General features: G+C 38.5%; 1 protein-coding gene across 1 annotated transcript; it reads left to right on the top strand.

Annotated features, from left to right (window-relative positions):
• The first annotated feature begins 30977 nt into the window (after nt 1-30977).
• On the top strand, nt 30978-31604 carry LOC121139499 (60S ribosomal protein L12-like). Its single transcript, XM_040743384.1, has one exon. It carries the CDS (start codon nt 31068-31070, stop codon nt 31563-31565), a length of 498 nt encoding a protein of 165 aa, XP_040599318.1. The 5' UTR covers nt 30978-31067; the 3' UTR covers nt 31566-31604.
• The last annotated feature ends 40485 nt before the right edge of the window (nt 31605-72089 follow it).

The raw sequence follows: 72089 nt of genomic DNA, 5'->3' as shown, positions 1-72089 counted from the left end.
TCTCCCAAACAGCATAATCATCTGGGGACCAAGTGTTCAAATGCCTGAGACTATTTTGGCTATTTCTCATCAAACCATCACATTCCATCACAAAAAATATGGAGTTCAGCAGGTGAATATTTGTCAAACATGCATGAAGGCCTGGATTAATTCCCAGAACTATGTGCCACTGTTTGACATAAATGCATATCTTTCCTACACGGTGTGCATAAAAAATCCTAACAGTTCAAAAAGAGACAAAACAACACAAAGTATAACCTACAGTTGGCTACAAGTGTTAATGCACTCTTGGACAAGAAGTCATATTTATGGACAATACCAATAATTAGGTAAAGGCAATTTAAATCAAAATATAGTACCTAAGTATCCATTAAGTCATGTGATCTTAGATGCAACTAGTCAACCATGGCCACAGATAATGCATAAGTATACTGAAATAAAATGTATTAGTGATTACTAACACGAATAAAATCATGAAGGTCACTATTTTTTAATGTTCCCTAACTAGTAAAATGTTATGAAAACTGTTTCTAATTCACAAAAGTTGCTGAGGCAGAAGCCAAGCCAAATTTAGCTAGTAGAACATAGGTTGTAAATCCTTCAAGTGCAGTGATAATTCAAATTAGCAATTTAAAGTAATTCAACTACTTGAAAAGTATTCAAATATTTCTTAAAACATTGACTATGTATGTATGATCTGATTCAACTTATGTTTATCCAAGAAGAAAGGATGGCCATGACCACATAAAGATCTGTAGAGCTATTCCTAGCAAACTGAAAAAAAAAAAACCTCAAACAATAATCGGCATATGGATAGTTATGTAAATAGATGTAGTGGATCTTAGAAATGGAATCTCAACCATATGGAGAAATAAGATCTTAATATACAACAGAGAATGTCTCTTATATAACTGTGCTTATCTACACATGGTATATGGTTTTGTTGATAGTAAATTCTACCTATGTTCAAGAAAGCAGAAACAGCCTAGATAGTTGAGAGAGGAATGGATTACAATTACAAAGAGTCATAGGAATAAACATTTTTTTTCAGCGATAGAAATATTGATTACTCAGTTGTGGTAATGGTTTCAAAGTAGACACAGCTCATGCATACAAAGGATAGTATACTTTAAATATGTAAACTGTATTTTGGAACATTTATACATCAATGACATTGTAAGAAGTCTGTCCTCAAAAACAATTTTATGAGATTTACATCTTATTTCAAACTGAAGTCAATGGGAGCCCCTCTGGGACAATTGTATTTTAAAGCCCACCTCCAATTATACAAGAATCTACTTAATTCCTTAAATCCTTCAATAGAAAACTGTGATTTAGTAAACAGCCCAGGGACATATTTAGAGAGTGAAGCAGAGATTAGGTAATAGCAAGCATTTCTACATAGAGGAAAGAATATATTACATATAATATATAGTATATATTCAATATATACCACTTAAAATTTACTTTATTAGGTAAAACCCCAAAATCTAAGGAAGAGTCAAGGATAAAATGATTGATTCCCTCCTTTTTAATATAAAGATCAGTTTTGATTTTTCCATTCTTGAGGTTACAAAAGATATAAAATAAGTTGATTGTGAGTTGTGGCAGTAATTTCTACGTGCTAGGAGAGAACTGATCAGTAACGTGGCTCAACTTCTCCTTCAGTAGGCAAAGAGATAACTACAGGAAAGTAAAGTGTCATTGTAACTCCTTTCAATCAGTTTCTGCCACCTGCCAATGAGATATCAATCAAGGTTATATGATCAAGCTGTGGTCGATAAGCCTATTCAGAGTACCTCAGATATTCGTGATTAATAACACTTTTCTTTCCTGTGCACAGAAGGAAGTTGTTCACACATACACACACACACACACACACACACACACACACACACAGTGCATAGAGTTAGCAATAGTGTAAAAGATTTATGTCAATTTCCTGCAGGGCTCTATTTAAAATAGTTTGATGAGCACATATTAACTAACACATTGACCTCAAAGATCAATAAGTGTAGTTTACAAGTTTAGATATCGTCATACTGAGAGCTGTTCCAAAGAAAAGGGTAGCAGAATGCAGTGATTTCTGTTGTTCAAATAACATGTCTTAAATTCACCACTGATTAAAAGGTTAAAATAAGTTCAGATGTTATTGCTTTCACTTTTACTGGTGAATCCCAGGTGGCAACTCCGAAGCAAAATTGATGTACAAAGACCTATTATTCTCATGTGCTTCTGCCTTGTAAAACTTATAACCCAGTATAGTATTGCTTCACAAACAAAAGCTTTGCAAGCTTATCTTTTTTTGTCTGATTTGCCTTGAAGCTCCTTCCTCTCCTAAGCTTGAATTACAGATTGTGAACACAACTAAGGGTCACACAGATGATACAAAGAATTAGAGAAGGAATTAATTTACCAGTTTCTTCTCCTTTGGCTACAGGTTGATTTACAAGCTGCTATTCAGTTTAGCAAGTTGGAGCTTAAAGGACAAATCCAAACTATTATGGCTTCTTTGTGTGATGAGAGAGAGAAGAGCAGAGGGGAACAGAAGAAGGGAGGAAGGAGAGAAGGGATAGATGGAGGGGCGAAGGGAGGGAGGTAGACATGAGAGGGATTTTCCACACTAAGTATGTGCACTCAGCTTGGAACAGTTTCATGTCATGTTTGGGGCTAAGGAAGTTTTTAAATTGTCCTTTGTCTTTTGCTCCCAAGTTTGCTCAGTTCATGAATGTCATTAAAAAAGAGTGTGCTCTTCTAGGACACATCCATGCAGACTGTGGACTATTCAGAAGGAGAAGTGAGCATTGTGGGGACTCAGAGTGGCCTGCACTCAAAGGGTGGATAGTAGTGACATGAAGGAATCTGAGGAGCAGCATGGAATCACTATCACAGATATTCTGACAACACCCAAGTGTGGTCTTGAAGTGGAGAACCTATGATGTCACCAGAAGATTAAAATGCTGTGAAAGACAAGAAAGCATTAATCTATCTAGAAGTGGATGAGAGCACAAGTGTGAATAACAGAATTAAGTAAGCACGACTCACTTCCTCCTATGTAGCTGATTACTGAATGGGATTTCTCATACTTGGTGCTGAGTTTCTGCCTCTAGATATCAGTCAGGCTTCCAGGGAATCAAATTAAATTAGCCTGGTCACAGTTACCTGACTAAACTTGCCAACTGGTACAAGTATTACTTGGTTGTTATGCCAAATCAAAGGTGCTGCTTTAACGTGTGAAGTTATACCCCTTTAAAACAATAGAGATTAATTGTAAATGTTAATGGGGCTCATCACCACATTCTAATTCATGGGTACTGTGTGGTCTAGTCATGTCCCCCTACCTTTCTTCTGTCCCTCCACCCCATCAACACCCTTCTCCCAGGCTCTGATAGTCATTATACTCCTTTGAAGTAAACTATCTATTTTTTTAAATCTTACATTCATGTGTATGTACCTGGATGTGCACATAGACATGCCATGATGCGCACATAAAGGTTTATTTGAGGGAGTTACTTCTCTCCTTCCATTATATAGTTCCTGGATAATCAAACTCAAATTGATGAACTTGACATAACCCTATTCCCTGTCTGAGCCAGTTGCTGGACTTTTTTCCCTTTTAAAAATAGCATTCTTAAATTGGGCATGGTTGCACAGGCATTTAATCCCAGAACTGGAAAGGAAGAGTCAGGTGGATTTCTGTGACCTCCAGGCCAACCTGGTTTACAGAGTTCCAGGACAGCTAGGACTATGTAGAGAGTCATGTCTCAAAAAAAAAAGGAAAAATAATTAATTAATTGAAATTAAATGATATAATGATGACTGGTATTTCATTGTAGTCTTGATTTAATTTTCCTGATACTAGTTATCAGATGAACATTTTTCATGCCTGCATTCAGACAAAAATGTTTCCCAAGCTTTCCTCTGATAATTTCAGAGTTTCAGATCTTACAATAAGGTCTTTGTACTTTTCTTTTTTAGTAGGAAGGAGTTAAACTCAAAGTCTCACACAGGCTAATCAAGGACTCTACCATTGAATTCATGTCCCTAGTCCTTTAGTTAAACACGGCATGGTAGTTTGAATGTAATTGGTCACCATAAACTCATAAGGAATGGCACTATTGGGAGGTCTGACTTTGTTGGAGTAGGTATGACCTTATTGAAAGACATATGTCATTGTTAAGGTGGGCTTTGAGGTCTCATATATGCTCAAGCTTTGCTCAGTATTTTAGCCCACTTCCTGTTGCCTTCTGATCAAGACATAGCCAGAATATTGTCTGTCTGAATGCCACCACACCCTGCCATGATGATAATGTAAGCCATCCCAATTAAATGTTTATTCTTTATAAGAGTTGCTGTGGGAAATGGGCTCCCTGGGGAGTGTATGGGGAATGGGATGTGGGAGGGTGTGGGAAGATGGGAGTAAGAGGGAAATGATTGATATGTAAAATAAGATTGCTTCTAATTTAAATAAAATCAATTAAAAAACTTGCTGCGGTCATGGTGTCTCTTCACAGCAATAGAAACCCTAAGACACTTGGGACTTGAATGCACCAGACTCCTGAGTAGTTGGGATTAAAGACCTGTACCTCTGCTCTCAGCCTTTTGACCAACTGTAAGTAGATCTTATACAGTGTGAAGGTAGGAGTCAAGTTTCAGATTTATGCATGCAGGCATCCAGTTTTCTTAGCATCCTTTACCAAAGAAGCTGCCCATTCTCCAGAGTATGTGCTTGGCATCTTTGACAAAAATTGCTTGGCTGTAGATGTGTGGACCTATGTCTTGGTTTACACTGAGTACAGCATTTTATGTGTCTGTTTAAATGCCAATACTATATTTTTTATTTGGTATGTATTGGTTCAATATCTTGAATTTAGTATGGTGATCTTTCCTTTGCTCATATTGCTTAAGATTAATCTGGGTGTTTCGGGGCATAAAGTTCCATGTCAATATTTTTGTCTAAAACAGTATTTATTGAAGTTTTGTAGATTCTATCCTACAAGTAGTACTGTACTGGAATTTTTCTTATATTGAATAATCAATTAGCAGGCTCATCTCTAGGTGAGAATAATTTTCCCACTCTTAGCAGTCATTAGCTGCCTTCAGTTCTTTTACTAGGGGAAGGGACCCTTGAGGTTTCTCCTTTCCTAGTTAGTATGGTCTCCAATGTTGTCCTTGCACAGGTTGACTTTAGGCATATTTTTAAAGTATCATGTGTGTAGATTCTCTGTCATTTCTAGGAGACACAATCTCCCAGAAGGTGTTGCTGGTCCTGTGTCTCTTACAAAGGTTTCTGCCTGTGGTGGATCAGAGGTTTCTCAATTTTGTTTTCTTACTGAGGCCATTATAGGTTGAACTAGAATGTGATCTTCTTGATGGAGAATCCTATGGAAAATGACTCAACTCTGTTCTAGGAACCAAAGTTCAGGAGGTCCTAGATAACTTAGCTTCTGTTAAAACTGCTTGCTTCAAACTGCTTACTTTAGCTGGGCGTTGGTGGTGCATGCCTTTAATCCCAGCACTCGGGAGGCAGAGGCAGGCGGATCTCTGTGAGGGGCAGGCGGATCTCTGTGAGTTCGAGGCCAGCCTGGTCTACAAAGTGAGTTCCAGGACGGCCTCCAAAGCTACAGAGAAACCCTGTCTCGAAAAACCAAAAAAAAAAAAAAACTGCTTACTTTGGCTGGAGACCCAGGTATAGCCCCTGAAGCTGCCTAGCAAGATGCCAGTATATAGTTTCTAGCAAAAAAAATAAATAAAAACAAAACCATATTCTGGATACTGAGGACTATATTTGGGTCCCTGAACACTTGGATGTAATCCCCGCATTCTGGAAAAAGACTCTGAATTGGTTATACACTGTGTCTGAGTGGTCTTATCTGGTGAATTCACTATAATACTGCCCCTCTTATACATATACACAAATAATAATAATATTCAATGGGAAAAGAGGCATCAATTTGAGAAAGAGTCGGGAACACTTGGGAAGGCACAGAAGGAGGAGCTATGTGAGATGTTGGATGGAAGAAAGTGAAAGAATAAGAGCTGTAATTAGATTTTATTTGAAATCACAAGGCTGGTGAGATGGTTCAGCAGTTAAGAACACTGGGTACTATTGCTGAAGACAGGGTTCAAACAGTACTCAGACAGTGGTTCATAGTGACTTGTATCTTCAGTCACAGGGGGAACATGATGCCATTTTCTGTACTCTGTAGGCACTAGGTACATACATGGTACACAGACATACATGAAGACAAAATGCTCAAGCATTTAAATAGTAAAAACTTTTAAGAGAGGAAAAACTCAACAACAAAAGTGAAAACAGCTATTATATTACTCTGGATAGATGATAATCGTATAAATTTCATTTTTTAGTTTTAATTACTTTACCCAAAACCTGCCATATGGAATTTTGTGTTATGTGAAAATTAGATCTATGAAGATATTGAAGAAAATCTCAAAAGTATTAGTTCTTTAATTTTTCATAAAGTATATTTTGATCATATTCACCCTCTCTACCCTAACTCTTCCAAAATTCATTACCCTCTTCTTCCTACCTAAATTTGCATCATTTTTCCCCTATTAGAACCAATTTGTGTTGTCCAAATATTCTTAGATGGATAGCTTTTCATAAAAGTGTGGTTGACATATCAGAAAAAAATCACCTAGGATATATAAACAAAGGCTGATATCCATTTTCTGTTAAGTTTGCTTATTTCCTCATATTTCTTTCCAAATGAGATAGTGCAGGAATCCAATCAGCTGTTCTCTCCCACCAAAGCCCACCAGCTTTGTTCTGTCATTACCAGCATTTGCCTGCTTAGAAGAAGGCATAGAACTGACCTTTATTTTTTTCATCAAAAGGTGACAACAGAAAGAACATTTACAAATGCAAAAAATCATGCAGCCTGAGAAGATAAACTGTGAAGGGAACCAAAAAGACCCCTGGTTTATAATCCCAGCACTTGGGATGCTGAGATAGAAAAATCATTAGTTCAAGGCTAGCTTGAGCTTCCTAGCAAGAACTCATCTCCACATAACAAAATAAAACAAAAGAGTCCAGGTAAGTTATTAATTGAGGAAGTATAAAGAAGAGCCAGTTATTGGAGCCAGGCTGACAAAGCCAGCAGTGAGAAACCTTTGGAGGATATCACTGAAAACTGGACAGGCAAACTTACTGACATGTGAAGGCTCTCAAAGCTCAAAGCAATAACCACAAAATATAGTGGATAATCATTCTTGTACATCAGTGGGTTTTAAGTTGATTAATAAACAAAATAATTAAATTATTATGGAAATAAGAAATTGCTATTGTAAAAGATAAGTTTAAGAGGCTTTTCCAGAATGAAAGATCAAATACAATTAGTCACACACACACACACACACACACACACACACATACACATAAATGAAATGAAGATTCATTAATGATAGATCCATGCATTCAAATATCATTTAAATAGGAATCACAGGCAATGATGAATTTTAACTACTCTGCTACCAGGGAGCTGCCAATTACACAAGTATATGTGTAACAAAGGGAAGAAAATTAATTATAGTACACAAACACAAAGTAACTTCCTGAGCTGAAAATGACAGGCTTCTCTTTAAACAGAGCAGTACCACACTTACAGAGATTCTCATATGGTTAGAAAATTCCAAGAGAAGCAAGAAGGGGTGGAAACACCCAGGGGTGAAAGGCCAACTCCTCTAATGCAGTACTCAACACACAGCAGCTTCTGGCTGCCTCTGCAATCTTGGATGCCAGGAAAATGGAGCACAGTTATCTGAGTCTTCTGCTTTTAAGAACTATGAGATGTTGTAAAAGAAAAACACTTAATGCTTGTTTTCAATAAGATCCAAGCAGCAAACTTGATCTACAGGTCTAATGTAGAGTCTGTGGCTTGTTCCTGGATTTTATTGTGATTTATTTTACTTGGCTAGCATACACATATGTCATAATATATTCTTAGTCTCCTTCCTCCTAGCAATAGTCCCCCTTCCACTTTCAAGAAACATATATTCTATTGTATTCCAGTACCCTTTCTTCATCCCTTTCCTTCCTGTTTTCCTTTCCCTCTAGCACTTTGATTTTAGAATTTATAGCCTATACACACACACACACACACACACACACACACACACACACACACACAATGTATATATAAATTGAATCTAAATTTTGCAAGTGAGAACACAATATCTATCTTTCTGAGTATGCCTTATTTTGCTTAGCATAATTTCTGGTCCCATTCATTTTTCTGCATATGAAATTTCATTTTTACCACTGCATGAAATTCTATCATGTCTATATGCCATATTTCTTTATTCATGTATCTGTTGATGGATATATCTACTGGTTCTGTATATTGGCTATTATGAATAATGCAGAAACAAATTAGTTATGTTATTTTGGTGTTCACCCAGCAACAGTGTAACTAAATCATACAGTAGTTGTTAGTTTTAGTTTTACTCTTTAGCAGTTTCCATAGTGATTTTTGTAGGGACTGCACTAGTGTACATTCCAGTTAGCAGTGTGTAAGATTTTGGTCATATCCTCACAAGCATTTGCCATCATTTTTATTTTCTGGATGATAGCCATACTGATTGGAAGGGCATGGAATCACAATATCTTGTTAATATCTACAATCATGATGTTAAGTATGTTGAACACTTTTTCAAATATTTGTTAGCCATTTATATTTCTTCCTTCCAGTACTTTCTAATGAATTCATTAACCTATGTGTTTACTGAATGAGAATTTGGTGGTTGCCCCTGAGTTGTGAATAGTGTTTAACTTTTAGAAAAAAATGTTACAAAATTGTTAACATAATATACAAATATGATGTGAAATATAGATTTCAGTATATAAATAAAGCTGTGCCTCAATGTAGCCTTGATCATATATGTCGATTTATCCTACAGTTGATAGGATAAGATAGGACATATAGAGCAGAGTGGTGGCACGTACCTTACAGCTTGCAAAGTTTAATAGTCACCCTCCGGTTCTTTTCAGTGCTATCCCCTTACTTTTCATTCTATTTTTTTCATTTTGCATATCAGTTGCAGTTTCCCCTCTCTCCTTTCCTCCCAGTCTCCCCCCATCATGCCCAACTCTTGTTCCTACCCCGCTATATACTCTTCTTCTTTTTCTGTTTAGGAAATGGCAGGTCTTCTTGAGTATCAATAAAACATAGCATATCAAGTTGCAGTAAGACTGAGCACTTACCCATGTATTAAGACTGAGAAAGGTGACCTAGTTTGAGGGGTAGGGTGCCAAGAGCCAGTAAGAGAGTTGGAGACAGTCCTGTTCCCACTGAAGGATTCCAGCAATAGGATTGATCAAGCTATGCAACTGTAATACATATGCAGAGTACATAGGTTAGTTTATGAAGGCTTCCTTCTTGTCAGTTCAGTCTCTGTTAACCCCGATGAGCCCAGGTTATTTGATTCTGTGACTTTTCTTGTGGTGTCCTTGACTCCTCTAACCCTTATGATCCTTGCTTCCCCTCTTCAGCAGGATTCCCTGAACTCAGTCTAATGTTTGGCTGTGGGTCTCCATCTATTTCTACCAGTGACTAGATGACGCTTCTTTGATGACATTTGGGCTACGCACCAATCCCAGAACATCCATTGGTCACAGGAGATGGCCAGTTCCAGCAGCATATTCCCTACAGCTAGGATTCTCAGCTGTACACATCCTTACAAATTCCTGGGAGATTCGCTTGCACCACGATTTTACCTAATTCTGATGTTCGCCTCACCACTTTCCAGTAGTCTCCTACAGTTCTACCCCACTTTGTGTCTGTGTCCTCCACCCCCACTCTGCAACCTGATCACTCATGTTCCTATCCCCACCTGCCCTCAGTCCACTCAGAAATATCTTCTATTTCCCCTTCCCAGGGAGATTCAAGTGTTGTCCCATGAACCCTCCTTTTTACCTAGCTTCTCTGGGTCTGCAGATTGTAGCATGGTTATCCTTTATTTTACAGCTGACAACCACTTATGAGTGAGTATGTACCAAGCTTGTCTTTATTGGTCTGGGTTACCTCACTCAGGATGTTTTTTTCTAGTTCCATCCATTTGCTTCAAATCTCCTGGTGTCCTTGTTTCTAACAGCTAAGTATTACTCTATTGTGTAAACGGAACACATTCGCTTTGTCTGTTCCTTAGTGGAGGGACACCTAGGTTGTTTCCAGATTCTGGCTATTGCAAAAAATCTACTATGAACATAGTTTAACAACTGTCCTTGTGGTGTGATTGAGCCTCCTTTGGTTATTTGTCCAAGAGTAGTATACCTGGGTCTTGTGGTAGATTGATTCCCAGTTTCCCGAGACACCATTACAGTGATTTCCAAAGAGGCCAGACCCAATTTTAGACTCTGAGTTTTAAAAATGTTTGGGTTAACCCTTTTGCATCTTACTCTCCAAATATAATGCTGTGTTCTGTTTCACCAGAGCCACCTAAATCTTATTCTTCCTAACATCAGAGACAGTGAATACATTAGCAGCAATCAAGTAATCAATCTAATAGACAAGTTATTTCCAGCTGAAATAAGCTCCACAATCAAATGTTAAGGCAGAATGAAGTCAGCGTTGGACACGCATGGATCACTAAATTAGCACAGCCTCTGAAGACAGCATTCTCAGACGGCTAAGGGGTGAGATGGGAAAGAGGCTTTATGGTATTCACGATACAGAATGACAATGGCAGAGTGTGGCTTGGGTAAAACAGAGCAAAAGGAAATTAGAAGGGAATCCACTGGAGCTTGACACACAAAGCATTTTCATTTGAGCAAGAATTAATAATAGAATCATATTCCCTCCTCTATCAGTTCAGCCAGGCTGCACAGTTAGAGTGAATGATAGCTATATAACAACCAAGTGAGAAATACTGGCTTTTATTCTGCCCAAGTTATCATACTTAGTCAATGGACATAAAGACACTGAGATGATTTGTACTTATAGGTCAGAAAATATATTTGATATAGATGTTAATAAAACTGCAACAATCGAGTTCATAGAGTAGTGTGGTTCTGTGTAAATGTTCATATTTCTAGGTGATCTGGCTACAGCTGGGGAGGAACTTTATGTTCTGGAAACTGTGAAACAAACTTGCTTTTCAGGCAGACTTTAGCCATTCAGTTGTTTGGCCTCATACACTGCACTGGGGCTAAGACGTTCTTACCCTCTTCAGCTGCTCACAGTGTTAGCTGATGCTGGCTGCATCGCAGCTGATGGGATGAGGCTCAGACAGGAGGATAAGGAGTCCCAGGGTCATCACTGCCCATATAGTGCATTCCAGGATTCAAGCAAGGAAGGAAATGAAGGAAAAAAAAGAAGGAAGCATTAATAAGACAGTAGTCATCAGACATCAGCATAGATCAATTCAATAACAAAGTGATAGAACTGTAGTTAAAAAAATTAGCCTTTACATATACCTCCTATACTAGAGCTGAGAATAGGGATTTCAGGACCTATGTTGACCCAATGGAAACGATAGGCTTTCTGCTCTAGAGGCCTTTCCTCACTCTGTCTTTGCTTGTAGGTAAGAATAGGTTGTCTTGACCCACGGTTATTCTGGGGTCAAGGTATATCAAACAAATGATTGACAGAAGAACAGAAAAACTAAGTCAAATGATGGTTATTTATGGATTAAGGTACATTGAATTTTGGCCTGATGTCTCAGGTGGGCCTGTAGGTAAATGGAAGAGCATTGATTGGTGAGGTAAGAGGTCAATCTGGGTCAATTTTAACATGTGATAAAGATTTTGACTGTTAGATTATGCCTCCTATGGTTCAATTTACCCCAATGCTCTATGAACTACCAATGTTATTATTAAATAACCCACCTCCACAATCTAGCCACAGAAGGGACTGGAGTCCCATAGCCAAGATCTTTTCTTGAGAAGAAATAGCAGACAAAAGTCAAACTGGTTCTTCTAGAGCCCAGGTATGTGAGTCACTCAGCATGAAAACGCCCAACCCATCAGGCTTCCTCTCCACAAGTGCTTTTTTTTCTGGCTAAAGTAACATAAAATGGAAAGAGACACAACCAAACAAACAACACAGATGTGGGTCAGATGTCCATTGTAGATAAATTACCCTGAGAGCCGGCTGGATTTCATCACTACTCACCCATCAGAGGTGCCATTTCTTGTCTTCCCACAACTCCAGGGAAGTGGAATCTAGCATGCGGGATTCACATTTTGTTTATTACCTGTGTTTTGAAAAGTTTCATAAGAAATTTGAAATTCTTGGGGGGTATCATTCTTTCTTGCTTGTTTCAATGGCCTTGACTTTGCAGCTTTAAAAGTAATTTTTGTTTCCAATTGGCAATGCTACTATCTATTGAATTCTACTTATTCTTCCTAGTTCCTCTTTCTGTAACAAGTTTTGTGTTTCATAAGCTAGGTTCTGTTGCAAGCACACATACACACACACACACACACACAAACACACAAACACACACACACACACACACACACACACACACACACACACACACACATTCTTGTTAGCTTCCACTTGCTGGTCCCAACTGCTAATCATATCATTTCCGCACATTAGATTAGAGAAGTAATCCTGGGGAAAGAACCTTCCACTCGAACATTTCTGTGCAGTTCAAAAATATTTTAGGCAGCAGGTGAATGCCTAGAGAAAGTCCTCCCCAAGCAGTACACAGCACAATTCACTGAGGCTTAATTGAAGCCCCCGAAAGCAGAAGATAAGGAATCTTTACCTCATCAAGGTGTTATTTCCCCCTTCTGCAGTTGGTGTTTATCAGTGCTTCAAGGTCACCACAGCTATGGCAGCCGCAGATGCCTAAGTCCCTCTGCTAATGAGTGACTCTCCCGACTCCCACTCCATAGCTGTGCAGGGTACCTCTTTAACCTTCCGAGGAGAAAAGCAACTCTGTGGCCTTTCTCCCTTTTTACTTCATCCCTTAGATTTGCTCTGAGTCTCTGCTGAATTATATTTGAATAATTCATCCCACTCAATTTTTACTGAGTGACTAATGTGCTAATTAAGAGAGGAGTCATTTTAAGGTTGGATTTGGTGCTCATTACTAAACATTACTATAAAATATTCATACTGTATTTGGGAATTTGGGAAGAATGCAAAAAAAGGGGGGGGGACAGACATGTGTAAGCATGTTAATACCATTCAAGAAATCAGAATCAAGACTTTTATGATTCTTGGAAATGTTTTTATCATGTTGTAAATCCTTCACTCCTCCATATCTTGGTGGATGAAGTCATTTAATTAATAGGTGATAGAGATTAAAACAGAATATCCCCAACTGTCTGTCTGCTTGAATCGCTTGTGTGAGAGGAGCAACTGAAATCCTGGGACAGGCTGTGCTCACTCCAGGAAGCCCCCCTCATGTCTCCAGCTTTGTTTCTCTTGCTTCCATGCATGTGTTCAGTCTGTGTGTATCAGCTGTGTTTCCTTACGGTTATAGAAAGGATGCCATTTCTGCCTGGCAAAAAAATGGGATTTGGGGGTTAAGAGTTTAAGAATTATGTGTTAAATTCTGCAAGATAATGGTTTCCTTTCTTTTTTTTATTTTTTGACATTTATTTTTATTTTTAAAATTAATTTTATTTAAATTAAAAGCAATCTTATATTACATACAAATCCCAGTAGCCTCTCCCTCCCATCCTCCCATTCCCACACCATCCCACCATCCTACCCACTAGTCACTTTGGAAATCAGTATGGCAGTTTTTCAGGAAAATAGGAATCAGTCTAACTCAAGATCCAGCAATTCCACTCTTTGGCATATACCAAAATGTTCCATATTCATACAACAAGGATATATGTTCAACGATGTCTGTAGCACATTATTTGTAATAACCAGAGCCAGGAAGCAACCTAGATACCCCTCAACTGAAGAATGGATAAAGAAAATGTGGCACATTTACACAATGGAGTACTAATCAGGGGCAAAAAAACAAATGACATATTGAAATTCCCAGGCAAATGGATGTGACTAGAAGAAACCATCCTGAGTGAGCTAACCCAGACACAGAAAGTACATATTAGATGTAGAAAAAAAGATAGCCAGCTAGTGGTTTTCTTGCTGAAGAACATTCACTAAAGTTTGAAAACTGAATGGGAGACCTGAAATCTGTGGTAGTTTAAGTACTTCTCAGATCATCTTGATTAGACTTCTTATCTTAAAAAATCCATGGAAATGCTTGAAGAATGGTGTGTTATGATTATCTTAATTCTGCAATGATAGAGATGGCTCTTTCTGTTTTAATTAGTAAAATTATTCTTCATATGCATGATTCTTCTCTCTTTAGTGTCATGAAAATTAGAAAGCCACTTGTCTTTGATGATATAAAATTACAAAGTCATCATTGTGAATACCAAAGATCAACATACTATTCCTATTGATGTGCAAAATTTAAAAGATTATGTAGATGTGTGTTAATGTATCCATATAAATTTTTTTGGATTTCATATAGTTCTGAATAAATAAAAGTAGTATTTAATTCTCACCCCAGAATGTATTCTACATAAATAACTGTTTGCATTATTCACTTATTAGCTACTTGTTCAAGATTTACTCTGTTTGCTTTCAGTTTAATTCTTGCCTGGTAATCCAGTCTTTGGGAACATCCCAATACCTAAGGTAGCACTGAGGGAGGCTGTGTTGCCTTTTTAGACGTTTGGGACTAAGTATAGGCATATCTCAGTGTTTCCAAATTTGGGGAAGAGAAGTATTAATATGCAGGTAGAACCTTGACTCAGTAGATTTATAAAGTTTTTTTATTTATTTACAAGTGTTTAATAGTTCAACTTTCTATGGCTCAAGTTGCATAAAATGAGAACTGTTTCAGAATTCTAAGCTTTACAAAATGTCAGTCTTGTGTTAAGTAGGCTTCTTTTTAAAGATTACTAATAATCTGAAAACTACATTGTCTACACCAGAAACCCAGAAGACTCTACAACTTCATTTTTCATAGCAGAGATTGGAAAGATACCTATTCACTAAGCTGAACTAAATTAGATAGATGGCAGAAATATCAAACCATACAGACACAAAGGAGGAGCTTCCATTGAAAAGACAAACTTAATTGAAAACAAAAGAAAGCATCTCAAATTGAATGTAAAATTTAAGGAATCTAAACAAGGACAGTGAAGGATTTAATATGACTTTTATTATAAGTCCTGCTCATTAGAAGGAAGCAAACACTTTGGATGATAAAAGTGTGTAAAGTAGCGCCGGGCGGTGGTGGCGCACGCCTTTAATCCCAGCACTCGGGAGGCAGAGGCAGGCGGAGCTCTGTGAGTTCGAGGCCGGGCTGGATCGATAGCCTCCAAAACAATAAAGAGAAACCCTGTCTCGTAAAAACCAAAAAAAAAAAAAAAAGAAAAAAAAGAAAAAAAAAGAAAGTTGGTTGGCAGGAAAGCTCTCTACTACTTAATCGAGATTGTGGGGTGGGAGAATCTTAGCCTGGGGTTGTTCAAGTCCTTGTGGGGATGCTTTGGAAGGTTAAGATGGAATTTGATGACTAAGGCACTGCTCCTAGACCATTTCCAGACCATTCCTTGACTCTCAGTAATATTTATCACTATTTTCCACCAAAGCAATGAATACAATAAAAGTACTCATATGATTATTCCAGGGTTAAATGAAATCATGCAGATTCAATATGGTCACACAAGACATTTGCAAAGTGTATTATAAGGCTCTTATAACCAGAAATATGTACAAAGCTCCAAAGGAAAACGGTGAGAACATGCCTTTCTCTAGCTGGAAGAAGGGGAAAGTGTCTACATAAGCTGTCATCTTTGAATTGAGACTTGAGAGATCAATTGGATCTTTCAGGTAAAAATATCAGACTATCAGACAAATGATTTCAATTATGCGGGGCAGAGGTGAGGTATTTTGCATTAATTTTTTGTTACTGTGACAAATACACAAGACAAACAAGGGCAGGGAGACATTGTGTTCCATAGTTTCAGAGATTTCAGTCCATGGTTTCCTGGCTCCATTGCTTTGAGATAGAGGCACAAAAGAGGAAAGCATAGACCTACTTACCTCCCAACAACTAGGAAGAGCCTTCAACCAAAGCTACATCCCTGTAAAACACTTCCCCTACCTAGTCCCCATTTGGATAGAATGGGTTAATCCATTGATGAGATTTGACTTAATGATATACTCTCCTCTCAAAATCAATACCAAGTTGGGAGATCAAGCCTTCGACACCCAGGCCTTCTTTGGAGGGAACTTCATACCCAAATCACAACAGATACATTCCAAAAACAAGGTTTGGTAGTAACAAAGAAATTAATTTCAGAGATTTACTTATAGGAATTCATAAGAATTTTGGAAAGGAATTTCTCAGAAATCATTTGATTTTCAGAGAAACTTTGATGAAGTGAGTTAGCAGTTTACAAATGGCAAGGCTATAACTAAGAGAGGATTTTCCCCAAGGACAAAATAGGTAATAAAGAGTTTTCTGAAGCACCTTCAAAACCACAAGCAGATCAGTTACGAGTATGATTTGTTTGGATCTATTGTTTTAACGGGCAGTTTCTTCCCACATGACAGCATCATGGTGAATCAAAGAAGTAAGCTAGTTCATCTGAGGAAATGATGAAATCCTGTGTCACAGAGAACCACAATGGCATGGATACTGGATAGGAAGAATACTAGCTCAGGCTCAGGACTTAGACATCAAATTTCAAAGCTAAATGAAGTTTTAAATAAAATAAAAACAGCCATGGATCAGTCAAATGATACCTAATCAGTATCTCCAAACACAAGTGTCCTTCAGGCCTTGTCTTTATCCATTATCACAAATAGTGTGTGAAATGACCAGGCTCCTTTAGCGTTCTGGAAGACAGTAACATGGGCCGAAGAGTCCCACAACTCCTGTTGTCTTGATAGCCTCTCAATTTTACAATCACATAGAACATGTAGAAGGTATCAGTTGTCTTGACTATTACCCAATTCAACCTCCACATTTTATGAATGAGAAATCTCTAGTTTCAATAGAGAAAAAACAGAAAACAAAGAAACTGCACTAAAACTCCAAGCCTCCAAGCTGTGTTGTATTTCAGTAGACAACATTGTTATCTACTGATTTTTTTTGCAACATAAATCTTCAGTCACACTGTTCGACATACAAACATTTATTTTTCTCTCCCAAAGACCATGTCCACATTTCAAAGACACAGAGAAGTAGGAGTCAAAAATGAAGATGAAGGGACTCTATTAGAAAGAAAAGGCAAGAGCTTTGAGGTTGCTCAGAAGTATCCATGACTTAGACCAGGCTTTCCATATCGTGGACATTGCTATTTAGAGTTACCATGTCCATTTTTATCTCAAACGCCTCTGAGCTTAGCAAGAGAAATTCTATTCCCTTGCTTTGCTATGTACCCTGATCAAGGACATTGTTGAATAATGAGCTGTTATCAGCCTAACAGATAAAACCACTATGAATCTCTTCACTAATTAAGGGTTAAGAAATTTATTGTATACAGTAATGAGTAATGCATTTACAAGATGAGGAATTGTCTCAATTCTTTCTGCCAGTGCTGCTTCTATTGATATTTTAAGTAGACTAGAGCAGATTTAAAGTGTGTTTGAAGAATGAGGTGTGCAAATCTGAAGAGTAAACAAAAATGTCTTTTGAACACCTTATATTAAAGTCAGTGGGGGAAACTTGCTATTTGGAATAAAATGGATATACATCAATTAAACATAAGAAAGATAGCAGTAGCATAAAAATCACACAATAAAGCTATCATAAGGGACTCAAAGAAAACAAGGGCATTTCACAAATACTGCAAACACCAGAGAGAAATAGTCTCACTAATAAATGAGGAACGTGAAATTAATGATGAGTCTAAAATGGTAGAGATAATGAACTCATTTGTAAAATTGGTCCTTAACAAGAAAAATGAAAATAGGAAGTTTAAACAATTAAGAAGTAATGAAAACCTTGCAAAAATAGCTGTTGACAAAAACAGGAAAGGAAAGGCCATTTCTATTTTGGGCTGGACTAAAAGAATTATCCCACAGTATGTAGAGAATTTATTATGTCAGTGGTAGAGTACTTAAAATACTGTGCAAACTATGGCCAGTTTGATCAGCTTTATTCTCAGATCCAAGAGTGTGTATGGAGAGACAAAAACATTCTCTCAGCTATCTTGGTAGATATGGGATACTCTGAACAGCTAAAAATTTGTTTTGCTCATAGAAGTTGTACAGTGTTTTTCTTGAATTAAGAACAATCAGTTGAAAAAATGTTGATTAGCAACTTTAAGGAGTTTAATAGAATACAAAGAGAGATGACATCATGAGAATTGTCCTTGTCTGTTTCATGAATACACACTTACAACTTGTAGAAAGTCATGGAGACATGACTGAGGAGTTCACAGTGAAAGGAAAACCTGTGTTCCTTCATCATCAAAGCTTCATTGTGTTGTCTCTTGCAGATATAGCCATGAGAAAAAGTCAGATGTTAAGAAAACGGTTTCAAAGAAGGCAGGCCTCTCCTCTAAAAGCTTAAAGCCACGCAGGTGGGTGGAGATACTCAATTGAAGACTAATAAAAGAGTCACTGCAGTGTAAGGATTGATGACGTTGGGAAGCCACACTTCGAAGACCATAGGCTGTCTTCTTCCCACCAGAAACCAGTGACCAGGAATAAAGCAACACGGTGGCCATTTTTTAACTGAATAATGCAACAAGTGTTTACAGAGAGTTTATTATATGGAAAACTAGGAGGTAAACAGCTAAATTTTGTACTAAGATAAGAGTGACTCAGTATTTTGGAGAATTTCTACAGAAAGAACCTTTCAGGCAGCAGAAACAAGTAAAAATAGCAAAGACCTGAAGGCTGGAATGAGAGTATAGCCAAGTGGTGGTGGTAGCAGAATATGCCCTTTATCCCAGCACTCAGGAGGCAGATGGAGGTGGATCTCTCTGAGTTCAAGGCCAGCCTGATACAGAGCTAGTCCAGGACAGCTAGGACTTAACAGGACTGAGAAGCCGTGTCTCAAAAAAAACAAAAAGAAACACAAAAGAACGACAGTATAGTTGCAACCTTCAAAGAAGACAGAAGAGGGGTCCTAAGTGGCAAGAGGGAAAGGCAGGTCCAGGGCGTATAAAGCAGAGCCGTGTAAACTACGACTGAAATTTTAGATCACACACTGAATGCAGAGGAAGTCCTTGAAATGTTTTTAAGTGAATTATGGTGATGTTATTTACACTTTGGAAAACCAGCCTCCTTTTTAGTAAATAAGGATGACTGTCTTAACATCTGGGGGTAGAAAATGAGCATGGTATTACCATGAGAAAATACAGCAAATGAGAATATTGCTGGACGCTGTAAAAAGCGTAGCTCCCAGTTAGAGGAGCCCAGTTGCCCACAGTGCTATCCAAGAGCTAGGCAGGAGGCATCAAAGGGAACTTGCCTTTAGGATTTAAATGCAAGATGCCTTGACCCAACGTTCAGCTATTTTTTTTCCTGAAGAGTCAAGTAACTTCCTGTAATCTGAAAAGAAACAAGAGTACTGGAGAAAAATAACGTAGTCTGGAGCACTGAATATCCGTATTGAGTTAAGTCATGAGCACAGATTCTCTAGATGTACCCTATCTCCTTCTCATGATCCTATAAGAGATGGTGAAGAGTCAGAGGGATAACAAAAGACCTTCAAGCTGAAGGGATGCTAGCATGCTGAGAAACAACCTCACTAGTGTGTAGAAGGACTATATATTTCAAAACTACTTGGGGAGGTCAAAAGAAAATCAGGTCTTGAGCAGAGCAATGCTACAAAAGCATGAGAACACAGAGAAGCTTAAGGTATGTGAAGAAAACAAAGAGAAGGAAGGAAATAAAGAAAAATGTATTTAGAAGACGAAACACACTTCTCCAGGTTCTGTTACTCCTGCCTCCTGCTCCAGGTAGAAGCATTGCCACCCATGTTCCAGGATCGTTTCCTCAGACAAGTTAAAGAGCCTGTAGGCAGGTGGCATATATTCCAAAGGCTCTGATTCCAAAAACAGCCAGATTTGGAAGGTAAGGGAACAGTTACTGCTCACGTAGCTTCTTTTCTTTAGAACAGAAAAGCAGCCATCAGTCTGTGAATGTAATTTGGAGAGCAATGTAAATTTGGCTAGGGTTTGTTTATAATTGGTTACTAATGTGGGAGCATTGTGCTAATGAAAGAGTCAAGAGGGAGGCAGAGGCTGCTCTTTAATGGATAGCTTGTAATAGGAGTTATTGTGAGATACAGCAATTTTACTTAACAATTAGGCCATTAGTTGGTTTGTGAAGCTCTGTTATATTTTTGTACAGCATCTTTTCAGTCATGTTAGGTAGAGATTTGGCAAAGGTTTTAGCAGGAGTATGTGAATTCATGAAGCAGTTGTTCCTTTCATGGAAAGCATCTACAGGTGCACTGGGTGATGAGAAATGTCACTACAGAGTACAGGAGTAGCAGATGTAATTGCCTCTGTAATGAGAGGCAGTAGGTAGGTTCTTTTCCTGGGACTGCATTACCAAGGTGGCTTCTCCTTAATGAAGCACTGTGTCTTATGCGATGACTTGCCCACGGTCAGGAGTTTGGGGCCTGGATTTCCAAAAATGAAGTCTGTGAGACAAAGCTGGAATTCTTTAACAATAGGCAGTGTGATGTAATAGGAAAAGAGCTGAATAGGAGCTAAAACACCCATATTAGAGTTGTACAACTCAGTAGCTATTATTTTGGGAAGGTAAGAAACTCTTCTAGCTCCAGCAGTAATATAAAAATAATAGCATGTAATCTCTTGTATTATAACCCCTAAGTAAATTAATATAGAAACTGCAAAATTCAGCTCCGGAGTTATAGAATCAAGTTATTATTTCTATTACCAACATCTCAGTAAAACATTTTAGAAGTTTTTGCTTATTAACCCAAAAGCAAACTTATCAACATATATGAATCTAAAACAGGAACAAGCATGACCATAAAGAGGTAGTTCTAAGCGACTAGGTAAAGCATAAAAGAAGGAGGATACAGACTTTAATGAACCAAAACATTTCTACATAGTATTTGGAGACAAGAGACATAAATAGGAATGAAAGCTCCAATATAAGACACAGGTTGTCTCTGCAAAAGGATAAAGGAAAGAGGATGGAGCAGCTAAAGTTAGGAGGGGAAATCTTACTGCATGGGGTGCAGCTTTAACTATAGTGACATATTTGAGTTCTTAGTCTAAGATAAGGGAACTACTATCTACTATATCTTTTCACATATCTGATAAGTTTTAAATTAATTTATTTTCTACTTCTATTCCCCCACATTAGAAGAAAGTTAAATCATGTGAAATATATGATCACTTCTTACGAATTCACCATTTGCTAATAGTTATACTTTGCTAATACCTTTGGTTATATTCTCTCAATGAGTCTACCAATATCAGTTCACTTAGGCAAGATGATGTGGTAGAAAAATTCATCTTTAAGTTCTTACTGATGCATTGTTATCAATGATTCCGTACTCCAAGAAACCAAACTAGACAAAAATAATGTCCACTCATGGAAAGCTTATGATGTTGTCTTAAGATGGTACATACAATTAGTTCTCAAATGACATAAATCCACCTCTATCTCACCTCAAGAAAGCCTACACAGAGACCATGCAACTTTTTATGAATGTCATATGATGAGAAGACCTAAGTGAATCTTTGAAAATCACCACAGCAGAGATCCTTGGTACTCAACCCTATGGAGGAGGAAAAGACGTGGTGACAGGAACAGGGCCTAATGACCAGGACTGGCATCAGTTGGTGCAAACTGTATTTAGGCTGCTTGTGTGATGTACATGTGCTGTCTGTCAAGAGCACAGAAGCATATCTAGTAAAACAGGAGAGACAGAATGCAGTGGCCTCAGAAACCATCCATTAAATAATTCTGAAACATGAGTTCGTTTCCTTTCATCTAACAAACTTTGCCGCTTTGAGTGATGGTAATTCAAGAGCATCTAGCAAAATAGCCCTAAACTTCCTTCTTAAACATCTTCTTAAACATCTTAAGCCCTTCCCCGCCCCTGTCTCTCTCTCCCTCCCTTGCTCTCTCCTCTTCCTCTCTCTTCTCTTCTCTCTCCTTACATTTCTTCCTTCCTTTTGTACTTTGTATTTTCTTTCTTTGTTGAGGCAGGGTCCCAGGCTACTACCCTTGAACTCACAATATAATTAATTATGACCTTGAATTTGTGATCCTCCTGCCTATACCACCACCGCCAGTTTTATGGAGGTTTATCATGCATGTTAGACTCTAACACACTCTCTCCTGAGCAGAATCCTGGACTTCCATGTCTCTTTCTAAGGGCTTATAAGGACTCAGTTACTTTTCATTCTGGACAAAGAAATACATCGGATAAAGAATCACTTGAACTTGAAATGCTACAGGTATTAGACAATCTTTATGCTAATCAGAGCATAGCCTACAAAAAGGCAAGGGGAAAAGTAAAAGGAGAACCATGAGTCAGAGACTGGTTCATTAGAATATGTGACCTTTAGCTATGCCTCCTTGGCATTTTCTTCCAGCAAAATATGACCACTTATATTAGATACCATGGGATCACATACCTGCTATAGCTACTTTTGCTCTTTGCAAATGGGGTTGCTCAAACTAGAAATAAGAATAATATGTTGTATCCAAGATTGTGCTTTTTAAGAGAGCTCAAAGCTATGTTACAGCTTCAATGAAGAATGAGAGTGTCAGTCAAGTATCTCTACACGTACACATATTTTTCATTAAGCTTTTGCATTAAGTCTTAAAGGAAACTGCTTTGATATTTACCTTTGATTTTTATGTCAAAAATTAAAATACTATATATATATACATCATGATGGTATTTGTTTTTAAATATAGACTTAAGAAGGAGTGATTTTTACAAACCAAGGTGTTTGAAATAATGCATTGTTGATAAAGGTTCAAGTTGGCATCCCTAAAGGCTGCTAATATATATGTTATCTATAGAGAGCACTCTTTTGGATGCCATAAGGAAGGAGAGTACTCTCCTTAGGTGTCTTCATAGAAATGAGACAAAAAATCTCTTGTCTGAGAAACATACCTGATTTCTTGTTTGTAATCTACCTGCCCTTCTTCCCACTCAAATAAAACATTATCTTCAATGTGGGCATCAGGTCAATATGCCCCTTGTTCTCTTGCCACCATAGCTACAAACACATCATTGTGAATTTTGTTGGTTCAGCCTTTGCTCTTTGATGATTCAATGTAGGAGGAAAAGATACAAGTTAATAGTACTTGTTTGTCTTGCCTCACATACAAACTAGATAAAATTCTTCTAAAGCATGTTTGAGATCTCTGAATCACCATTGGAGTAGAATGAGAATGACACCAGATGTTCTTGAAGCCATCCAAGCAGGGACATTAAGTATTAAAACTATTGAGAATTTCAGTTCCAGATTTGGCATGTGAGGGTATTAGACATTGCCAATTCATTCTAAGAAGAAGTAAAATCCCAAACAAACTGAATAATAAACAATTCTTCTGGCATTCATCAAAAGAATGAGATCACAGGGCAAACTGTCTCCCTCCAAATTGGCAAGAAAAACAAGGAGATTTAAAAAAAGGCACTACTTCCCAGAACAAAAACCCATTAGTGGAACCCTCTTCAGGAACTACTTTTGGATCAGGGAAAACAGTTCATAATTTCTGAGAATGAGTGAGAATTAAAAATTCCCAAATACCCAGTTATGGGAGGTAGGGCATAATTTTTTAGTTTAACCTCCACGAACTTTAAGATTTTAAGAATAATTAACAGAAATAAAGTAAAATAGAAAATCACACACACACACACACACACACACACATACACACACACACACCAACTTACTTGCAACAAGGGCAGAAAATAAGATTCCAAGAAATTTTGTTTTATCCTGAGAAATAAGCTTATTGCCTGACCTGCTGCGGGGGGTAAACAGTCATCTATGTGAACTTCACAATTTAATAAATGGGAGGGAGTCTAAACTGCAGACCTACCCAATTACTGTGCTGGTGATGTCATAAACTCTAGAGAAGAACCTACTACTGTCATATTATTAAACCATCATAATTCACAACTACATTCAAAATATTTATTCTTATATCTGCAGATAAATGTAGCTCTCATAAATTAAAAAAGAACCATCTTAATGCAGTTAGAAGCAACCATCACGGAGACCCATACTGGTGAAATGCATAAAGCCACTGACTGAGTTGTGCCTACCTATCTGTAATGCATAAATCTAAAATACCACCTCAATACTCAAGCCCTAGGGAACATTGAAAAGGGGTTGCAAAGATTGTAACAGCAAGATGCAAGGACATCTGCTACAAGATAATGTCTTCTATATAAGACATTGGGAACTGGATCCATGAAATTTTAAAAATGAGCTCACTTCGGAGGCCTAGGCAATCTATGGGACCTTGGGTAGTGGATCAGTATTTTTTTTGGTTTTTCGAGACAGGGTTTCTCTGTATTGTTTTGGAGGCTGTCGTTCCAGCCTGGCCTCAAACTCACAGAGATCCACCTGCCTCTGCCTCCTGAGTGCTGGGATTAAAGGCGTGCATCACCACCGCCCGGCTGTGGATCAGTATTTATCCCTGGCATACAAGTGCACTCTCACCCTGTCCACTTGGGGGAGGTTTTAGGCCCTGCCCTGGCTGAAATGACTGACTATGGACACCCATATAGAGGGCCTCACCTTCCCTGGAGAAAGGAGGGAGGGTTGGGGGGGCTGGTGGAAGGGTGAGGAAGGAGGGGAGGGATTGACATGTGAAGCAACCTTGTTTCTAATTTAAATTTAAATTTAAAAATAAAAAAGTAAACAAAAAATGTGCTCACTTCAACAAGATGAGCACAATGATAATTTCCCCCAATGCATGGGAAATAAGGTCCCATTCCTCTATGAAGAGCTATAGATAGATACTTGATGGCTGAGAGGAAAGAATTGGTCTTCTCCTGTGATCAGGTCTCTGATATGTTAGTCAGTCCCAAGCAGACAGCCCTAAACAGATGTATATATGAATAGCATTAAATGGACTGAATATGTTGCATTCAATACATACATACATACACACACGCATACATATATACATACATATATATATACATATATATATATCACAATAATAGTTAAAGAAGAGGTCATGAAATTAAGAGTCAGTAAGAGAATATAGAGGAGCTGGAGCCAGGAGAGTATGATGCGGAAGTAATATAATGTCATACATCAGTATGAAATTCTCAATAATAAAAAAGATAAATGTCTACTAAAACAAAAGTCAACTTAAGTAGCACAAGGAATACCCACTTCCACCTCTATCCAGTCATCCCTGCAATGGAAAGCAAATATCTACCTCCACCTATGCACATCCTTCTCTATAGGTGAATGCAAATTACCACTTCCACTTAGAACCACCTTTTCCTGTAAAAGACAGCTTGGGCTACTTATTGGGGGGTCTTGTTGGGGTCTGTGGAACTGGGAAATGCTAGTGAAACTCACCACCTAGGATCACAGACTCACAGAGGACTGGGATCTAATCACAAGAGATAGAATGTTCCTTTCTTCTCACACTTTTACATCATCATATGAAAGAACTTTGTACCACGTCCTGTGGTGGTTTTAATAAGAATGCCCCCCATAGGCTCGCGGATTTGAATGCTTGTTCACCAGTGAATGACACTCCTAGGAATTGTGGCCATGTTGGAGTAGGTGTGGCTTTTTGGAAGAAGTGTGTCACTGGGATGGGACTTTGAGGTTTCAATTGCTCAATTCAGTCACATTGTCTTCCTTTCCTGTTCTCTGCCAATCCAGGTGTAGAACGTTGGTTCCTTCTCCAAAACCATGTCTTTCTGTGTGCTGCCATTCTTTGCACCACAATGATAATGGACTGAAACTTGAAATCTGTAAGTCAGCCCAAATTAAATGTTTTTCATTATAAGAGTTGCCATGGTCATAGTGTCTCTTCACAGCAATGGAGCATTGACTAAGACATGTGGCTTTCATCAAAAACTTATAAGTCACACACACAAAAAAACAAGTGATACAATTTGAAGAAGTTTAAGAAACTTCAGTAACATCCAGATACAGCAGAAGTGTAAGAATTATTAAACTAGGAATTCCTTAGAGGGTAAGAAAGGGCAAGGAATGGAAGACTGACTGTTGTAACAGTGACTTGATGAGTCATTCATTCTGAGAGTAATACACACATAGGTCCTGTTGTCATCATATTTTAAGTCTACCTTTCCTAAATCACCTCTGTCAATAATGAACTTTATATGTGTGTATTTATGTTTTCTCTCTCAAGTACGTATCTCAACAATTCTTGAACATCTAGGCAAAGGGTGGGCATTTATTTGTCCAATAACCTGAATAAAAACCAATATTGCTGTTTTGTACACAATCTCTATCTTATTATAATGCTTTGGTGACTATAAATAATACTAAAAATTCAAAACACTGCAGTGACTTTAATACTATTTCTTCTGATTCTCAGAGAAATATTAAGGGGCTGGGGGAAAAGCAGAGTATTAAATCTTTCATCTCAGTGAGGTCTAGAGGCTTGATTTCCCTGTAGATCTAATTTCTTTCAAGCCTGGAATATTTGAGCTGGCTGACTTAAGATGACAAGAAGATATATTGAAATTTAGAAAGTTGTGGTCTCTTCAGTGAGCATTCCTGGGCAGATACACTTCTTGAATGCCAGGCTAAAGAGTAGTTAAAGAAAGTGTGTGTTTCTCTGTTAAATTGTTATTCTGCAAACACAAGTTCACTCTCTGGCATGTACTTCTCCTGCACCATCAGCATGGCTGGAGTGAAAGAAACAGTAAAAACACTATACAGATAAAAGACCCACCACTTTGGACAGTCGAACTTGATCTCCCTCCCTCCCTCCCTCGTTCCCTCCTTCCCTCCTTCCCTCCCTCCCTCCTCCCTCCCTCTCTCCTTTTCTTTCTTTTTTCCTTCTTTCTTTCAAAACATTGGTTTTCATTTTGCATGGCAACCCCAGTTTCCCCTCTTTCCCTTCTCTGTCCCCCAACTTTCCTCCTTCCCACCCCCAACCACTCCTCAGAGGAAGTAGGGCCTTCCTTGGGGAGTCAACACTTCTGTGGAGAAATTTACTCTTGAGGTGAGTCCTGTTTATCCCCATATTTACATATTTGAAAAATTAAGACCCAAGTTTGCAACACATGCATAACCAATGTTCTTTAAAACTAACCTCACAGGGTTATAGTAAGGCTAGAATTTCCAGCATTTGATACCTTTATATGCTTAGTTTGCTCCTCTATTCAGTTGTGAACTGTCGCAATGTTCTTCCTCATAGCTGAAGAAATGACACACACTAAGAGTTCACAAATCAATGGGCATAAATGAGACTCATATTTACTTTGGATGCAAAGTATACAGTCTGTCTGTTTCTGATGCTTTTTTCCTCAGCATTGTCAGAATATTCTGTTTTGGCCTGAAAAAGAAGTAATCTAGGATAGAGGAAGTGGTGTGAAACTGAATTCCCAGGAAAGCATTTCCTAATATATCAGAGAGGAAAAATAAGAAATCTTTTAAAAATGTATTTATTCATTTAGTTAGTGTAGTAGTGGAGCCATGTATGTTACAGGGAGGCTGTGGAAGTCAAAGGACCATTTGTGGAAGCTGCTTCTCTTTTTTCTACCATGTGGTTCCCAGTGTTTGAATTCAAGTCCTCAGGCTTGATGGCCAATGAGGCCCTCTACCTGCTGATTCATCTTTCAGGGACCCTCTGGATACACTATTCTATTCTTCTGTGAGTGAATACACTGCTCTATTCTACTGTTAGTGGATACACTATTCTATTCTACAGATTCAGATCTAAAGATAGCTCATGTCTCTTTTACAATTGCTTTCCCCAATCCTCCAGGATTTATTTAAAAGTAATCAAGTCTAATTAAGTCTGTTTGCTTTAGTGCCATTGTAGCATTTGGTGCCCTAAAAACACAGTGATTTCAGATAGAGGGGCTAGGAAACAGAAAAAGTAAAAAAAAAAAAAAAGGTTAATGTTGTTGAAGAAACTTTGAGATGGGGGGGCAGGTGTCAGGACCCAAGCAAGACTGGAGACCTGCAATGTTATTTTCCTGGAATGGAAGGCGTTGCTGGTCCCAGAAGGTGCACTCTGAAGTCCTGACCTATTTGCTCCAAAGTATGCCCATCATTACCTGTGGTTCAAGGTACAATCTTCCATGCTTACAGAATCCTGAGTTCAGGGGGTACCGGTTGCACAGCAACATGCACTGCATCCATTTGTGGTTTAATTTCCCTACTGTTCTCTAGAGACTCTATTTCTATATTGCAGCAGCGTCGTTGTGAATATTAAGTGATAAAACCTGCTGCACTTGAAAAAATGAGTCATACCTACTGAAGATTCCATGCTAATTAGCTGCAAATAAAACCCAAACTTCTCTAGAAAACCAAATGCCCTGCATCCTAATTCCATCAGCTATTAGGATTCTGTTTTCACCACAGAGTGAAACATGGAGTGTTGTTTTCAGTATACTTCTTTATGCTACTATTTTCCCTAGTTTACAAAATCTAGGAATGTTTTGGATTTGGCTAGGCAGATGGGGAACACCCATGTCATGCAATTTCATCAGGCATCAAATTTCCTTCTGAAAGGCAAGATGACATTGTAACCCACAGCCAAAATTATGACCTAAGTTCATTAACAAAAAGCAAAATTTGTATCTTTTATTTAAATTAGAAACAAGGTTGCTTCATGTGTCAATTCCAGCTCCCTCTTCCTCCCCTCTTCCTCTGTCCCCGACTTAACTCCCAAACCCCACCCAATCCCCATTCCACTCTCCAGGGAGGGTGAGGCCTTTCATGGGGGATCTCGAAAGTCTGTCATATCGTCCGGGGCAGGGCCTAGGCCCTCTCCCAAGTGTCAAGGCTCAGAGAGCAACCCTCCATGTGGAATGGGCTTCCAAAATCTATTTGGATGCCAGGGATAAATACTGATCTATTGCCCAAGGCCCCAAAGAGTGCCAATGCCTCGTCACTGACACACACATTCAGGGGATCTGAATCAGTCCCGTGCTGGCCTCTCAGCTATCAGTCTGGGGTCCATGAGCTCCTCCTTGTTCAGGTCAGTTGTTTCTGTGGGTTTCACTAGACGAGTCTTGACACCTTTGCTCACCACTCCTCCCTCTCTGCAACTGATTTCCAGGAGTTCAGTAAAGTGTTTAGCTATGAGGGTCTGCCTCTGCTTCCATCGACAAGGATATCTGTTCCACTATGTTCATAGCAGCATTATCTGTAATAGCCAGAACCTGGAAGCAACCTAGATGCCCCTCAACTGAAGAGTGGGTAGAGAAAATGTGGTACATTTACACATGGAGTACTCCTCAGTGGCAGAAAAATGGAATCTTGAAATTTGAAGGTAAATGAATGGCAATAGAAGAAACCATCCTGAGTGAGGTAACCCAGTCACAAAAGACAAACATGGTATGTGCTCACTCATACATGGATTTTAGGCATGAAATAGGGATGTGTCAGCCTAACAATCTTACCGCCAGAGAGTCTGGGAAACATGGAGGACCCTAGGAGAGATATGCATGGTACCGCAGAGAAGGAGAACAGGACAGGATCTCCTTAGGGGACTGGGAGCATGGGGGAAGGGAAGAGGTAGCTGGGAGATGGGAGAAAAGGAGGGCAGAGGAAGACATGGGGTAGCAGGAAGGTTGAGTCAGGGTGGGGGAATAGAGGAGAGCAGGATGAGAGATACCATAATAGAGGGAGCCATTATATGTTTGAGGAGACATCTGGCACTAGTGATCTTTCCAGAGATCTACAAGGATGACACCAACTGGCAATCTAACCAATAGTGGAGAGGCTAACTTAAATGCCCTTCCCCGATAGTGTGATTGACGAAAAAACTGTATTTTATTCTTACTTAGATCAACAACCCCATGAAAACAGAAGGAATACAGCAAAGGACTCAATGTATATATATTCTTGCTTGTTCATGGAGAGTGATAGGAGCACAGAAGAGGGAGCTGGTTGGTAGAAAAAAATTAAAACCCATCCAGAGCCAAAAAGATGTTTAGTGAGGAGAAATGCTTCCTACACAAGCCTGAAGACCTGTGTTTCATGCAGGAACCAATGTAAAGATGGGAGGAGATAATCAACTCCAGGAATGAGTCCTCTAGCTTCTACACATTCACACACACACACACACACACACACACACACACACACACACACACACAGAGAGAGAGAGAGAGAGAGAGAGAGATACAGAGAGACAGAGAAAGACAGAGAGACAGAGAGAGAGAGAGAGAGAGAGAGAGAGAGAGAGAGAGAGAGAGAAGAGTAATGACGATAATAATTAAATTTTTAAAAAGGGGAGCAAGAAGGCTGAGTTGGGAGAAGAATAGAGGAAAGTGGGATGAGAGATATCATAATAGATGGTGTTATTATAGGTTTGAGGAGAGATCTGGCACTAGGGAGATTTCCAGAGATCTACAAGGATGACACCAACAGGCAAACTAAGCAATAGTGGAGAGACTACATTAAATGCCCCTCCCTGATAATAAGATTGGTGACTACCTTATATGCCATCCTAGAACCTTCATCCAGTGACTGATGGAAGCAGAGGCAGACACCCTAAGCAATCTGTGGGGCGTTGGGTAGTAGATCAGTATTCATTCCTGGCATACCAATTGACTTTGGGTTCCCATCTCACAATTAGGCATGCTCTCTTAGACGGCACACTAGGGGGAGGGCCTAGGCCCTCCCCTGAATGAAATGGCAGGCTCTGGAGATCCCCCATGGAGGACCTCACCCTCCCTGGGGAACGCATTGGGTGCAAGGCTGGGGGGATGCAGGGGTGGTGGCAGAGGAGGAGAGGGAGAGTGAGAGGGACCTGGGGTTGATATGTGAAGCAAGCTTGTTTCTAATTTAAATTAAAAAAGATTTTAAAAACCTCACACAGGCTTTTCGGCTTTCAGCTCGGAGGAGGCAATGGTGCAACTTTCCTCGGTCGTCCCGAATCCGGGTTCATCCGACACCAGCCGCCTCCACCATGCCGCCCAAGTTCGACCCCAACGAGGTCAAAGTCGTGTACTTGAGGTGCACCAGAGGTGAGGTCGGCGCATTGTCTGCCTTGGCCCCCAAGATCGGTCCCCTGGGTCTGTCCCCGAAGAAAGTTGGTGACGACATTGCCAAGGCGACCGGTGACTGGAAAGGCCTGAGGATCACGGTGAAGCTGACCATCCAGAACAGACAGGCCCAGATTGAGGTGGTGCCCTCTGCCTCCGCCCTGATCATTAAAGCCCTCAAGGAGCCACCACGAGACAGAAAGAAGCAGAAGAACATTAAACACAGCGGAAACATCACTTTTGATGAGATTGTTGGCATTGCCCGGCAGATGCGACACCGATCTTTAGCTAGAGAACTTTCTGGAACTATTAAAGAGATCCTGGGTACTGCACAGTCTGTGGGCTGCAATGTGGATGGCCGCCACCCTCATGACATCATTGATGACATCAACAGTGGTGTTGTGGAGTGCCCAGCTAGTTAAGCAACAAGAGAAAATACTTCAATAAAAGACTTGTGATAACCAAAAAAAAAAAAAAAACCTCACACAGAACATGTTACTGTGGGTGATGCTAACAGGGTGGGATGGCTCTTTGTTGTTGTTCTTTACTACATCTGTGATTAACTAAAACCTAACATTGAAGGGGCACATCGGTGAGGAATATCTTGTTCTTTTTGAAGTGGAAAGATCTACTTCTAATCCAGAGTTTTGAAGTGGGAAGACACAGCTTTAGTCCAGATCTTGTGAAATGGAAAGACTCACCTTTAATCTGGACCATACCTTCTGATGGAAGCCTATGTAAGCACAATGGCTCATCTTTAATCTGGACCACACCTTCTGATGGAAGCCTATACAAGGACAATGGAAGAAGGAAGCTTTTGTTCTTTTGCCTGCTTCATCTGGTCTCTCTAGGAAGTCCACTCCTTCACTGGCATTAGAGCTTGCTTGTTTGGAAGGATGGTGTATTGCAGACGACCCGAGGCATTCAGTCTCAGGAAACTGAACAATTACTAGGTTCTTTGACATTCTGTGTGTATGTGGGCAAACCTCTAATGTTGGATCAGCTGGACCACATCCTATAAGTAAAATATTCTAATAAAACACACTCACACAGAGAGAGAGAGAGAGAGAGACAGAGACAGAGACAGAGACAGAGACAGAGAGAGAGGGGGGCAGGGGAGATTGAATCCATATATTCTATTGATCTTGAAAACCCTGACTAATACACAGGTACATACTCACCAAAAAGTTTATATTGAAGACAATTTCTCTCTAAATTCTGACACCCTTCAACCGGACTAAATGGAGTAGACCATAAAAGTGGAAGAAGAAATAAGGTTAAGACAAAGAAAAAGTGTAAAAATGTTCATCTAATGTTTCAACTCTTAAAATGTCATAGAGACAGCTAAAATGTCCTCACTCACAAAACATTTTAGTACAAAGTGTTGGGGTTGGATGTGCTGTAAAAGCTCAGAAATCTGGATCTTGCCAGCCATAATATGTGAGATTATAAAAGGATCCATGTTTGGATCTAAAGAGATGGGCTCAGCTCTAGTGGAGAGCCTGGGATTTGTTACTAACTCCCACGGCCTCCTGCAGTATGGGTTCTAAGGGACTCAGTACCATCTTATGACCTCCTTCCATGGGCTCCTGCACACTCATTTGAACACAAATTCATGTAAGTTCACACACATACATAATTTTAAAAAACTTATAAATAGGGTTCATTCTTTCAGTATACTTTTATTAATCTGAAAATGCATGTACAGTGTACACTATTAATATGAATGATCAAAATGATTTGTCCTGTTGGTACAATGTTGACAATCTTATAAATAAAGGTATACTCACACAGTCTTCCACTACTTTTAGGCAAATAATATCTTTGCTTATTTAGCTGTTAGGGTATTGTCATTTTTTTGTCACATACAAGACTGTTGGAGTAGGTTTCCTTCTCTTACTAATAAACACATTTAAATGTTTGTGAAGTTTTGACTGTGTATATAAATGAAACTATAGTACAAGTAATCCAAGGTTTTCTTTGGACATATTATCCATGGAACTTCCACCCCATCCTCTTAACAAATACATTGTCAATCTCATGGTGTCTAGTGGCTCATCACCTCAGCCCCTCTTTCTGGACCCAAGGGTCTTTTTATCTGCATCTTTCTTTTTTGGTTTTTTGAGACAGGGTTTCTCTGTGTAACTTTGGAGTCTATCCTGGCACTTGATCTGTAGACCAGGCTTGCCTTGAGCTCACAGAGATCCCATCTACCAATTTCTGGTATTAAAGGTGTGCACCACCACCACCCAACCTCTTTATCTTTTCTTAATGTTATCTTTGTCAGAAAACCAGCCCCCCCCACCACCTAAGCAAGAATATTCTCTAAACTATGGGAAGCCATTGGCTTTGCTGATATAACTTGCAACTCACAGAACATTTTTGAAGGAGCCCTGGCTTGTGGCCATACATTCCCCTCCTTCCTGGCAGACTGGGGAGAAATAACCCTAACTTTTCAAAAGGGCTGAGTGAAGGACCAGGAATATGAGTAGTGCATGCACAAAGCAGTTCTCAGCAGCATCTAGAAATTGTTGTTCTGAGTGGCCACATTGTCAGGCTCTCAGTGTTGAGGACATTAAAGGTTGTCTCTTTTCTTCTTCCTGTAAGATATTTTTTCTTTCTCCCCAAGTATCTTTTAATGTAGGTAGAGACTAACGAAGAGTAAGACCCAAGCAAGTCAATTGTAGGGAGATGAAGGCATCACTTCCTTGAGTTCAAATTAAGGTTTTCTTTGCTGTATCAAGCTTTATCTTCCCAGAGTAGGTGACACTGGAAAGGTCTACTCCCATGTAAAAGTATCCTTGCCACCCTATAGTCTTAGGAGAACACATACAGTATGGAGATCCTTCCCTGAAAACTATGCATAGATAATACTTCATTACAAACAGCAGTTTGTAGATCTCCAAATCCACATGTAGAAAACCAATTCTGTTGCCATTGTTTTTCCAGAAAAAAATGTAGCTTACAGAAATGGTATTGTTCTAGCTATACAGATTACATTTCCCATGATAGCCCCAAATAGTTTATCCTACAGCTGCAGCTTCTCAAATTCCTCCCCTAGTAATATCAGTTTGCAGGGCTCAAAGGTCAATGCAGCATCTTACTTCAGAATACAGAAATCCTAGCTTCTATAAAAATTTTTAAAAATACTGCTTGCAGTGTCCACTTTGCCTTCCCCACACATTCTGTATCTCTTATCTGTGTTTTTAAGAACTTTGAGACCAAGAATTTGCAAAACCCAAAACTGGGGTCCAACAAGCTCTTTAGCATTCTATTGTCAGTGTTTTTCAAGAAGCTTTGCTGGAGACTAGGAACTCAGCACTGCGTTGGTGAATGTTTTCTGTATTTCTCCAGAGATTGCTGGTTTTCTCCTGTAGAGGCAGCAACTGACATTTCTAGAGCATACTCAATCTACTTTCAGTAGAATGGTTATAATAGTAAACTCCTAAAAAAATTATTATGTAGCACGTGATTCCACATGTTGGCCCTCTACAGAACACATCGCAACAAGTTCATCCACTACCACTACATCTCACACACAAACACACACACAAACACACACACACACACACACACACACAAATGTACATGAGCACACATTCTGAGACACAAGGTGTCTTCTAATCCAGAGAGATTAAATGATTTTTCTCAGATCACGAACAAAGAAATATGAGAACATTCAATGTGGACAATTTGACCCCAGAGTTACCACTTCATTTTTCCACTTCAGTGCTTCCTAAGACTGGATATCATGTAATTTCCCTCACATTCTGATCTTAAAAGTGGCAAAATTAGCTTCACGTGCCTCAGCCTGGTTCCATCGTATACCATAGGTTTGCAACAGTCCATTTGAAAAGGAATGGCAATGATGTGTGATTTCTCTGTTTGGGTTCTTGATATTCAGCTTACAGGGGCTCCCATGTGTGAAGATATTGTTGTGTCCTAGACACTAAGTTAACTATATTTGATAAGCAACATCTTTTCATTTTCACATGCCCTTGAAATTGGGTAACTGAAGCTCTAAGAAGTTAATTGCTGACGGTCACTTAGATATTGAATCTTAGAAGTGAACTCTGAACCAGGTAGATTGATTGATGGCATTGCCTACAATAATGTATAATCTTCTGGATATAGTTTTCATTCTAAGAATACTAAATTAGATGTGAATCATCCGAGTTTAATGAAATGAAACTATTCAAATTATTTTGAAAGGTGAAAATTCATGTACATCTCCTTGAGTTTTCCCATGCAATTTTATTTTATGGAATTTAATATACCATGTCTAAAATGAATGGAGAAGAGGAAGATTCCCTGACTGCTGTTTTCTAAAATATGAAAATTCTGTTATGAGTTTTTTACACTTTTAGATTCATTGCATAAAACGTGAGAGTGTACTCATTGCTTCCCTGGTAAGAGCCTCAATTTACATGCATGCATTGCAGTTTGGTATGAAAACATTATTCTTTGTTGTATAATTACTTTGACCCAGGATTCAACAAATAGAAACATGTTTATAAGATTGTAATGCTAATTTACATGAAATGGGAAAGCTTCCAGTGTTAAATATTTAACAAAGGGAATATGATATCATGAATAGCCAGCTATTTTCCAAAGGAGTCAAAATAGCATCAATACTGCTATTATTCTAGTAATACCTTTATATTCACAGGGTCTTCTTATTTAAAGAATCCACAAGACATGTTTTTATTTACAAGGTATCCCCCCTTACAGACAGGGACTTCAACACAAGGCAACAAAAGGCATGCAGTAATAAGTACTATGCATAGTGGCAGAGCCAAGTATAGGGTGAAGACCATCCGCATTAGATGGCAGTTATAGAAAGCAAGCACATCAACAGCTTACAGTTACTTTTGTCGCAATGGGATTACAGTGCTTGAGTTTATGTGCCTAAATTGGCTGCAAGAAGTCAATGAGAACAAACCAACAGTTTCAAAACACTAGTTTCAAAGGTTTTTTGGTACACAGTCTCTGCTGCTAATACTGTTTCCTCAGGATCACAAAATCAGCACAGTAACTCATTAGAGCCTAGTTTTGAAATCCAGTGACTGAAAAGATTTAAGACAGAGCCTGTGCTTAAGATGTGGTCTTTAAGCTCCACATGGCACACATATCCACACACACTGTGTGTATATGATGTATATGTATATGTTTATTGAATGTATACATTACCTGCACAGGCTCTTTCAAAATCTAGGGTGTTTCAGTCATTGTTACTGAGAACATAATTTGATACGACCACTTTGGAAATTGTTTGACAGTATCTACTACAGCCGAGCATCTGCTTTTTCTGTGTTTAGCAATTCTACACCTAGAAAAATCCCCCATCAAATGTGTTCATATTTCCTAAGATAACACACAAGTTCCATGCATTTGCAATTTAATTTTATCTGTTTGTGAGTTTCATCTATAAGTATGGTACTTACATTTTTTTCCACCCCTCCTTCCATTACCAACTCTTTCTATGACTTTGTTTCCTCACAAATATATAACCTTTTCTTAATCACTGCTATTGTACACACACATAAATACACTGTGGTATGCATCTTGACCAGTTATGATTTTCTGCAATGGTCTCTATCAGCTGTAAACAAAAACTTCTTTGAATGACAAAAGAGAACTACAGTTATCTGTAGGTATAAGGGTAAGTATTACTACTTAGGAAAGCTTCAAACTAAAAGATAAGTATGCTTCAGGAGTTGAATGGATAACTTGTGCAATATTCATACATTAAGAATGAACAAACCATGACTACCCAAAACATGGATGAACTGTAGGAATATAAAACGGAGTGAATGGAACCAGACAAAAAATATCAAAAGGCATACTGAATAAACCTCTCTATTGTCTGAACCAGGAAAACTTATGTCCTAGTAACTTTTCTATTACTGTGATCAAGACAAATTATATAACAAAGTGCTTAATTTGTGCTTACAGTTTTAGAATGTTATAACCATGATAGTGGAGCAAAGTCATGGAAAGAGAGACAACTTAGAACTTACATCCTGATACAGAAGTAAGAAGAAGAGAGAGACTCAGAAGAGAGTGGGTCTATTGAAGCCTCAAAGTCTGCCCCAACCTTCTCCGACAAGGCAAACCCCTAACCCTTGCCAAACAGTTCCACTAACTGCAAATCAAGTGTTCAAACACCTGAACCTATGGGGTCTTTCTCCTTCTCACCACCATATTCCACTCCCTGGCCTCCATAGACTTGTGGCCATACCATACAAAATGCATTTCATCCAAATTCAAATCACTATACTCTTTTAAAATCTTAAAAGCCAAAGCCTCTTACGATACTTGAGCAATTTTCTTAATAAAAAATAAGGAACAAATTATGTATTCCCCACATACAATGGCACAGAATATATACTACCATTCCAAAATGGATAACTGCAGATCATGAGGAAATACTGACAAAAACAAGACCACACCCTACCAGGCCAAAGTCCAAATCTATGTGTAATGTCAGGGACTTAGACAGCTTCACCCTTCTGACTTCGTTGTCCATAACATACTTCACTCTTTGGCTGGTTCCACTCCCAATCTATTGCTCTCTTTTGCAGATAACCAGCAATTCTGGCACCACTAATATCTTGCAGTCTCCAAAAGAAACCCAGGCTTCACTTTCACAATTCACACAACTGCATCTCAGGGCTTCCAGTCAGTGACGCCCAAGCCACATGTCTAGCCTCAGCAGGAAGACTGCATAGTCTCTTTACTCCTGTCTCTTTCGTGACTGGATAGCCAGAAACACATGGACAGCACTATCAAGTTCATCTGCCCACTTGGAGGGGAGGCTACCCCACTACATTTGCATCAATATTTGTTTGCTCTTCCTCTTCAGGAGCAGAAATTTTGCAGGCCTTTCCTTTTACAAGTTAAAAGTTTAGCTGGATGAGAGCTTGCCCTGTTCTGCTCCCTTTATTCCATTTCCAATCAGACTTTTCTTTAATGTTCTCATCTCTTTCATCACAATCCTTGGCTCTAACATTAAGGTTCATTGTACTATATTTTTCCTCAGACTGTACATTTTGCATTTTGCATTTCTTTTGACTAACTTGTGCCCCACCCCCCGCGGACCTGTATAAGAGTGATAACCAATGACATGACTAACATAGGATCAATATTAGGCTACCTTGAAATCTCTTCCACTGAGGAAATTAGTTCATTACTTTTAAATTTAGCCTCTGACAAATACCTATGTTAAAGGCAAAAGGCAGCCACAATCTTTGTCCAAATATCACAAGACAGGTTCCTAACCCAGTTGCTAATTATTCTTTCCCTTGAAAATCTTTTGATCTGAACTCCACAGTCCACATAACTCTCAGCATTGTCTTCCAAGTTCCTACTAGGATGTACCATGAAGCTGTGCTTACAACATTAAACTGATTTTCTAGTTCAAAGTCCCAAAATCTTCCACATAGCTCTAGAAAAAGACACATGGTCAGGTCTGTCACAGGAATAGCCAACTCCTGGGTACCAACTTTTGTCTTAGTTTCTTTTCTATTGCTATAATAAGACACCTTTATCAGTTGAACTTATAAAATAAAGCATTTAATTGGGGGCTTACTTACAGTTTCAGAGGGTTAGAGTCCAGGGTTATCACAGCAGAGAACATGGCATGAGGTGGGCAGGAATGGTACTGGAGTAGTAGCTCATTGCTTGCATCCAGCTCCAAAGACAGCAGAGAGAGAGAGAGAGAGAGAGAGAGAGAGAGAGAGAGAGAGAGAGAGAGAGAGAGAGAGAGAGAGTTAGCTTGGAAAACAGAGAGATAATTAACTTAAAATGAGTTGGAATTTTGAAACAACATAGTCTAACCCCAGTGAGACATCTCTCAATCTTTCCCAAAGAATTCCACCAACTAGGGATCAAGTATTCAATATATTCAGCATATAAGCCTATGGGGGCATTCTCATTCAAACCACGACCTTCCTGGAGAGAATGCTGAGCTAGTTTCAGGAGGACTCCTTCCCTGGGTTTTAAGAACATTGAGCCATTTGGGGTTTCCAATACCACCCATTTCAACCTTCCATGCCGAGTGTTTTAACAAGAAGATAGGATTCATTTGCAAATCTTGGTTAAACCGAAGTCCCTTGGCATGTATGGGTTACATGATATAGGGCAGGACTGTGCCTAATGCCCAAACTATGATGAATGACATTCTTCATCATATATATATTATATACGTGCATATATTTATTCATTGTACTGGAACTTACTCTTAGACTAGACTGGCCTGAAACTCACAGATCTGCCTGTTGCTGTCTCCTGAGGGCTAGAATTAAAAGGGCTTGTACCACCACTGCCTGATGATGAATGACATTCTTTTTTTTTTTTTTTTTTGGTTTTTATGAGACAGGGTTTCTCTGTATTGTTTTGGAGGCTGTCAGTCCAGCCCAGCCTCAAACTCACAGAGATCCACCTGCCTCTGCCTCCCAAGTGCGGGGATTAAGGGAGTGTGCCACCACCGCCCGGCGATGAATGACATTCTTACACTTCTCAATGGCCATGAAATATTTCCTTGACAATTCCTTTGGTGGAATTAGGAGAAAAATGGAGTGTTAATTCCTTTAACATTAAGTACAATAAAAATATTGTCTTCCAAATTAAATTTGCCTGTAAGAAAAAGAAACACAGAATTACTGAGATTTGTTTTGACCTAATAACGAGAAGACTTTTTGCTCAATTAAAGAGGAATGGGGTGGTACAGTGTACTCAATATATGTGATGGGGGAAATATTATCTTTGTAGATGCCAAGGAGTTGCTTGTAGTCAAGAATGAAGTGAGGATGTTGGAAGAACAGAATGGCTATGAATCTTACTATCTTTGGACTGATGTTACTTTCAGTTTAAAAATCAGAGACATTAATGCAGGCATTGAAGCGAAGCATAAACTTAAAGTAAAACAGAGAGAAAAGTCTAAGGAAGGAAGAAGAAGGGGACCCAGAGGGAACAGACTTTTCCATGACAACAGAAAGTCTTGATGCTGTAAATTAAGCATTGGGCTGGCAACTCAAAGGGCAGTAGGCATAACTATGCAAAAACCTATTTTCTTTTGGGAGCTCCTTCCTGTTGTAGTAGTTACTATCTCATGGGCACAAGAATAAAGTAGAGGAAACATCCCCATGTATCTTTTCTAGTTAGCAGTTACAGTTTTGATTTCAGTGCTAGAAAGCCTTCCAATTTTGAAACAAAACATGTCCCTTATTTTTCCAAGTTCCATGCTTTATAAAATATCTATAATCCTTTCTCAGCATTATTTCTCCAATTCTTCCATTAAGACACAAAACTTTAGCAACAACAAAAAGAAAAAAACCAAGTATTAATAATTCTGATAATATGTTTCATTGGTTTTTCAAGACAGGGTTTCTCTGTATTGTTTTGGAGGCTGTCCGGCAACTCACTCTGTAGACCAGGCTGGCCTCAAACTCGCAGAGATCTGCCTGCCTCTGCCTCCTGAGTGCTGGGATTAAAGGCCTGCACCACCAATACCCAGCGATAATATGTTTTATTAATTATAATAAATTTTAAGCTGATATCATTTTGGTATGCAAGTTATAGGAAAATATTGTTCATGAGAATGCATTTTATTTTATAGTAAGGTGTTAAAGCCCAATGAGTAACTGTCAGTAGCATCACAATTCACGTCACACTAGACACACCTCAAATGAGAAATAACCACTGTGGCCAGTGGCTGCTGTACTGGAATGCAGCAGCCTGACAATTACTAACAAGGCAGTGGCACAATACCTAGGGAAATCCACCTGCTTTAGGGAGACATAAGCCACATCTCACAAAACAAATAGTGCAGTAGATGTACCTTCTTTTCAGGCTGGTTTTCACTTTTAATCCTTTACTGATCTCAACTATACTTTTTAATTGCTCCACAAGTCATTGAAACAGACATTTATATTTTTTCAAATGTACTTGGGAAAGTATTGAAAGGGTATTCTTATTTTCTCTTTGATTTTAAAAAAATGTGATGTGTATTGGTGTTTTGCTTGCATGCCTAGGTGAAGGTGTAAGAATCTGTGGAAACAGAGTTACAGACATGTGTTAGCTGCCAAGTGGTTGCTAGCAATTGAACTGTGTCCTCTGAAAGAGCAGTCAGGGCTCTTAACTACTGATCCATCTTTCTAGCCGCTTTCTCTTTTATTTTTATTTAATTGTGATCTCTGCTACATAAGTCCTTGAAGTTTATTTAATCTTTTTCCTTGGTTCAAGACATGATCAATTTAGTACACCAGTTTCACAACTGCTTGGGAAGAAAGTTCAAAATTATTACTTTTCCTGTCCAACTCTTCAATAGTTAGTTCATTTTGTGTGTGGTAAGGTATTTTGTTAAATTGTCTATTATGTGCTGACCCATTGGGACAATCCTGTTAGTATTTGTTTCTAAATATAATGAACTACATGAAATTTACAGTTGCTAAGTTTTTTAAACCTAAATTATGCTTTGTATGGTATAATATTATATTTTGAAGTTACATGCATTAAAGTTTAGAATTATTTCCTGGGAAGTTCCTTTTATAATAATGTATTGACTTCTTTTTTGTTTGTTATCCCAATGACTTTTTATTAGCACTTGTTTCAAACACATTTTACCTATTTCAATTTCATTTATCACTTCTTCATGTTTTAAATACATTTGTTTTGGTGTTTTCCTTTGGAAACAAGGTATCATGCATGGCTAATTCTGGCAAGCCTGTAGCTCACTATGTAGGTTGATGATGTTTTCATTGAAATCACAGAGATTTGCCTATCTGCCTCCCCAGGAATGAAATCTAAGGCAAGCAATACCATGCCCAGCCTTTAATATGTTTGCAATATATATATCCAGGAGAACTGAATCAGAAAGTTTGTCTTGGAACTGTTAGACAGTCAAAATCATGATAAGATGTGGACATCCTGAGGGTGATTTTGTGAAGCTGGACTATAGCTGTCTAAGCACCATGCTATTCTTCTAAGTTGGTTACTTTTGGATTAGTTATTTGTTCTTTATACTGATAGAACAGTTATAGCTTATAGTTTCACATGGTATGAGCATTCTTAACCCACTGTTGTGATTCCTGGTTTCCAATACAGTGACTCTGCCTTCCTCTTCTAAAATAAATGTCCCCAAAGCCCCTTACCTTCAACCAGTCCTACTTGTCTTGCCTTATTTTTCTTCATCATCTCATTTCTACCCAACTTTAATAACCCCAGATTATTATTATGATGGTAGCTCTTTTTAATATTAGAAGCTTTACTGACTCATACTGTTTACTGATTTTTTTTCCACAGAGGGTATTGCAGGCATTTATTCCAGCAGAACCAATTTACTGTTTTCCTGAAAGTTAGTCTTTTGTAGTTCTGTCAGTATAACATCATAGTCTTCAACACATCCATTTCACCTTTTATTTTTCACTATAATGCTTTATTCATACCTACAATTCTCAATTGGCTGTTATTTTTGTTAACAATTTGAAGACATAATATCCATGAATTTCTGGCCTTTTTGTGTACTGTCAATCTAATTCTGGTTCTCCTGTAACATATCGTTCTTTATTCTTCAGCTGCATTTTTTAAACTGCTGACTTTGGTGGTTCATTTCATCACAATGGACCTGTTTTTTTATTTGTTTATATTAATTCTGCTTAGTTTTAAAGTATCAGTTCTTGGAAATATATAGCTAAAGCTTCAGAATACTGCCTTATCATCATTTTCTGTATCCTTTTATGATGAAACTCCTTTAAGTGTATGTTGAGACTTGCTTTTCCATCCATGTTTATTTAGCTTCTCTTTTCATACCCTTCTTGCTTCATGTTGGGTAATTTAATCAATCATCAACTTCCTATATTCACTATTCAGTTTGACCAGTTTATTTCATTAAGCCATATTTAAGTATTTAATTGGGCTTATTTAAGTATTAATTTTTTAATCTTTGAAATATGATCATTCCACTAACTTGTTTTTAAAAAGCAGATTTTTAAGTACTTAGAATTGTAATGTACCTAATAATTTGTCTTAAGTTTTTATTGAGTACCCTTGTACAATGGGTTGCAGAAAAATCATGTAAAATATCTACTTGTCAGCTTGTATCCAGCACTCCAGTAGAATAGTCAGCCAGGTATTAGGTTCTAGTTCATAGGCCATGTGGGTCACTTAAATTCAAGCTTCTTTTGATTTCTTATTACTTAGTGAGATTTGCGTGTCTCTTCTCTGTCTTGTGTGAAGAAAGTCCCATGCCTCTTCCTGCTATTTGGGTAGATTTTGTTTAGCTGATAATTTGCGCTCCATGTCCAAGTCCCAATGCTAGAGGGAAAGAATTAGCTTCTACACCTTGCTTAACCTCCACATGCATGGTCCTCCACATACATGATAGATAGATGATAGATTCATGGATAGATGGATGGATAGAGAGGTAGATAGATATATAGGTAGTTAGATAGATAAATAGATAGAGAGGTAGATAGGTAGATAGATAGATAGATAGATAGATAGATAGATAGATGATAGATAGATAGATAGATAGATAATTGTAATAAAAGTTATTGAGAATGAAGTAACCAGTAGGTTCCAGTGCTACAATGGGATTTGCCCAATTCTGGAGGGTGGCTGCCTAGCATTTATTCAAGTACAAGGAAGTTGAAGCTGCTTTTTCTCTGGAGACAAAACCATTCACAGGTCCTGCCTTCATGAGAAGATTTTATTACCATGTACCTAACTTGAAAGATTCTGATGTTTTACATTAACTTCTCAGGTGAGGTAGAAGGAAATAAACCCCTGCTTGCCTCTCACGCAAAGGCTGAAGGCAAATACATATACATGCTCAAAAGCTGAATACAAAATCCTATTTTTTGTCATTGTTTTCATTATCTTTCTATTATTTCCTTTTCTTATTCAAATTTCAGGTATGCATTGAAATAATATTGTGAGTGTTCTTACACTCTCTCAAATAATTCTAGTTGGCTGGTCATCTTGGTCTACATACACTCTTAGGATAATGCTACATGTCATTTGAACTTTCATCTCCTTTAGTATTAATGAGGGCAAGACATGTTCCTATCCATAATAGTTATTGATTTTGACATAAGAATGCTCCCATAAGAATCATATATTTACAAAGACCCCTAGGGAAGTACCACTGAATCTTTAATGGGCTCATGATTCACCTCAAGAATCCCATTAAAATGCAGATCACCTGTTTTAGGAAGTGAATTATTATGTGATGTCAAGGCCAGTGAAACCTCATGGCTCACATTTTGAAGAGCAAGGTTCGATGAGGTTATGACATACTTTATTTAAGGAAATGCCTCTCCAACATACATTGAAAATGTTAATAAGGCTACCTAGTTCTTTCCTCGAGATTTTCATTTTATTTATATTTTAATGTATTATTTCTAACTCAATAAAGATATGAAAAAACATTGGTGATTCCTTCTAAATACCATGTGTTATATTTTTCAAAAACTTTGGGGGGTAAATAAATCTTATAAAAGACATTGTGCATGTTTCTGCATTCTGAGTATTTTCTACTCAGAAAGGAGAAAACACAGTCACCTATTTAAAAAGAAAATAGAGATTGTGAACATCATCCATGAATGGACTTTTATGGAAAACAATAACAAGAAGAATTGCTTACTAAGATGACAATTTTGCCTCTATACTACCTATGCTGGGCACTTTAAAAATTAGACACAGGCTGGAGATACACTGTGAATAGTGAGTGTGGTGTCTTCAAGAACTATCTGTCTTTTGTTGCTCAAGGTGAACATCAAAGCCTGTGAGGAACCGTAATAGATTGCTTCCCAGCTGGGATGTTGCTTAAGGACACAGTCTTCAGTCTACTATCTTCCTAAACCAGCTCTACAAAGGAATTTTAATGGAATGACCTTTTCATATATTTTAATGTTCATTAGTAACTGTTGTTGTAAGACTCAAAGAAAAAAATAGGTTTACTGTATAAGCAGAATCTGCACCCTCAAGAATAACAGTTGTATGCATCATCAAAGAACTAGTTCAATCTTTTCTTTCACCCTTCACTGAGTTCAGTTTATAGTAATAGGGTTTTTACAGAGTACATATATGATTTATATGTTTACAGAGAGTACACACACACAAACTAACACACACACACACATACACCATTTTGTGTCGTCACAATAAAATTAGTTAAGGCATTAGATACTAAAAGTGTAAGATAATGTATATTTTTTCCCTGAAGCTGGAGCTATAGGTGGTTGTGCATTGCCAGAAATGAGTGATGGGAATCAAACTCTCGTCCTCTGTAAGAAGACTGCCTGTTCTTAACCCCTGAGTAATCTCTGAAGACATGTGTGTGTGTGTGTGTGTGTGTGTGAGAGAGAGAGAGAGAGAGAAAGAGAAAGAGAGAGTGTATATATACATATATGTATATTATAAATCACATGTGTTTGTGTGTAATATGTGTGTACCTGCATATATGTATGCTGGTATCTATCTTTATTTATCTATCAAAATATACCAACTGGGAAAGAATAGGGAATAAGAAGACAGAATTTTAAATAAATTAACCCATTTCAGTCCTTTTACCCCTCATAAATTTCATTTTTTTCTGCTTCTATGTGCTCTCTCTCTCTCTCTGTCTGTCTGTCTGTCAAGCACACACACACACACACACACACACACACCTCTCTTCAGAAGAACAATTATAATTTAAGTTATATGTGGTAGACTTCAGTGCTTCCTTATTAGAGTATGAAAGTGTGAAGACCTCATTCAAGTTGGAACTGTGTTCTGATTCCCAGCATGCCAGAGTTTGATCAGCAAGCTGAAATTCAGAGTCATTCAAGGAATGCTGTGCAAGTTATGTACTTTATTCCTCGCATATCTCTGTGGATCTGAGGCTCTTTCTCAGGAAAGTGTCCAAAGGGATTTCAGCCATCACAAGCATGCTACACTGATGCAGTATTCTTAGAATTCCCACTCCTATCTAAACTATCCAAGAATGGATTCCATGGTAGAACTGGTTGTTTTCTGCTACCCTAGTCAGCACTTCAAATCTTTTATAACAGTCTGTGTATCCCACTAGATATATATATATACTGACGATCTTTAAGTGAGTGTTCTTAACCAAAGAGATAAAAAGCAAAAGAAGCCTTTACACCATATTCCAAGTAGAAACTTGAGCGCCCTAGTCAGAATTAACAATGAATGTCAATTCTTCTTAATTTTTCCCCAAAATGCATTGACCTTTATGTGATTTATTTGCACATCCAATTCTATGTGCCTAAAACAAAAAGAAAATGAAGCATTGGCATACATAAAACTCCTAAGCCCCACTTTCATTGGTAAGCCATACACAAAGCTTTAACAGAATACAGCTAATGTAGCTGATGGGAGGTATTGTCTCTTTCATCTTACCACTATATTTCTATAGTAGAATTTCCCAGCTACAAGAATGAGAGATCTGAATGTACAGAGAACAAAAGACTGCCGTGTTATCAAGAACAGATTTCTCTTTGAGGAACTCATGAGTAGTAATTTCCTCCAAGATCAAAACTTTCATCATGGAAGGAAACTTCTTAAGACACATGGTGTCAAAAGTGAGATACAACAACAGAATGTTATAAGACTGGATGCTTTCATGGAGACTGCCCTGAGGAGAGATTTCATTAAGACAAAGGGTGTTTATAGGTATCTGAAGCAACCATTGTTCCAAGGTAAAGTGAAATAATCCTCTTGCAGGGAAGTTCCTTAAGATCAAGAAGTAAATAACTAAAAATATCTTCAGGAAGTCCCTGAAACTGACCAAATTCGCTTGGCACTTTCCTCCCTAAGAGTCTATAACCAGTAAAGACTGCAGAGTCCCTTTCAGACAAGCTGGATTCGTCACAGAAAAGGCAAGCAGTTTGAAAGAAGTAGAGAGTAGGAGTGCTGCATAGAGAAAATACAGAACAGCTGAGCTGCCTGGAAGAGGCTCAGAAAAACCGAGTCCCAGGAAAGATACTCAACAAGTTGTTGAGCCTCTGGGTTGCTCAGTATGCTAGAAGTATTCAGCCTTTTAGAATTGCCATGCAAGCTAAAGTGGCTTTGGAGATGCAGCTATCTTTAACTCACTTCTGTTCCTGTAAGTAACCCCAATTACTGTAAAAGAAATACTGTTAATAGCCCCAATATTACTGTAAATAACTCCAATGAAATGCATTAGTTCAGCAAAATGGACTTCACTGATATCTGTACTTGGATCTATTATTGGTTCCCAATCTGGAATGAGTAGACATTTGTTCATATTTACACAAGAATGATCAAACACAACAGTAATTAATTCTGAGGTGCTGGTAAGACTCAGCTCACAAGACAACTAACATGGAAGGAGTCTCTGTTGAGACCCACAGGGCTGTGTGCTTCAAAGGCCAAGGATAGGTCTGTCTTTATTTTATCTTTTACTTATTTTTGTCAGTTATTATTTCATCCACACTAGCTAGCACATCCCCAGGTATATGACAGATAGTCAATATACACTCAACTTTGTACCACAGATGAAATAAAAAAATGGAAAAGAGAGAAGAATAATTGAGACGTGTCTATCAGGTTACGCATTGAATTCTGTTGCTTCTTATTGATGGAGCAGCATGGTGACCTCTATTTTTAATTTTGCAGAGATGCTAGCATTTATTGAGCATTATGGTATACTCTTGACTGATTCTTTATCACCATATGCCCTCATCACCCATTGAGGTCTGAATTGGCAGCTACTCAGTGCACCCCAAGAATAACTTTGTGACCACAGGAGTCAGTGTTTTCTGTAATTATGCTCCTGGGCTGTAAAATCTGTTTCCTGTTGAGATTAAGAGTGGAGCATCTGTTTCAAAAATTATGTTAAAGTGAAAGAGGTTCATCCATTTGCTGACATCTTTAATCTTCACTGTACTGTCATTTGATTTTCATTTGATTTTATTCATTCACAGAAACACCAAATGACAAAGTTTAGTAATTACAATAACAACTTACATAGTTTTACTGAGTGCCAGACAGAATTTATTCCTCACATAAGCTCTGTTGGATGTTTTACATTAGAATTATTTCAGGGATAAAAATTCAGGAACAAAGGGGTTCACAAATCTCACCACTGCTACTGATCAACAGAATCAGAATTTTGTCAAACCTTTCATCCATTGAAAATATTAAATATGCTTCAAATCAATATACAAATATGTATTTTCTATATGTATATTTGCTGAATGTATATATATAAAGTAGACAGTGATATAAACTTCAACAATGTCAAAGATAGCACTTGATAGTTATGTAGGAGCAAATAGGGAGGAACAATTGGCACCGTGATTCAGACACCAGGTTGTTTTGTACACTCTACCATGATCCCATTTTAGAGTAGATGATTGGTTTGTTGACACCCCCTCACAGTGTTACCTGGAAACTGTCATTGTCATGACTCAAAATCAGACTGACTCTAAACCAAATACCCTTAGGGCATATGGACATCTCACATAGTTTAACGATATATTTAAAGACTCATTCTGTAGGAATGCGAGTTGAACATCAAGGCACCACTTGGAAATCGCATTATAGACTTGACATCTAGTCTCTGATTTCTTGCTTGCCTTCATTATTGCTGCACAGAGAGTCTAAAATAATCTCAATATGTCATATCAAAATATTACATATAGGTGCCTACACACCACACCTGAAGAGTAGGGTCTAGGTTAAAGAATCTTTGGGAGACAGAACCAAAGGCCCTGACATGAACAGATGAAAGTCTTTTGAAAAAGATCAATGGGCATCTAATTTATTTGGCGGTTGTCTATTATGTATCATCATTTGTGGTTTCTTTTCCCAAATATTTCATTTTGCCTAAAGAAGAAATACTTGAATAGTGTTTCTCAGGATGAGAGCTTATTGGTTTGAGTTCTAAGTTGGAAAGAAATTAGATTTATTTACTAAGATAGATTGAGTATATAGCAGAGAGTTTATATGGTTTGTGGATTCCCTCCACTCTACTAAGTTACCTGGAAGGCAAGTGAAAATAAAACAAGACTTTGAAGTTCTGTGTTGTATCTGGCCCTGATTATCCTTAATTTTTCACTAATTAGTAACTCAAATTAAGGCTCTGTAAGATAAATCTGTTGCTAAGGCATCTGCCACACAAGCATTCAGACCTATGTTCAGATCCCCAGTAACTACATAAAAAGACTGGCATGATGATGTGTATGTTACAAGGAGGCCAGTTACAAGGGGGCAGAGAGAGGTGGGGCCCTGAAACTCACTGAAAAGACATCTTGGTCCAATCCAATAGCTTCAGGCTCAATGAGAGACTCTGTCTCAAAAACATATAATAATCAAATAGTTATCTAGGAAAAATATCCAAAGTTGACCTTTACCCTCTATATGCATATACCCACTCAGACACACAAGTCTCCATATGCATATGTGCACATAATATACTAACAAGTGCATATACTGCACAAAACACACAACTAACATAGCCTTCCAAAGAGTATGTATGTGTGGTGCACATGTAGTTTATTTCAAACCATAAAGATTTGATCAAAAATAAAATTTAAACACCTTGAAAAATGGTATTCCAGCCATTCAATAATTTGTCAATGTCTTAGTTAGGGTTATTATTATTGTGAAGAGACACCATGACCATAGCAACTCTTATAAGTTGAAACATTTAGTGCCATGGCTTGTTTACAATTTCAGAGGTTCAGTCCATTATTGTGTGCAGGCAGATGTGTGGCTGGAGATGAGAGTGCTATGTCTTGCAGGCAACAGGAAGTTGACTGAGACACTGGGCTATATCCTCAGCATAAAAGGCTTCTCTCTACAGGAAACCTCAAAGTCTGCCCCACAGTGACACACTTCCTCAAACAAAGCCATACCTACTCCAAAAAGCCACACTTCCTAATAGTGCCACTGCCTATGAAAATATATGGGCTCATTGCATTCAAATTGCCTCAGGCAGTTTAAAACAAAGATGTACATTTTGTGGGTGTGGTTCATGAGAAAATGGGAGAATGTGCATAAGAAGTACAGCTAAGTTAAAAACGAGTGAATCAGGAATATTCCAGCACTACTTAACTTGTGGATACCAACATGACTTCTGTCTCCTGGTAGAGTAGATATCAGCTTTCTGATGACCATGACCAGCTAGAGAGGTCATAGTGGTCCAGCCAATAATTTCTCAGGAAGTCTACACAGGAATAAGTATTTTGTTTACATGCACCCTTATAATTTTATAGTCAGGGAAACACCAATAAAGCTCTATAAATGACTTTTTCACTCTGCTATCTAGAATATCAGAGTTTTCAGAGGTTGTTTTGATTTGAATACAAAGTGTTCCCTAAAAGGCTAATATATTAAGACTTGATTCTCAGTGGGTAACACTACTGAAAAGGCATTGGCTCACGAAGGAGCTAAGTTCATAAATGGATTGAAGAGTTATAAGTTGGTGGGGACTAATTGGAGGAAGCACATCATTGGAAAAGTGAGTTTGAAGCCTATTTCTTATCCCTACCCTCTTTTTCTCTCCACCTTTTCTGACTGCCCTGAGGTAAGCAGCTTTTCTCTATCTTGTCCATCATCATAATGTTTCTCCTTTATCACAGGCTGAAGAAACAATAGAAACAATAGAGCATGAAGTATGATTCTAAGTCAAAACAAACATTTCCACTTTGTTTTTTGGGTATTGTGCCACAGCAATTACAAACTAACACAGTAAGCATGAAGCAGTGCTTGAGAAGAAACCCTAGAAGAAACCTATGACACTTCCAAGAGACACCATGATGAGTCTAGTTATTTCCTATTTATTTGGGGAACAGACAAAGACAGGGACCCCAAGTCTCCATTCTTAGACATAGGAATGATAACCAAAAGGGACCAAAGGAAAGAACTGGTGAACTTCTACAGAGGGAGTAGGGACTTAATGACAATTGTGATATGGTATTACTTTGTCTGTTTGATTGCTGCAGTATGTACTTTGATGGTAATATGGTGACATGTATAGAAGAGTATGATTTGACCACAAATCTATAAGACATAGAAGGGTTATTTTTGTACAAATATGAAGAGCTTTTTTTTTGGTTATGTGTAACTGACATCTATTTGTCTATTATCTGTCTATCATTTATCTATTTATCATCTATGCATTATATACTTAATATATAATGTATAAATTCATAAATTGGGCATTTGTATACAACTGTGAAACTATCACAGTAACATGTATTTTACAAAAAAAATCTCATGTGTCTTTTAAAATCTCTCTCTTTGACCTCCCACTCTCTCTTCTTCTCTATCCTTAGGTAATGAGTAATCATTTTTACATAGCTATAGATAAGTTTTAACATTGTAGAAATGCAATTCAACAAAATCATGTTATATACAACAGTTTAATTTAGTAAGTTATTTCAATTGATTCATATTATAGCCAATGTGTTACCAATCTACTTAGTATAGATCTCCGGACAGACATTAATTAATCTTAGGAAACTAATGACAGATCAAAGAAATGAAGTCATAAAAGTCCAACTTGGTGCGAATGGAGAGAAGGCTCAGCAGTTAAGAACACTAGCTGCTCTTGCAGAGGTCCTGAGAAATACTTCCTAATTTTGTATTCATAGAGAGAGATGGGCTGTAAACCTGGAAAATTTGGGGCTTTCTGAGATTTTTGAGTTGTTTTCTTCCTTAATCTTAAGGATTGTCCTTCACTGAAGGAATGTTTCAATCTGGAGGAAGTTGTTATGCAACATACCCCTATTTTAAGCCCAAATCCTCAGTCTCATCCAACCCTCAACCTGCCAAAGAAAAGAATCTCTTAAAAGTGACCTTTGGGCCGGGCGGTGGTGACGCATGCCTTTAATCCCAGCACTCAGGAGGCAGAGGCAGGCAGATCTCTGTGAGTTCGAGGCCGGGCTGGACCGATAGCCTCCAAAACAATACAGAGAAACTCTGTCTCATAAACCCCCCCCCAAAAAAACAAAAGTGACCCTTGGATTTTTCATACTTAGACTTGAATTGGAAATTAATCATTCTTATTCTTTTGATATATGTATCCCACACGTAGTAGTCTTACAAATAACAAGCAGTTGTCTTCATCATTAAAAGTACTGCAATCCACTTCTTTTTATTTTATTTATTTATCTTTTACTTTAATTTTAAATAACTTGCTTCACATGTCAATCCCAGTTCCCTCTCCCTCCCCTCCTCCCACACCCCCTCACCATGCCCTCCAGCCTCCCACCCTGTCCCCACTTCCTTCCACTTAGGGGATATCAAGAGTCTGTCATTTCATTCAGGGCAGGGTCCAGGCACTCCCCTAATAGTGCAGAGAGCATCCCTCTTTGTGTTATGGACACACAAAGTCTGTTTGTATGCCAGGGATAAACACTGATCTACGGCCCAGGGCCCCATAAGTTGCCCAGGGCCCCATAGGTTGCCCAAGCCTCCTCACTGACTCTCACACTCAGGGGGCCTGGATCAGTCCCATGCTGGCCTCCCAGCTGTTGGTCTGGGTCCAAGAGCTCCCCCTTGTTCAGATCAGCTGTCTCTGCTGGTTTTGCCAGCCCATTCTTTGCCAATTTGCTCATCGCTCCTCTCTCTCTGTCACTGGGTTCCCAATCTAAGAGGAATGAGGCAAGATCTTCTGAGCAATTCACTTCTTGAATTTTCAAGTACTTTCACTTTCAGGAGGTCTCCTCCACCTGTGTCCTATACTGGTCTCTTATCGCTAGAAGTTTTAGCCTTGCCGTCACTATGATGTACACTAATAATGGGGAGCTCTCAGTGTGAATAGAATGGAGCTGATCCAATCACTAAGACCTAATGTAATCCTGCAGCCACCCCTGTCATAAATTGTCTTGGGCAGAGTCTCTAGGATATGCAGGGAGCTGACTGATGATCTCTTGATCTAGTTCTGCAAGGAATTAGGGGCAGCATTCTCGCAGAGAGAAAGACATTGAATTGAGACATTCACACAATTAAGTCCAAAGTGCTTATAAATCTGGACCTACAGTTAGAATTGTGCTTCACAATCTTTCTCAGTTGAGTCAAGGAGCATCTATTTCTGTGAAATGTCTTAAATATCACTGGATAAACTGTGTTCTTAATTCAGAAGACCATAACAATGAGGAAAGTAGCACCCTGGGCCAAGCACAGTCCCAGAAGTTGTTCCTTTGTATGTTGCCTGCTATTTCTTTCAGTTGAGGAACTGGATCCAGAAGGCAATACCAGCATGATACCATAGCATCCTTTCTCGTTTATCCAGTCAATGGTGGACACAGAGGTTGACATATGTAGCTTCATGCTCTCAGTTATTATTCCTGTTGCTGATGCACTGTTTCCCTTCTATGTCACCCTACTGACCCTTTTCAGAATTGCTATATTGTGCATTGCTTGACTGCCCCTTTCAGTCCAGGCTCTCTTGTGGAATATCAGTTTAAGATGTGTTATGGCCATTTCAGCCATGGAATATTTATTTCATGATTCAAATATGTGTTGCATTTGTTTATGTAGCATCTGTTTAATTACATAAAGCTTTGTTAGTTTGCCTGTCTAAAATACATGATTGGTCTAATAAAGAGCTGAGTGGTCAATAGCTACACGGGAAAGGGATAGGCAAGGTTGTCAGGTAGAGAAAATAAAAAGAGAAGAAAGGGATGAGTGAGAAAACGAGAGAGTACCCCAAGGGCCAACCACCCAGCCACACAACCAGCCACAGATAAGAAGGAAAGAAAGGAATAAAGAATGGAGAAAGGTAACAGCCCAGAGGCAAAAGGTAGCCAGGATAATTTAAGAAAAATCTGCCTAGAAATAATCCAAGCTAAGGTGGACATTCATAAATAAGAATAAGTCTCTGTCTCTGTGTATTTGTTTGGGAGCTGAGTGGCAGGCCTCCAAAGAGAAAAAAAATCTACACGCCTGTATTTTGCTAGCCATAGTATGCTAGAGTGCATGTCCTGTGAATGCTGCTCTGAGTTGCTCAATAACACACTGCTGACTGTTTCAATGACATGGAGAGATTTATTTAGTTTCAACCTTTAATGATTTTTTAAAAACTTTTAAATGTGTATCTTTAGCATTTATTATATTTTAGAAGTTCATACATGAGTACTGTATTTACATTGTTTCCAAGCCCCTTTTGCCCCTCCCCTCCAGGTCCTATCCTGTGTCCCTCAACTTGTGGACATCTTTTTCTTTCATTAGTATTGTTACACACACACACACACACGAGAGAGGAGAAAGGAGGAGGAGGGTCTATATAAATACACCTTGCAAGGTCCTCAATGTATATGTATGTATGACCATGTGGGGATTGATAAATACATAAGGGGCTCATTTCTAGAGAAATCTAATTACCCCTTTCTTGGTAGCCATTACTTGCCTGTACGCTCTCAATCTAGGGATGGGCTGTTGTAAGATTTTTCACATCCATGTAGGGTATCAACTGATGTCATTGTGCAGGTCCTCTTCATGGAACCAAATTGTTAAGATTTGGTAAGTGAAGCTTCCCTATCATATGTAGAAGACACCAGCATGTAGCTGACTTTCTTGTCATCCTATTCTTATTATCCTGCCACTCTCTCTTCTCTAATGTTCACTGAGACTTAGGTGTAGGGGCTTTGTTGTACATTTATTTTTTTTTTGGTTTTATGAGACAGGGTTTCTCTGTGTTGTTTTGGAGGCTGTCGGTCCAGCCTGGCCTTGAACTCACAGAGATCCGCCAGCCTCTGCCTCCCGAGTGCTGGGATTAAAGGTATGCGCCACCACCACCCGGCTTTAATCTTATAGATTCTGTCAACTTGACCACAACTTTCTGCCAAATTCTAAACCTCTTAAGTGGGCCCTGCTGGAGATTTTCACATGCTGACTCTTGTGTCAGTAAAGAATTTTCTTTTATTTGGTGAACTCCCATAGCGCTTCAAGACCTAACTAATACTCTAAACACCCTTACACAGTTTGGATGATTCCAGGCATCAAGGTACCAATTTGCCTGGTATAGATCTCTGGCATGGATGTTCCATAATCATAATATTCACATGTTTATTTCCCACACCTTAGAGTTCCCTGAAGACAGATGGAAAAACTTATGCATCATTGGCTCCCTGAGAAAGTAATTTATTTCATGCTTATGGATCTTAGCTGAATAAATGAATAGTGAGTAAATCAGCAAATCAATGTAACTTTCTTCCCTTTTGACTTTATGTCCCTTGAAGCCTTCATGTAAATACAATCATATTCAAAGGCACTTAAAGTAATGTTCTTCCAAATATCTTTCTGAAAGCCTGGTCTCTTATACAATGGTACCTTAACCTTTTCTAAGTCTTGAGTTTTTCTTTCCCTTCTAGCTGCTAGTGGCCTTTTTACCACATGAATGAGTGAATCATGCAAGTGAAGCCAGCACCAAGTAAATTGGATAGCATGCATGAGGTAAAGAACACCGGCTGATTCCCGTGTCATCACTGCTTATGCTAAATACCACCATGCTTGGAGCTCTGCCAAGCAAGCTAATATGCTATTTACAAATGGTCTTTGTCAAGCAAAGGTATCTTTTCTTACATTTTCTTCTGGTTTGGCCATGTATTCATATGTTCTGTCTTGAAAATGTACAGTTCATGTACCCACAAGCTTAAGTGCTGTCTCGACCATAGCCATTACAAAATGAATTTTACTGAGCACAGTTTTCATTGCTGGAGGTTTGCATGATCAGCTCTAAACCAATGGTTCTCATCCTTCCTAAAGCTGTGACCCTTTACTGCAGTTCCTCATGTTGTGGTGACCCCCCCAACCATAAAATTATCTTTGTTGCTGCTTCCTAACTCTAGTTTTGCTACTGCAATGAACTGTAATATAAGTCTCTGATATGCAAGATACCTGATATACAACTCTCATGAAAGGGTTGAGAACTACTGCTCTAAGATAACTCAAGCAAATTATACTGAGAAAAATATAGCTATCCAATACCTACTAGATTAACTCAAGTTTTTCAGTTATTACATTCAACATACAGATTTTAAATGGAAGGAAAAATATTGACCCTAGTGTTTTTTTATATTCACAGAAAGAAGTTATTGTTAGTATTTTTTTGATAGTAAATAGTAAAGAAGATTTTAGCTCATTTCTTAAGGCCTTAAATTACAGATTGATTGATTAATATTTCTGTATAACTTCCCCCATCTCATTTCATCAATGTGGCACTTTAGGCCTTTTCTCTCTTGCATCATTATGCACTGACCTTTCCATTGTTAATGCTTCTATTCTATGCCTGAGTAGAGGGAAAAATTTCCCTCTTTTCAGAGATTAGCTGCAAAGAAAATTTATGTGACATTCAAAAGAATTATTTCCAAACCATCTTTTCAAATGCATTTCTGACACCTAATGATGTAATTGACCACATTAATTTTAGGAAGCATCTGTATTTGCATAATAAAAATTTGATTTAAATGTACTTCAAAAATATGCATTGCTTCTACATTAATATAGTATTTTTGCAAGAGGTACTAAATGACATTTTACTCCATTCTTTGACTTTTATGGTTGTTACAAAACTTGAACATAAGTCAATATTTTAAGATTTGTTTATCCTGATTTTTCATTAATGTAAAAATATTCTAATTAATAGCCATTTTGATGCTGCCAATGATATGTTTTCTTACAGAATAAATATGTGTGTATACACACACATATATATACACACCACACACACACACATATATATATGTATATACATATATATGTGTGTATATATATATATCAACATAATCTAAGGCTCAGCTTCTCAACATGTGTTATATACGATTTTAATTCTTTATGATGACAAAGAGATTATATCAAAAGAGACATTTTTTCAATGCCAACGGAAGCAAAAGTAGCAAATTATTCTTGGAGCAACAAAAGGAAAAAGGATAAACTATAAGAATGAGGGTTGGGAAAGTAGTTAGGCCCAGCTTACCAGAACTCACAAATGGAAGGAGAGAATTTCCACATATGCTTGTACCCCAATACACACAAAATCGATAAAGGAAATAAAGTAGGATAAAATATTTAATTGGTATGATTCACTCTGAATCTTAAAAAGCATGCATTTCCCTTTTTATATCAGCTACTAGTATGGACTTTCCTTCAATCTTAGATTGCCTGCTTATGTTGGAATACATCAGCTTGATCACACCTTTATGATACTAAACATTTCCATTTTCCAGGGTTTTTTTGTCTGATTTTATGGATTCTGTGATGGTTATTCTTGGCTGTCAACTTGACTACATATGGAATTAAATAAAATGCAAATGGCTGGGCATTCTGGTGAGGGATTTTATTTTAATTACATTATTTGAAGTGGCAAGAACAACTTCTAATCCAGATCTTTTGAGATGGAGAAAAATCCACCTTTAATCCTGGATACGCCTTCTGCGGGAAGCCTATATAAAAGACAGGGAAGAAGTAAATGTCTTTGTTCTTTGCTTGCTTGCTCTTGCTCTCCCTAGCAAGTCCATTCTTTCACTGGAAATAGAACCGACTTCTTCAAGATTCTGCTGTACAATGAAGACCATCTGAGACATACAGGTTCTAAGACTGAAGGACTACTACATTCTTGGACTGACTGTTGATCGATATTTGTTGTTATGCTAGCTAGACCACAGTCTGTAAGCCATTCTAATAATGTGTGTGTGTGTGTCTGTGTGTGTGTGTATTCATGTTATAAGTTCTGCTCCCCTAGAGATGGTAATGCAGTGTTCAACTTCCTTGATAAGAATACTACTATCTGTAGGAGAAAGAAATGGACTGAACCTTATTAAAACCAAACCATCCAAATGTGCAAAAAGAGAAAACTGTTGTCATGATGTCCCATGTCTTTGTCCTCACTTGTGCAATCATTCTATAGAAACTCAATTTCTGTGCACTTCTCTCCTTGAAGAACTGACATTCAGCATATGTATCCCATTTCTTTTTCTTGTGATAAAATACATGACAAGGAACAACTGAAAAGGTGATTGGGTTTGTTCCATTTTGTAGATTGTAGGAATGAATTACATCATGGTGGGAAGGGCATGGTGGAGGGAATGAAAGCCTCTGGTCACACGAGATTGACATTAAGGAATCAGAGGGTGGTCAGGAGAGCTCCACGGTCTACCTGCCAGAAATCCATTCTTTTCAGCAAGACTCTAGATCCTAAGGCTTCAACAACCTTCCAAACAGTGCCAGCTGGGGATCAAGTTCTTAAAAAAAGAATTTAGGAGAATATTTCACATTCAAACATAAAAACTTATATGCTGATTGTGTAGTTATTTAACTACTTCTATTTCCATGGTGCTAAGCCAAGCCATTATGATATCTGTAAGTATTAAAACAAATCTTTTTATAGGTAACTTCCACCATTATTCTGTTGTTGATGCAGAGGGTAAAATTATTTCCTAAAAATGTAAGATTCGGGGGCATTCTTTGTCAGAAGTAAAAAACATGAACCTTTACAAAAATTCCTACAAATACATAAGTAAAAACGCAAGTACATAAGTAAAAAGCTATCATATATAATATACAGAACACATATTGTATGTGTTATATGTCTTTGTGTTTATATTAGTATCCCTTCAACCTTATCCCTCCAACTTTACATTCCAGACTCAGCTCAAGGAAAACACCTTCCTAAATCTGTCTTTGAACTTACACTCTCTGGATTACAAGTTCCTCCAACAAGTCCCTGTTTGCCTTATATACTTGCTTATTTCAGATACTAAAGGAAAAAGGCAAATAACGTAGAAAGTTATACAGCTGTTTGGTTTGACTGAATTTTCTGTGAGAATTGAAGATACCTAATAAACACTTGTGATTGAACATCCATAATCAGTATATTAGGGGCAGCTTCTCTACATAGAGGCAGCTGTTTCACACAGCACTCTCTCTCTCTCTCTCTCTCTCTCTCTCTCTCTCTCTTCTCTCTCTCTCTCTCTCTCTTCCTCCCTCCCTCTCTCTCAACCCCCTCTCTCCCTTCTTTCCTCCGTCCCTCTCTCCAAAAGAAATGGTCCTAAAGTGAATATAATGAATATTTATAAAACAAAACCATGGAAAGCAATATTGAGTGTCCAAGTCCCCAGCAAGAATAATACATCAGAAGAGACCAGGAAAAATACTAATAGTCTTTTTCTGGTTCTTTTGATCCATGGATTCCACTGTGGTAGAGCTAAGAGTGACTTCAGAAATCATCTGCAACATATCCAATTTCAAAGTAAACTGATATTTACAAAATTGGGACATTTTACCCCTTGCAATCTCATAGCTGCTTTTAGAGGAATTGCTACCAGGCTGTACATTTATTTTTCTATCCCCAATCTGGTATGGTTTCTGCCACTCCAGGCATTTTACATCTTGTGTAGATTACAAGGAAGTCATTTGAGGAGGTGTGCGCTGGCCGCAGGGCTATAATTACATCTTTAGGGGAGAAGTAAAATGCAAACTCGACTACATTTATTTTATTAAGGCTGAAAAGTGAAATATGCTGAGTAGCCTGCCCTTGAAAGTTGAGACTTCTAAAATGGCTTCTACCATGTCTTACTTTCAGGAGGAGAAAAATAAGCTCCAGTATGTATGAAAGTTCTGAAAAGCCCACGCCTGTTTCTCCTTTCCATATCAATATTTTGTTGTGAAATCTGAAAGGTTTAGTAAAAAGTTTGTACACCCCTTTGGCAGAGAACACCTTTAAGCTATCTTTCATGAGTAACTTCTCAACACACAGCAAAACATTTCCACATGTAAGATGCTCTTTAAAGTGCCAGGCAGGTTTATAGACAAGAATGAAAAAAAAATTCTTTTTCTGAACAAATGTATGGTATTTTTATGTTTCCTTTCCATGATTTCCACTGACTATTATTGATGTGATACCCTTAATTTCACAGAGAGTTCTCTAAAGAAAAGTTATAAATGTTCTTGACTTTTGAAAAATGTTATAGTATACTCGATCAAATGCAACACTCAGTTTTTCTTGTAGTAGTTGAGTAGTCTCAGCTAAGCACAAACATTACAAGCATGGACTTGGGTAACTCTTGGCAGATGCATTTCTAGATAACAACAAACAAAGGGCATGAAGTATTTTTTGAAAATTATTTGAGGGATTGTCACAGAGTTTGTCTATGTCTTTCATTCTCTACTATGGGTCTGCAGTCATTGATAACACTTCCCAGTCAGCAGCAGTACAGATCATGGACTTCCACATGGTTTCTGATGACAGCATGGACCATGTATGACCTCTGCCATGAGCACAGACCATGGATCTCAGCCTTCTCTCCAGTGGCAGTACAGACCATAGCATCAATAAGGCACTAAAACAGCATAGATATAAACAGACCATGAACCAAACTACCTCTGAAAGCCTTTAAGAAGGTCCAATCCAGAAAATGAGATCCTCTCCATATTGGACATCCTACTACTGTTCTAAGCTTCTGTGACAACCTCTCCCCACCCCTATCCCCATGCCGAATAAAAGAAAATATCTGAACAGGAATTCATTGAAAATCAATCTTAAAACATGTGATAGGGGTGCTAAAGTGTAGCTCTCCATAGGTGATGGCTTCTGACAGGGATGGAGAAGAAGTCAGTTATCTCTAAGGGGCTCGCCACTGGGAGTTTGACAATGAGTATATGGGCAATGAAAATTGGACTTGGCATTTCTTCTTTCTTCTTCTCCTACTTCTCCTTCTTCTCTTTCTTCTTTGGGGGGTCATAGAGATGGGGATAGATCTTGGAGTACTGGGAGTGTGATGAGGTACATTATGTGAAATTCTCAAATAATCAATAAAATATTATGTTGATAAAAAGATAATAATTTGAGAGAATTCTAAAAATAGCACTTCAGATTATTTTACGTAACTGTGGAGGGACTGTCCATGAACTTTTTCTTAGTATGCCTTACCCATTCCTTTTTCTCTAGCCATGTACTCTATAAATTATGACAGGGAAGAATAATTTGTAATTTCCAGTACCTACAGAAGGAATAAGACCTATACATTTCACTGTATTGATCAATGTTCACGTAAGCAGAGAGGTTTCTAATTCCTACAGAGACTTATTTATACTGGTTTCTTTAAAACCATCTTCAGGAACTCAGGGTCATTCAGTTTCACCAGTGTTTCTACCTACTCACCAGGAAAGCCAAGACAACTGCTCACATAGAGAATGACTGCGGCCAGAGGAGGCATGCACCGGTGCCGACACTGCCTTGCTAAGTGTCAGTATGCCTCCTACTAAACCTCCTTGAAATCCATTTCTCTCTTCACCAAATACATCCACTATTTCATTCTGTCATAACTGTAAAATTCACAGAGTCATACTACTGCATTTTCAAATATCTGAAAGTATGGCATAGCTGCTAGGTACAAGAAGCCCCCAGCTTTATTACAAATGGAACTATCTAAGGGATTACTTCCATAAGGGTACATATGAACATGCATATATATGCATTTACATGTTTTACACACTGCATATATAAACATGACACATACACACACACAAATTTTTGGTCAAATCCCTGAGGATTTTGAAGACAGAATGATGGCATCCTTCCTAGAGACCAGAAATCAGGAAAGGGACATATAGCAGTGGACTTTTATTTGTTACTTATGATAAAGTCTGAAGATTTCCTCTTACTAGCTGATTTAGGAAGCTTTCAAGGAGAATGAGAAGGGGAAAATGTCATTTTCTTTACCAGTGATTATTAATTTTGAAAACTTGAAAATTAAAGAACCCAGAAAGCAGCTCAGAAATTAGGAAACAGTCCTAAAAGACAAAGGACAGTTTACCTAAATCTTGTCTATAGAACCTGTGGAATAAAACTTGAGCACTGACACAGTCTACAGTTTACGTTTCCATTTCTCCCTGCTTTGTTCTTGCATTGACCCTCATTTTCTTGGCCTGTTAATGAGAGTTTCCACTTCCCTTGAATAAGAAAAAAATGTGCTCATCTGTTATTTTTCATTTCCAATTTAGCCAGAAAGGTCACAAAGACATTTTAAAATAGTGCTTCTTTGCAATATTTCAAGGCTGTTAAACATCTCCTAATCCTCAGAAGTTCTACCTAACAACCTATTTACTTGATGACGATCCACAAGAAGAAATAGCACTTTCCTTTTCTATTCATGATTATGTGAAAATGTCAGAGAGAAGAAATAGGTTCTCAATAGTTTAGGATGTCCCCATTTTGCCCAGATGAAAACCACAGGGATAGTATAGTTCATTTCAGCACACATTTCACACTCAGACCAGGGTCAGTGTCCAGAAATAGTCTTCAAAAGTAAATGTTGTTAGTGACTATCATCTAAATCAAGCAGCTGCCATCTGGGGGCATTCAGCTATGCATCCTTGCAAAAACCATTTCCAGCTAGGCTTGTTGACCAATTACACATCCCCATAGTGGGCTAGAAAGGGCACAAGAACCTCATCTGGAGTATCCAGCCATTCCCTACCACCTGTTATAGGTAACTATGTGTTAGTTTGCATGTGGCCTTGGGGAGGGGAGATAGTATATAGGCTAGGGAAGATGAAGGAAGCAGACCCTTCATCTATGTTGATATGGTGAAGAAACTCTGACCCATGCTAACTAAGTAAGTCGTTTTCAGGTGTGTGTGGAGAAAAACACCCATACCCCTGTAAGTATCCTCTCCCTCACTTTGGCTCTGTAGAGCAGTCCAATGAACTCATTGGTTCCCAGGAAGAGCATTACAGAAATTGTGCTTCCGTTTATCATTAGAACCTCAGGAGAATAAACAGATGTTACTTGTATCTTCTGTTGGGAAGGAAATTTAGCAATATGCTATCATAAGGATGCTTTCTAAGAAGAATTATATTCCTTCCTTGATGCATGTTGAGCCACCTTTTCTGTTCAAGCAGCTCCACTTTTTTCCTCTGGAAGTTTCTCCATTCTGGAGAAATGAACACAGACAAGACATCCTCCCAAGTCTTCCTCTCTAACCTGAGATCTCATCCATTGGCTCTGACCTATGGTTGGGCACACTTAAGAAGCTAAGGCTAATTAGAGGGGAGTTTTTGAGCATCTTCCCCAAAGATCTTTAAATCCTCCCACTGTAGTAGGAATAAGTGATTAATTTCTGTTTTCTCTACCTCACCATCTGGATGGCTTGCAACTTTTGGCTTGAATGTGAGTTTTAAATGAAAGTATGCAAGTGTCATCTTTTCATTTTGTGCAGTATTGGTTTTGCTGATTTCTTCTGCAGATACTTCCAATTTCCTTTTTATCAAGCTTTGTCCCTACGCTGTCTCCTCCTAGTGTAGCAAATGATAAAATCTCTTTCCAGGGTAATGCAGTTGGGATCACAGCTGACATGTCTTCTGCCATTAGGGACTGGATTTGGAGTTGATCAGCACATATTCTTAGCTGTATATGATACCCTGTAGGCAGAACAAGTGGAGGCCAGTGAGAAGGAGACTTTCTGAAGACTCCACTGTGCTAAGCCTTTGTAAATCCTTTTTATATTTGGCATTATGCTTAGCTTTTGTAGAAAATCTTTGAATTAAGCAATCCTCACATATAAGTGCTGATATTCAAGATTAAACTAATTTGGTATGATACCAAATGTGAAGAATGGAGCCATTATTGCAAACATTTAAATGGGTTGTGATGAAAATAATGGTCTTATCCTCCATCCTCAACCCCAGGACTTATCTTTAAACCCTTACTCCTAGGGATGAGAGATTTTGAAGATAGGACATTTAAGAAATCAACAGGGTTAGACATCTCTGGAGTCTCGTGCTAGGGTTACCTTTGTTATATAATGTCTTAGTTATTTTTCTATTGCTGTGAAGACACAACATGAACAAGACAACTTATAAAAGGAAGTATTTAATTTGGGCCTTGCTTCAAGTTTCAGAGGCTTATGCCAGTATCATCCTGGGTGGGGAACATAGTGGCTGGCAGGCAGGCAAGAATGGAGGTAGAAGAGTAGTTGACAGTTATATCCCATCAATAAATTACAGGCATAGAGAGACTGAGCTTTTGAAACCTCACAGCCCACATCCAGTGGCACACCTCCTCTCACAAGGCCACAACCCTAATCCTTCCAAAATAGTCTCCCTAATGGGAACCAAATATTCAATATGAACTTATGGGGATCATCCAAGCCATTATATAGGAATACTAGAAATAATCTTAACTCTGTCTGCCTATCTATCTATCTATCTATCTATCTATCTATCTACCTATTTCCTTTACCTCTAGAACCCCACCCCAATGTACAGAGTTATGTGAGGCACAGTAAGAAGCCATTTGTTTGCAACCTTAGGGAAGAACCTTCACTTGAATTAGATGTTGTTGGCCTCCTTTTCCTAAACTGTCAATCTCCAGAATATGAGAAAGCAGGTGTTAAGTACCACATTTTGTTACAGTGATCTGCATTATCTAAAGCTGAGGTTTTCCCTGGAACTCTGCTAGAGTAATTCTGTGAGGTTGTAAATGTAGATCTGACCATGTGGAAGCCAGTAGGACTTATCTACAAATGTGGACGGATGTCAATAGGGCTTATCTGGAAATGTGAGCCATTGTTTTATAAATATTCTCAGAGGCCAAAAATCTACAAGAAAGAATATGCCAAGGAGTCAGTACAATGATCTACCTTGGTCAGCAGCATCCTTGGTAGCCTTCAGATGGTTTCAGTGAAATAAAAAAAAAAAAGATGCTGCTGTAAACTAGACTCTACAAAAGGAGGAACAGAGACTAGAAACTCAGACTTTAAAGACTGAAAATTCTTTAAATATGGACTAGCATAATAGCTCAGTCTGTAAATTACTTGTTTCACAAGCATAGGTACCACCAGAGTTCAATGCTCAGAAGATAGAAAAGTAAGTCTGGCAGAGTAGGTGTGTTTGTAACCCTAATACTAGGGTGTGGTGGACTAGTTGGGACTTTATGGACAGGCAGCCTAACCTACTTGTTATGTACATACACACACACACACACACACACACACACACACACACACAATGTATTCGTGAAGATTATGAGGAAAACTGTCCTTGATTTACCTCTGAATAAAATGAGGAAAAACTTGTCTTCTCTAAGAATTCTTATGCACAAACCTGCAGTTAAAAATACAGAGTACAAAAAAAATACAGAGTACAAAAACCCCTTTCTGATCCCCAAAATAAACAAAGAGATTGACCTTGAAAAAGACAGGGGCACAAAGCGTTCTGGGAAACAAGTGGAAGAAGAGGTGGAATGGCAGGAAAAGTTACTGATCTTAGCCATGGACCATACACAATATATTCACTAGTCCACTTGATTCTCTTACATAGCTGGTAAATAGGTAACACCTCCTCCATTGTAAAGTTGAGGGTGACTATGAGTCATAGAAAGTTAGCTAGTTAAAATACACACTAAGAATATAATGGAGGTATAATGGTAGCCTTAAAAAAGGCCATGAGAGCATCTATCCATTGAATTACAAGTCAAAGGAGTATGTATATTTTGCATGGATATCATTAACATTTGAGTGGGTTTCTGCGTGTATTTATTTATTTTACTGGCACAGTATGCTTAGGCAACACTCGAGAGAACTTTTGAGACTCTAGGTCCTCAGGAGGTCATTTTAGTAGTCCTGAAAATTGTAAAATAAATTGGTAGAAGCAGGCTTTTTAAATTGTTTCTTGGCAGGAATCAAATAATCAAGAGCGATGCATTTAATTGGTTACAAAAGAATGATCATTTGATCTGGAACAGGGACTGGTTTTAGTCCATCTGTGGCTGGAGCTCTGAACTGCTGTGTCTATCACACGTTAGGCTTTCAGTTGGTTAAGGCTTCAGAAGGAAAAGCTGGAAGGCCTTTAAGCAATTGGAACTGTTTTTAAAGGAGGCCTTCCTGTCATGTGCACAGTTATTGTCCCTGTATTCTCCCTACTTAGGTTTCACTCTCCTCCATTTTCTTGCTCCTTCACAATTTGATTCTCTTAGCAGGGGCATATTTCTAGTTATGTAGTACTCCACACTGTTACCTCTATCACTAACTAGTATCATGAGCTCATTCAAGCTCAAGTATAACCCTTCTGTCCCAGTGTCCTCCTTCGAAACTTAATGTCTTGTCCAACACTACAAAAAAAATGACTGATGGCCAGTAAATATTAGCTCATACTATTGGAAGTTATAACAAGCCCTCAGACCTTAGTAGGTCCCCTAGAACTTAGCACAAGGGATGTCACGATGGATATAACATTCAGGCTCTGAAATCAAGCCAGTAGGAAGAAACACCAACCAAAACAGAAACGAAGACCTAATCCATCAAAGTCTGTGGTTCTGGGAAAGTCCCTACATGTACTAACCATGCTTTTTGGCATCTGTAGTTCTACTTCTGACAAATTTGTTCTTGCTAACTTGTCAGCCCAGGGTGTGTGTGTGTGTGTGTGTGTGTGTGTGTGTGTGTGTGTGTGTGTGTGTGTGTGTGTTTTGTTTTGATTTTGGTTTTGGTCTGTTTGTGTGTTTGGGGGCTGTGTGTGTGTCTGTGTTTGTGTCTGTGTGTCTGTGCTTAAAAGCTCATTTTGGAAAACGCCTGGGGCTACCCTGGGGTCCCAAATACACAGCATAGTCACTGCCTGGCTAATAAAGACTTTCTATTGGCTTGAACCTTGTCTAAGTGACTTTCTGTGGTAGATAACTCACAACAAAGTAAAAACTGTCAAAACATCCAGGATATCACTGCAGAGATAAAACTTGACACTTATGACTGTTTATGGGTATTGTCATTGGACTTTGCGGTTTAAAGATGGTAAGAGAAATTACCAAAACCGAAGGAGGTTTAAAAAAACAACCTCAGGAAACCAGTAAAAGGATACTGGTCTGGAGGTGTGTGTTTGGCCAAGGGGAAGAGTAACAGAAACACATCTCTTCCAGACTCCATAAGGACCATGTTGAGACCTGGCTTTCTCTGACAGTTTCCTATGATTACTCCCACAAACTATGAATCTTCAGAAAACTTCTGCAAATCTGAAGTCAGAGCATGGAGGGACTTAGTTTCTTTGCACGGTTCCAAGAAGGGTATCCTCTAGGCTTTTCTCCTTATGTTGTGATATCCAGGCTCTGACGGCAGAAAAGACCCACAGGAGGCCATGGACTTGAAGAAAACTAGGATCCATAGAAATATATGATATGCTTTATTCACTCTGAGCTAAGGCCATTAGGCATTACTGACAGAAATCCAGGCATGTGTTACACAAGCAACACACACAGGAGAGCACAGGCCCACACACAGACCACCAAACTGGCTTACCAACAGTCAGAAACAGGCATGCTGGTGAAAGCGAATGTTTGGGCCTTTGATCCCAAGGTCATATTTACACAGAATCACACAGAAGTGTCACTCTGCCAAAAATAGTTACATAACAGATTACATCACTGTTTACATCTGAGGTTCCCAGACAGCTGGTACCAGCCATTTGGTATTGACTCCTAACCCTCCAGTGTTCTGTATGAACTATCTTAGCCTCTGCTAAATATCCATATCAACACCATGTTGTCTAAACATAAACTTGTATTTCTGGCCCTCTGTTCCCAACACATGTCCACATGCTATCCTCTGTTTATCTCTGAATATTCTTCTCAATGAGCCTGGTCATGTACCAAAAGTCTTCCTTGTTCTACAATAAAAAAAGCATATTCAAACAGAACTAATTTTTTGCTTAATTATTTTTGTTCAGAATACTTCCAAATAAAATCAGACTCTGGAGTCCTCAGGATGAGGAGTTCCACACTTAATTTGAAGAGGTGCAATTCATGTGTTATTCTCTGTTTTCTGCCCATGCCAATATCCTCCAAAATTTAGCTCATTTGAGCATCATCACTCGATCCAAAATCTCAGTATCACCACAACCAGGTGTGAGCACTACTGACGTGGCCATTCGCCCTCCAGGAAAACCTCTCCAGCTGTAAGCTTGTGAGTGTAGACCACAGAGCCTTTGGCTCAGGGTCAATGAGCAGTGTGTATTTCAAGAGGTAAAGGAGCAGCATCACTCATAGAGAAGTCATGCATTCTGATTTTCAATTTATATATTTGAAGATAGTAATAAATATATCAACTGCATGCATGTACACTCACACACATACACACTTATTACAAAAATTAGAGATGCTGGAGATTTGGAAAAACATATTCTGAAAAGTCTGCTGTAGATTTCCAAGGGAAACAAAATCATCCCTACATGTAGATCTTCAAAAGGAAATGAGTCATTGAATCTGGAAGATGAATGCAGGGTATGCTGTTGCTTTAAGAAGAAGGAATCACAGCAGAGTTGTGAAACACCACAAAATTCCAAAATCCAACTCAGTAGTTCTGTCTGCACAACAAACCTTCTTACAAAAAGCACCAAACTACCTAATGTACAGTCTTGCCCATATAATCACCTGAATGCATTTATGTAATCAAAAGCAAACTCTAGGGATGGAAACTGGAACGTGGAGGCGAGATTCAAGAAAGATTTCATCACTGCGCAAACAATTTCAAATTAAGCACTAATCAGGAGGGAAAATTAGGTTTATTCACAGGGGCCACTCAAAATAACCCTCTTAATAAATGGAGAAATTGGCTGGAGCTAAAGTCCCGCAAGTCTAGACACAAATACATTTAACATCCAGCAAACCCAGTCAATATAAAATGTAGCAAATACAAGAAGTCAATGTAAAATAGATTTCCCCAATATGAGGAACAAGCTTCCAGGACCGTAAGAAAGTGGGTCAGGGAAAACAGAAATCTGTGATGTAGCAGAGATACAGGTCTAAAATGTACTTAATTTGACTGGTATCTTGGCCTCGAGATGACTCTTCACATCTCCCTTAGGCTAATCAGAGCAAATTCTGACCCAAAACAGGGTGACCACTAGACTCAGAGGCTGGACTCTCTACTGAAAAAAACAAACATTGGCAAAAGTGATCCAAAAGGCCCCTGGTCTAACCAGAGCTGCCTTGAGTTCATGTGTAGCAGAAGTCAGACATTCATGGGGAAACCTAGAGCTACCTGCCCATTCCCACTCCTCCAGGACCTCACACAAGCCTGGGAAACAAGCATCTGTAGCCAATTAAAGGTGTTGTTAAGACAGTGGCTGCCTGCTCATTCAAAACTGGAGGCAAAGATGTGACAAAGATTTCCCTCTCAAGTGTATTCTGACTCATTCTTCCTCCTTCTCTTTGTCCCTGCTGTTTCTTGTTCATTCTTCCTTACCCTCTTCTCTTTACATTTCTCCTGGATTAAGACTGTTGTACCAACATTGCTTATTTCTGCAGATAGCCACGGAGATTACTGACCTCTGCTTTTGCTCATGCAATTTTCAAAAGACACCTACACACATGCCTCACAAATGAGCTCCTTCTGAACCACCCCCAAGGTGTCCTAAATCTCTGTGTGAGATTTAGTCTCCAGGCAACCAGACAGGAGCATTTCATCTTCAAAAGAACTAAGTTGTCTCTTACTCCTACCCTGAAAGCCCTCTTAAGTTGAGGGAAAGAATTAGGTAAAAGTTTAAGACAAAGTTATGGGCTGGATCAAGTATCTCTGTAGGTAGACTATGGAGCAGGAAAGGGAACGAGGGAGGTGTCTGTGAGTGAAAATTACTAAAATTTATGAAGGTATCAAACAACAAAAATATAGAAAATGGTTGGACAGTGGTGGTTCACAACTTTCAACCCAGCACTCAGGAGGCAGAGGCAAGCAAATCTCTGTGGTCTACAGGGTGAGTTGCAGGACAGGCTCTAAAACACAGAGAAATACTGTCTCAAAACAAAATTACAGGAAATATTGATGTGCATTTATACAAAGAGGATTTCAACTTTTAGTCATAAACATGTGAATAATTGGTAATATTTGGTATTAGAAATAGATAATTGGTTTAAAGTTGTACTGATCAATTTTATACTTATTAACTGTATATGGCCATTCAAATAAATTTCCCCTATACTTGTAATAGCTGTATTTCCAGTTCTCAGGAGTCACTAGACAGTTCAAATATAGAACATTTCCAATTTCGTCGCATTGAGCATCATAGGAAACTTCCCCTGGTTAGTTTTGTTGTTGTTATTTTTGTTTTTGTTTTTTGTCAACTTCTTTTCAACTCTAACACAAGTTTAGAGTCATCTAAGAAGAGGTACTCCATCTAAGAAAAAATGCTCCCATAAGATTGCCTGTAGGAAATTTTCTTAATTAATGATTGATGTGGGAGTAACCAGGCCACTGGGGTAGTGCCGTCCCTCAGCATGTGGCCCTGGGTACTATAAAAAAAGCAGGCTGAGGATGCTAGCAAGCAGTGGTCCTCTGTGGTCTGAGCTTTTAGTGCTCAACTTTAGGTTCTTGTTTGGCTTCTCTTCATGATGGACTAGAAGCTATAAATTGAAACAAATCCTCCCACACTCCAAGTTGCTGTTTTTTATGGTGTTAATCATAGTAGTAAAATATGGGGTTGGGAGAGTAAACAAAAAATACTGGAAGAGACAGAGGAAAGAGAGAAAGAAAGAAAACCAGAAAAAGACAACAGCAACAAAAAAGAATAATTAAGAAATTTTGAGAAAATTGGGAATCTTTCCTCTGAGTCAATACTCTCAGAGTCATGGGGCTAGCATTTTAAGAGACATATTCTTTAGTGCATATGAGGACAAGTTGTTAGAATGTACGTGTGTGTGTGTGTCTGGCTGTCTGTCTGTCTGTCTGTGTGTCTGTGTATTTTACGGTATTTTGCTTGTGCATGTGTTTGTACACAATGTGCCTGTTGCTCAAGGAGGCCAGAGGAGGGCATTTGATCTCCTGGATTGGGTCATAGAAGGCAGTGAGCAGCCATGTGGTGCTGTGAAATGAATGCTCATCCTCTGGAAGTGCAAGCAATGTTCTTACCCACTGAGCTATTTCTCCGGTCTCTGCCAGTTCTTTTTATTTGAACATGTTCATTTTTTGTCTGTCGTTCCTTTACTGTTCTGTCTTTTTTCCCTCATGCACCGCCATGCAGCACTGAGCCTCTGGGTTTGCTCTCTTCCCTGCTAACTCTTACTCTGAGTATCAGGAATTATGGTGACAGAGAGGTGGGAACTGCACCATGCATGTTAGCAGCAAAGAACCTCATTGAGAATTTAGGAGCTGTGTCTGCTTTGTAAGAACCCAAGGGGACCTCAAAGAAGGTAATCAGAGTGAGTGGGGAAAGATACATAATGCAAAGTGTTCCCTCCAGTAACTTGACTTCAACAAGAACAGAAGTGTTTCCCTGAAGGACATGAGTAATGTCAAATATAAATGCTCACTATGCTTCTCCAAGGCACCAAATGGGCTTTTAAGCCACATATTCCTCAGGGCTTACTCAGTGACTGAAAATAGAAACTGTAAATCTATTCTTTGTCTAAGTTTGCAATGAAAAGCAGACATTGCCGAATTGCTGTACAGCCTGACTTGGTGCATATACTTATAATTCAATGGAATGGAGTATTGAAAAACAATAACAAAAGCTTAGTTACATTTTATTTCAAGACTTTGAGAATGTAGGCTTAACTTATGTGGGACCTTGAAGACTCAGTGAAGACTCTGGAAAATGCAGAACATAGCGTGAAATGGAGTAGGTTTCATACAAAATCAACAAATATAAAGACACAATTTTCATTTGTAATCTCTTAGATTTGAAGAGTCTGGCCAATAGCCATTTCCTTGTTACAGGCCAAAGTATACACACCCAGTGAAGAAGAGACAACCTTGCTGATCATGCCTATATACTGATAAAAATTTAATGTCGTGGTTCTTCTGCCCTCCATCTCTTCTTTTGCATCAATCTCTCCTTTCCCACAATTCTCAAATAGGAATCCTAAGAGCCACCATTAACCAAAGGAACCTCTTCATATGGATATGGTACTTCCTATTATTATTTGTCAAATGACTTGCCTTAGTCCCCAGTGATTTTAGAAAACTCTAAAAATAACAGGCATTACATGAAGA

The sequence above is a fragment of the Mesocricetus auratus genome, unplaced genomic scaffold (genome assembly GCF_017639785.1).
Source record: "Mesocricetus auratus isolate SY011 unplaced genomic scaffold, BCM_Maur_2.0 Super-Scaffold_15014, whole genome shotgun sequence".
Classification (NCBI taxonomy): domain Eukaryota; kingdom Metazoa; phylum Chordata; class Mammalia; order Rodentia; family Cricetidae; genus Mesocricetus; species Mesocricetus auratus.
This window is presented reverse-complemented; position numbering and strand designations above follow the sequence as displayed.

Excerpts from the sequence above, each read along its gene's own strand:
- LOC121139499 (XM_040743384.1), top strand. The coding sequence starts at position 31,068 with ATGCCGCCCAAGTTCGACCCCAACGAGGTCAAAGTCGTGTACTTGAGG.